General features: G+C 37.5%; 1 protein-coding gene and 1 pseudogene across 1 annotated transcript in view; both read right to left on the bottom strand.

Moving 5' to 3' along the window:
- Window positions 1–18,342: 18,342 nt before the first annotated feature.
- On the bottom strand, window positions 18,343–45,471 carry LOC133073858 (arylacetamide deacetylase-like 2; annotated as a pseudogene).
- Window positions 45,472–66,113: 20,642 nt separating this feature from the next.
- Window positions 66,114–72,089, bottom strand: part of LOC133073857 (arylacetamide deacetylase-like 2) — a 13,026-nt gene continuing 7,050 nt past the window's right edge. The window contains exons 4-5 of the mRNA XM_061167849.1: window positions 70,148–70,319; window positions 66,114–66,716 (exon numbers count right to left, since the gene is read on the bottom strand). Of these exons, the coding sequence (XP_061023832.1) occupies window positions 66,114–66,716; window positions 70,148–70,319 (775 nt within the window). The remainder of the gene's footprint in view (window positions 66,717–70,147; window positions 70,320–72,089) is intronic.

Below are 72,089 nucleotides of genomic sequence, written 5' to 3'. Positions count from 1 at the left end.
TTAGTTCTAGAAGGTATTGTAGCCTTCAAAGTACTGTTCAATCTCAGCTTCTTCAGCATTAATGATTGGCACATCACCCTGGATTACTGTGATATTGAATGGATTGCCTTGGAAACGAACGACCATTCTGTCATTTTTAAGATTGCACCCAAGTACTGTATTTCAGACTCTTTTGTTGACTATGATGACTACTCCATTTCTTCTAAGGGATTCTTACCCACAGTAGTAGATATAATGGTCATCTGTGTTAAATTCACCCATTCTGGTCCATTTTAGTTCACTGATTCCTAAATTGTCAATGTTCACTCTTGCCATCTCCTATTTGACCACTTCTAATTTGCCTTGAATCATGGACCTAACATTCCAGGTTCCTGTGCAATATTGTTCTTTCCAGCATCGTACTTTACTTCCCTTTGCTTCCCATTACTTCCACAACTGGCTGTTGTTTTCACTTCAGCACCATCTCTTCATTCTTTCTGGTGTTATTTCTCCACTTTTCTCCAGTAGTGTATTGGGCACCTACCCACCTGGGGAGTTCATCTTTCAGTGTCATATCTTTTTACCTTTTCATACTGTTCATTGGGTTCTCAAGGCAAGAATACTGAAGTCATTTGCCAGTGCCTTCTCCAGTGGACCACGTTTTGTCAGAACTCTTCACCATGACCCATCCATCTTGGGTGGCCCTACATGACAACTTCAACATTAAAAGAATGATTAATTACAATAACCAAAGCAAACTTGATAATGAAGAAACAGGCTAGAAGACTCATAAATTTTTCTTCCAAGAGTACTGAGAAACTATTAATAGAGTCATCAATGAAGTGAAGTTGCTCAGTCATGTCTGACTCTTTCCGACCCTTTGGACAGTAGACTGCCTGGCTCCTTTGTCCATGGAATTTTCCAGGCCAGGACACTGGAGTGGGTTGCCATTTCCTTCTCCAGGGGATCTTCCTGACCCTGGGTCTCCTGCACTGCAGGCAGACTCTTTACCATATGAGCCAGAGAGGGAAGCCCAAGAGTAATCAGTACAATGTACTAATAGTACTAGTGAAAAACTGGACTCACAGATCAAGAAAAGAGAACAGTCAGTTTGGAAATAAACCAATACAAATGTGACCAGTTTATTTTTGACACAGATACAAGGCAATTCAATGAAGAAAGATAAGTGTTTCAACAAATGGTGCTACAACTACTGGACATCCATATGCAAAAAGAATGTACCTTGACCAAATCATCACACCTTACATTAACTCATATCCAATACTTAAATGTGAAATGAAAAATGACAAGCCTCTTAGAAAACATCATAGGAGAAAATCTTTGTCATCTTAGGTTAGGTGGGAAAAGTTCTTAGAGTATCAGACTAGAAAAGGAAGATAAAAATGTTTCAACAAAATGTAAAATATTTTTCTGTGTAATGTAAGACAACAAAAGAGAAGCCCCAGAGTGGGAGAAATATTTTCAAAATTAAGTTTCTGCTAGATGACTTATATCTCAATTAGGAAGAACTCTCAATAGTCAACAATAGCAAAACAAAAAAACAACTTTTTCAAATGGAGAAAAGATTAAACATATTTGTTACCACCACCAAAAAAAAATGGTATTGTAAATAAATATTTGAAAAGATACACAATACCTTTAATCATTAAGGAAATGCAAATGTACACTACAATCAGATATTTGACACACTTATTAGAATGGTTTTTAAAGAAAAACTGAAAATACCAAGTGCTAGTAAGAACACGGAACAACTAAAACTTCCATTTGTTGCTGATCTAAATACAAAATGGTGCAGGTTCTTTGGGAAGTATTTTGGTAGTTTCCTATAAAGATAAGTATATGTTTATATCATGAACTAGAAATCTAGTTCTAGGTATTTACCCAACAGAAACTAAATTTTTTTTTTTCATACAAAAGCCTGTATATGAGTGCTTTAGCAACTTTATTCATATCCACTCCAAAGTTGGACAACCCAAATATCCTTCAACTGTTTATTGAGGACAGACTATGATATGTCTGTATAATGGAACACTACACAGCTTCAGAAAGAATTTAATTTATTATACTCTCACAGCACAGATTACTCTCTAATGCATCATGCATAGTGAAATACATCAAGCTGGACTCAAAATCCAAATGCATATGAACCCATTTCTATGAAATTATAGAAAAGGAAATGTATACAGATATACAGTGATCGGTGCTTACCAGGGGATTAGGATGGGGAAGTCTTTACTAAAAAGAACAGCACAAAGGTGATTTTGAGGGGTTATGTTTTCATGTTCTGATTATAGCTGGTGGTTACATGAATCTCTACCTATATTAAATTACATGCTGCTGCTGCTAAGTCACTTCAGTCATATCTGACTCTGTGCAACCTCATGGATGGCAGCCCACCAGGCTCCTCTGTCCACGGGATTCTCTAGGCAAGAATACTGGAGTGGGTTACCATTTTTTTCTCCTATTAAACTACATAGGACTATATAATTGAAAGACTGAATTTAATTATATGCAAAGTTAAATCGGGATAGGGAATACGTGTAAATCCATGGCTGATTCATGTCAATTCATGTCAACCACTACAATATTATAAAGTAATTAGCCTCCAACTAATAAAAATAAATGAAAAAAATAAATAAATAAATAAAATTTGGCACAATGATAAAAATAGGTAGAGTCTAAATATAGACTGTCTGGGTTTGATTTCCAATTCTATGGATTATTGACTATATGTCTTTGGTTTATTTATTCCCTATGCCTCATTTTCCTCATCTATAAAATTAGAGTAACAAGAATGATTGGTTCAAAGGGCATTTGGGTTAAATCATTGTTTTAAGGACATTAAAGTAGGATAGTGCACATGATAAGTGTTCAATAAATTTTAGCTGTTTTTATTATCAATATATATTGAAAATATTCTTAATAGTTTCATATCTGGTTGAATATAATCATAGAAAATATAATTTCAATTTAACAGATATATTACTTTAAAAGTAATCCTTTTAGGCTTTTTTGGCCTATCATCTCTCACAGATCCTATCATGGAGTAAATGCTGACTGTATCTCTCTACTGAAAAAAAAACCAGCTACTATTCTAGACATTACTACCTGCTATTTTGTAATACATCCCTTCTATTCACATAAAAATGCTGCGATGTGTTTATAGACTTCTCAATCTACAGTTGAAAAACCTGAGCCACAAAAGGATTAAGTAGACCCTTTTAGGACCTGTATGCAGTCGTGTCCAACTGGGACCTGCCAGTCCCCTCTGTCCATGGAATTTCCAGGCAAGAATACCAGAGCAGGTTGCTGTTTCCTTCTCCAGGGGATCTTCCCCACCCAGAGATCAAACCCATGTCTCTTGCACCTCTTGCATCGGCAGGTGGATTCTTTACCACTAGCTTCACATGTTTTCAGAATGTACTAAAATTGATGAGGCAGAATTAAAACGCAGGAGGAGAAGGGAACGACAGAGGATGAGATGGTTGGATGACATCACGAACTCCGATGGACTTGAGTTTGAGCAAGCTCCTGGAGTTGGTGATATACAAGGAAGCTTTGGTGTGCTGCAGTCCATGGAGTTGCGAAGAGTCGGACATGACTGAACAACTGAACTCACTGATTGACTCTCAAGTTCAAGGATACATGAGCTATTTAGAAGATAACATAGCAGTTTCTCTGTAGGGCTGGCATTTGTTTTTGTCTAAAGACCATTGAATGAAAAGATGTAGCATTTGCAATAAAAGGAAACATTGAGGGAACAGTTGATTAGGCATATTTTGGACTTTGGGCAGGAAACACCTTGGTATCTAGTTTGACAGATTTCTGCTTCCCAGATACCATGCACTGCTCTCTCTTCTCTGACAATTCTTGTCTGCTGCTGTGTTGCCCTTCAAACTTCCTATTCTCCATGTCATCCCTAAAGCCTCCAGATAGCAGCATGTTTTGACAGGAGAGCATGATATTTTCATTGATGGAGATCTTAGTTTCTACTCTGACATTGTCACCAAAAAAATAAATAAATAAAATAAAATCCAGTAATTTAGGACTAGAGAGAGAGAAACAAAAGCAGTAATTGTCAAAGTATGGTCTTGGAATTCTTGTGGGTCTCTGAGACATATTCAGGGAATGTGCATAATACTATGACACTTCCTGTATTTTTTAAAAGCCTAATTCCCTCATAAGTATGCAGTGGCATTTTCCAGAAGCTATAATACCTGTGATACTACAACAGATTAAATGCAGAAGCAGATAGAGAATCCAGCTCTCTTCCACAAAGTGGGTCATTAATGAAATTTGCAAAAACAGTGTCTCTATCTGATTAATTATAACTTCTAATAGGTAATCCTCATCACCATTATGAACTACATCGATTTCTAAGGAGGTCAGTTTCTAATGCTGTAAATATTAACTAATATAACCCACATAAAAAAGATCTCTGTGCCTCAATAACTTAGAGTATAAAGAGTTCCAGAGACCAAAATCTTTGAAAATCACTGAGAAAGAGAAAGACACTAAAACAGTACAGATACTAAACATATATCAAAATATAGAACAAAATCAACATACACATGCAAATTTTAGCAGAATGTATGAGACTATGTTTTCTCAGAAGTTTAAATACAAGTTGTTTTAAAATCCCCCCAATTTTCCACTTAAATAATAACTTTTCTTTTATTCGTGTCCCAATATATTTCATATTTATTTTATCAGCAGGCTTCCCTGGTAGCTCAGCTGGTAATTAATTGCCTGCAATGCCAGAGACCTGGGTTTGATCCCTGGGTTGGGAAGATCCCCTGGAGGAGAGCATGACAACCCACTCTAGTATTCTTGCCTGGAGAATCCCCATGGACAGAGGATCCTGGCAGGCTGCAGTCCATGAGGTATCAAAGAATCAGAAATGACTGAATGACTCAGCACATTTTATCAACAAGAATTTGATCTCCCTGTGTTATGTACAGATTTAATTAGATTAGATAATGATTTATTAAATTAAGGAAATCAATAATATTTAGCTGATTTGTCCTAAAAGAAAACCAAAGTCTCTTTCAAAACATTAATTAAAAGGAAGTTTACACGTGCTTTTAACAAGGAATCCCAATTCCCTGGGGAAAAAACTTACTATAAGTGAAGTCATTTTCATAGCACCATCCAAAATCCCTACTTTCCAGGGTTCTTCAATGTTTTCTGGCATTAGTGTATAAATATAATAAGCAAAGATAATACAAGTCAGTCCAAAGCACAGAGCTTTTTACCCCATGATTCTTTTTCACAACCTCAGTGTAGTGATGATATAATGTGACCCTTTATATACTAAAATGCTAAGTAATAGGACAAAGGTAGATGAAACACTCTTTCAAGTAATATGATCATTTTTATTAATATTGACATAATATTCAGTTCCAAGATTAACTGACTGGTTCAACAGTTACATACTCTACCTGAAACACAATTCACAATTCAGTTCAGTTCAGTCCAGTCATGTCTGACTCTTTGCAACCCCGTGGACTGCAGCACGCCAGGCTTCCCTGTCCATCACCCACTCCCAGAGCTTGCTCAAACTCATGTCCATCGAGTCGGTGATGCCATGAAATCATGTGACAGTTCACAATATGTCACATCAAATATGCACACAGTAGCAAAGAATTTAAAATGTAGGCAGAAGCTCTTTCATCCTATAACACCATCATTGCTTTGACACAATAAATTTTATTATGAGTCTAGCCAGAGCACAAGATTAAACATAAAGTCTGTTTCTCCTATCAGTATATTGGAAAGATTACTGTGAAGAACTTAATTTAAAAAACCTATCAGGTAATATTTAGTCATGCTCATGGCTAATGCCTTTGTCACAGATCATTATAAAATTAAAATCCACTTTGGTCAATTAGGCCTTAGAAAAGAAGATAGGAACCTGGTATTTTTGAGCAAGTTTCAAAATTAATTAATCCAGTCCAGAAACACTTATAAAGTGTTTGTTGTTGTTGTTTATTTATATTAATGGTGCAAATTTTCAATTTTTGTAATTGAGTGATCATGCAAAAAGTATGTATTCATTAAGGAAATATTTCCTGTCTTATATATGTTAATTCAATATTAGGAAAAATGGTAAGAAAATTGAGTAAAGCCTGACATTTGTCCATTCTTTTGTGGAACTTTTTTGAAGTATCATTCTGGTTTCCATTTTCCTTAAGAATATTTTTGGTAATTTTGTCATAGAATAATTTATTTGAGGTCTCTGCTATTTCTCCTTTCACTTTGCAACAGAAGTTATTACTCTAATTGTAATTGCTGTGTTATTCCCATGCCATAATTTCTTACTACAAGCCTGCTTTATTATCTATTTAAGCATAAGACTGAAAGGAGTAAAGATCATTATTCTAAAATAGTTGAGGATTAGAACCAAATGGGTGGAAGAGGATAAGATCGCTGCAAATAAGCTAAACATGAACAATCCAACATGTGGATAGGCATAATGGAAAACAACATTTTGAAATATCAGTCTAATTTTGCATACTCATCCTTCTCCATCTTCTCTGGAACTTCACTGGCCCTGCCTTTCTTCCCATGGCTAGCTCTTTTTCTCTTAATTTCTAAATAATGGAATATGCAGTCAGAAAATAGAAAAAATTACAAATTATTCCTACCTTCTGTATTATGAAATCTAAGATCTTATGTTTAAAAAAGATTCTTGATAAAAAAATTAATTTATATGCTCAATTGAGATATGGTAGAGCTTCAAATGCAGAAATAGTTTTCTTTGGTTGATGCTTTTTTACCCTCAGAGGTGTGGTGATGAGGGAGGCTTGTAAGCAGGTTGAAAGCAAAGAAATATTTCCCAATCCTTCTAGTGGTTATATGCCACAAATTTCTGCTAGAAGGAGATGTCTGCTGAGCACATGGGACAGAGTTTAGACTCAAAACTGTAGAAATCAGATGTGAATCAAAACTAATTAATGATGCTACATAACCACAATTCAAATTAATTCCTATTTGATTTGAGCTAATCAGTCCTCACACTTGTTGCAAAATATAGGTAAGGATGTGCCCTTTGTAAAAAATAAAAAAACTACTTCATTTAAAGATTGTTTTAAACACAATTGTAGTACACACACACACACAATGCAGTAAAGCAGACCCACATACAACTCTGGTGTTGGAATTAATAACGAGAGCAAAAAGATGTTAAAATAAATATTGTAAATATATTCAAGAAATAAGATAAAATGGAGAAATGTATAAAAGTGTTGAACTCATCATATGTAAATCCAAAGATTATAAAGTTATTCCAGAATTTAGAAATACACTGTCTGCAATAAAGGATTAGATGAGTGAATTAATAAAATACAAACTTGAAGATATGCCAACATAAACTAGTCATGTGTACAACATCAAATGGTCTAATATACATTTGATAAGATTTCCAAGAGGACAGGAAATGAAAATAGGGAAGAAGCGCACTGGAATAGTTGTTGGATGAAAATTTTCTAAAATTCATAAAAGACATGATCTCACAAAATAAATAGCTCAGTGAATTGATGACAGTATAAATACAAACTAAATCACATATAGGCACATCATAATTGTAACTGCTGAAAATCAAAGATGAAGACAAAGTTCTTATAATTAGAATCCTAAGATGGCTACACAAGGTTTTTGGTTACTTGTAGACAAACACCTTATCCTAATTACTCAATTCAACACCAATGTAAGAATTGCTATGAAGGAATTTTGCAGATGTAATTAAAGCTCCAAATCAGTTGACCACAAAATTTCAATTACTGACAGGAATATGTAGGGGTCCAAATGTCAAGAAACTGGATAGACTCTAAAGGTTGAGTGGCTCCCAGTCAACACCCTGCCGGAAAATGGGCATCTAAGTTCCACAATCATAAACATCTAAACTCTGACAACATCCTAAAAGAGCTTGGAAGAAGACTCCAAGCTCAGAAAAGTTTATAGCTCTCACCAAGTCCTTGATTTAAGCAATAAAAACCCTAAGGGCTGAACCATCCATACCATTCAAGACACAAAATTTTGAAATGTTTTCATGTCGTAACCCATTAAGTTAAAGTTGTGCTAACTTATTACACAGCAATAGAAATTAACACTAAAGTTAAAGGAGACCAATGGGGGAGGGGGGACAACAGGAACACTCCAAACAACAGACACTAGAAAACCCTAAAACAATACCTGAAAAGTATTGAAGATTAAAGAAAAATGGAGCTGTCAACAAAACATGATACACCCGAAAAAATATATTCCCTTCAAGGGAGTAAAATAAAGACAAAACTAACACTCTGTCACCAATAGATTCACAAGAAATATTAAGAAAACTTATTCAGAAAAACCAGAAGAATCTCAGAGAAAAGTGCCAGCAGGCAAGGAAAAACCAGAAAGGATTTGAAACAAGGATATCCATTCCCACCTTTTTTTTTTTTAAAACTGAAGGCCATATCCAGTAAAATAACTCAAGAAAAAGTAATAGGAGCTATGACACATGGACTGTAGCCTGCCAGGCTCCTCTGTCCATAGGATTTCCCAGGCAAGAATACTGGAGTGGGTTGCCATTTCCTTTTCCAAGGGATCTTCCTGATCCAGGGATCAAACTCAGGTCTCCTGTATGGCATGCAGATTCTTTACCAACTGAGTTACAAGGGAATCCCACAAGACTGGACAAGAAATAATTAAACAAAATCTTCTGTGTGCCAATCCAGCCTCCCCCTTCCCACCCTCATGTGCAATGTGTGTCTGCTTTACACATTAACCTGAATTCCTCAAAGATGGGAGTATCTGCTGACCACAAAGATCATTTCCTTTTCCTTTCTGCAGACACTAGCAATGTAACTTCTTGTAACCACCATTCTTTCCCAACTCTGTGGTCAGTCATGGTGACTTGCTACTCACTTTGTACCTGCTAACCTTCACTATGCATCCTCGGTGAACTTTATGTAATATCAGCGTGTCATGTTGATGCACAATCCTTTGTCTCAAAAATGTATGTAACTGAGCCTTTGTTTTCTAACAGCAGAACAGTGTTCAGAGGTTCCTGAAAATCTGTCTCCTGGGTGATAATCCTCAGTTTGCCTCAAATAAAATTTCCTTTCTACTGCTTAACTTGAGTGTTCATTGACCTTTTTTTTTTTTTAGCTTTTCACAGCTGTTATTTCTGACCTAGAATACAGAGTGTAAAAGAAGCTATATAAGAGTTGGATGAAAGAATGAATCATTAAGTAAGAAGAACAGTTGAAACTTAGACCATTTTGCCTCAATGTATTGTGCTTCAACTCTTCTTTGCCTCCACTAAAATCCACTAAACAGAAAAAAACAACTTATCAAATGCAGAATCTAGCTTATCTATAAAAATAGAACACAAAAAGACACAGTGTGCTTTTACAATGATTAAATGAAACCATTGAGTGATAAAATAATCTTTCATTGAACTTGCTGACAAGCATCAAGTTTGAAAACAAGAAAGAAAGCTTTTTTTTTTCCTGGTGATGCATTAATACTCACATAAAATCCAGAAGAATATATCTTTGGGAATGCAAATTTGTAAGATTGCTGAATAAAATATAAATATTATATTTTCACAAAAAATTGGAATATATATTTTAAAAATATTTAAATTCTACTTGGTTTTTGGCCAAAATAGATTAGTAGGACACATCTACTCTCTCATAACTCACATCCCCACCCAATTTGAAAATATATGAAACAACAGTTTGCAAGACATTGAGCATCAAGAAAATAAGAGTAATTTTAAAAGATGAGAAATATGATTTCCCTAGCTTACTGCATTAAGAGTTGTCTGTGGACCTTTTCTGGCTCTAACAAATCTTAAAAGCAAGATATGAATTAATCAGATTATTTAAAACAAAAATATTCAGCACACAGAAAGGTAAGATTTACAATTTCTGACAACAAATAAAAATAGCCCATCATGTAAATATGCAGAAAGAAACTCTATAACGAATAAATGAGTCAATGAATCAAAACTGAACAGCCTAGCACAAATATCAGAATTAGTAGAAAAAGACACTAAAGCATACCGAAATATTCTATAGGTTATGTAAACACATGGAAGATACAGTGGTTCAGTTCAGTTCCATTCAGTCGCTCAGGCGTGTCTGACTCTTTGCAGCCTCATGGACTGTAGACACCAGGTTTCCATGTCCATCACCAACTCCCAGAGCCTGCTTCAGTGGTTCCCATCATCAGAGTTTTTTCCAATGAGTCAGTTGTTCACATCAGGAGGCCAAAGTATTGGAGCTTCAGCTTCAGCATCAGTTCTTCCAATGAATATTCAGGACTGATTTCCTTTAGGAAATCACTTTCTTTTGGTAAGGAATATTTTTATAACTCAGAATAATCTTCAAAAATTCATTTTACAAATTTATGGGAAATTGGGGTTCTCAGTCTTGATTCCAGGTTGTGCTTCATCCAGCCTGGCATTTCACATGATATACTCTGCATAGAAGTTAAATAAGCAGGGTGACAATATGCAGCCTTGACATACACCTTTCCCAATTTGGAACCAGTCCATTGTTCCACATACGGTTCTAACTGTTGCTTCTTGACCTACATACAGATTTCTCAGGAGGCAGGTCAGGTGGTCTGGTATTCCCATCTCTTTCAGAATTTGCTATAGTTTGTGTTGATCCACACATTCAAAGGCTTTAGCATAGTCAATGAAGTAGAAGTAGATGCTTTTCTGGAATTCTCTTGCTTTTTCTATGATCCAATGGATGTTGGCAATTTGATCTCTGGTTCCTCTGCCTTTTCTATACCCAGCTTGAACATCTGGATGTTTTTGGCTCAAATACTATTGAAGCCTAACTTGGAGAATTTTGAACATTACTTTGCTAGCATGTGAAATGAGTGCAATTGTGCAGTGAACATTCCTCAGCACTGACTTTCTTCGGGATTGGAATGAACCTGACCTTTTCCAGTCCTATGGCCACTGCTGAGTTTTCCAAATATGCGGATGTATTGAGTGCAACACTTTAATAGCATCACCTTTTAGGATTTGAAATACCTCAGCTGGAATTCTATCACCTCCACTAGCTTTCTTCACAGTGATGCTTCCTAAGGCCCACTTGACTTCACATTCTGGGATGTCTGGCTCTAGGTGAGTGATGACAGCATCGTGGTTATCTGGGTCATTACGATTGGCTTCAGGCTCCCAGGCTCTGCTCTGGGAGGGACATGGATTTCTCATGTATGAAGTGGATTCTTTATCTAGGTCCATTTAAGTCCTAGTGCCAAGAGTCACCAGTTCACCACTTAAGCAGGAACTCACTCAGTCATGGCCCAACTTTGCCCAAGTTCCAGTGCAAGTAGTGATCAAGAACCACATCTTCAAAAGCTTCCACAGTAACTTGGAAGATACACTCAGAAACTTTACCAATTTACCAAGATGGAATCTTAACAAAAATATTTTAGTGTAAGCTTCAACATGCAAAGAACTTGGAAGTCATCACACTGTCTTCATAAAAAGATAAATTCCAAATAATTATAAAATTAATAGCTTTCTTCTTTGTTTCATCAGCAAATTGAGGTCACAGGGCAAAGAAACTCCCCATATCTAGAAATATAGGCATATACAAAGAATCACAGCCAAGGTAAGATTACCTGAAGTATAAGATACCAAAACAAGGAAGTGACAGAAAGGCTTCAAAGATAATTTTTGCAAGTAGCTGGATGCCCAGTGTGGATAAAGTGTTAGTGGCTCAGTCGTGTCCCTTTGCAACCCCATGGACTGTAGCCTGCCAGGCTTCATCTGTCCATGCGATTCTTCAGGCAAGAATACTGGACTGGGTTGCCATTTCCTTTTCCAGGGGATCTTCCCAACCCAGAGATTGAACCCAGGTCTCCTGCACTGCAGGCAGCTTCTTTACCATCTAAGCCACCACAGTGTGAATAAGTTTGAGGGTTAAAATCCCCATGGGGACCCAGAGATAAGAGATTCCCAACACTTTCTTGGGTGCTACATCCAGGAACTCCACTAGGGAGGTATCATAGTGAACAGTGGAAAAAAAAAAAAAAAAATTCCTTCATATCTTGAATGAGGAGAGAAAAAAAGAAAACATTTTAAATGTTCCCAGATGACTCTTCAAAAAAAAGGCTTTGGTTTTCAGTGAAAAAGCCTTATCGCACCTGAAGAAAGAGCAATTAGATTTGCCAACCCCGCCTCTTTCTGATTATCCTATCTCACTTGAAGTGCAAAGAGAAAAAGAAGGAAAAACTAAGAAATTTCTCTAAAAGTTGCACTCAGAGACTCAGATACACACACACACACACACACACACACAAAAAAAAAAAAAAAAAAAACTACATTATAAAGAGATAAAACAAGCACCAGAACCTGACTCAGATATGATACTGATTTTAGAAATATCAATTAGGGAATTTGAAACAACTATGAGCAGTCTATCAGCCTTTGATGGAAGAGTAGGCAACATGTAAGAGCAGATGGGTGTGATATAAACAGAGAAATAGAAACACCAAGAGAGAATACAAAGGAAATTCAAGAAATCAACAACAATGTAAGAGAAACAAAGACTGCTTTGATGGGCTTGAAAGGGACAAAGAAACAAAGTAAGTGATTAAGTAGTTAATCCCACTAGGGGATTGTACATAGAAAAAATATGGGAGATGCCTATAAGTTAATGGCTACTCAAGAAAGCAGGTTTGCTTAACCATAAAAACAAGCAGGCTTGCTTAGCAACAAAACCATGCAAGAGAAGCACAAAACATGCCCCCAAACAATAAAACAATGGTGACATGAGACCCACATCCTGCCAGTGATCTCAGTAAGTTAATGATCCCTAGGACATAATCTTTGCACACATAAAAAGGTAATAATAATTTGTGGACCTAACTTGACCACACAAGAACGAGAAAACTCCCCTGCTCAACATGGAGGAGGAGCTGATGATGCAAACATGAGGTCTACTCAAGAATGACAAAGAAGGTCTTTTCCCTCTGGCCACTTTTCCTTTGATTATAAAACTGTAGCTCAGCAAGTTCTCAAGGTGCAGCATCCTCTCACCCACCTGCTTTTTAGCCTCACAAAAGCCCAATTCTCATAAATCACTTCTTATCTATCATGGCTGAGACACAAAGCACTGAGGTACTGGGAGCTCTTTGGAGCCCCACAAAAGGACACCAGATGGTTTCAGGTGCATTAGCAGAGTGAACATAACCAAAATAAGAATCAATAAGTTCAAAAATACTGTAAAATTAAAAGTTCCCAAAATAAAATTCAAAGAAAAAAAAATTTTTTTAATGAGATAGAATGTCTAGCACATGTGGAATAATTCCAAAAGTTAGAACACATGTCTAACGGGAATACAAAGAGGAAAAAAAAAAAAAAAAGGCAAAAGAAATATTTGAATGGCCGGGAATTTTCCAAAATGAACAGACACAAAAACATACATCCAGGAACCTCAGTGAACACCAAGCAGGAAATATACCAAGAAATCTATTTAAAAAATAAATACTGAAAGAAGCCAAAGGGTAACACATCTTCCAAAGGGGAAGAAGGATTAGAATTATATCAGACTTTTCTTCAGAAGTGAACTGAAGAGATGAATAGTTATTCCACGTTATATGTATGCAGAGAGGTAAAAGGTAGCACATTCTTGGCAGAAAAACCAAAAGGTATGTGAAAAATTGGATTTGGTTGCCTAATGCTTGAGAGCAGAAAAGAACACTAGAAGATAAGCCTGGAGACAAAGACAGGCTCCAGAAACCTCATTTAGGAATACAGGCTTTACTCTGAGGGATGTGGGGACATGATACACGCTACATAGGGTGACCATACGTTCCTCTTGCCTGAGGCAGTCACAGATTATTCCCCTCTTTATTTAAAATGATCTTGGTTTGTACAGTAAATTATTAGATCATCCACCTATGAAAGTTTTTCGAGGTAACCACGTCTGCCCTCTAGTCATTAATCTGACAGGGAAGAGGTATTGGAAAGACACCCAAACACTCAGAAGATCTGATGATCCTGAGTGGTGTGTAAGGGGAACTCTGGCAGAGGATGCAATATGAGGCGGCTTCCTTTTCCTTCATACACTTAAAACCAGAAGGTAGAGATTCACAAACTAAGCTCCCTGATCCATTCACCTTGACCTTTAACTTGAACTGTAGACTCACACTCTAATATTTCAGCAAGAAGGAAAAACAATAAAAATTGAAGCCCAACACAAAGCAAAGTGGCCAATAGCACTTACCCTGAGGAAAAAATCTATTTGGTCTACTACTGAGTCTGGAAAGAGGAGGGGTCAGCTCCGTCTTTCTCTAAAATTAGCATAGGCTGCCTAAGGGACCAGGATAGCACCTGGGGCCTAGTCAGGGAGACCTAAAAGTGGTTCAGATTCTTCAGGTGCCCTCCATCCCGTTTTCTGCACCTCCTCTTTCACTCACCTTCAAAGGTCTGGATTCCCGCAGGGACCACCCCTTTCAGAGCTTCCCTTTCTCGCAGTGTTGCCTAAATCACCTCTCTTAGTCAAAACCTCCTTTCTTTCAGAATAGTTGATTTGATCTCTTATGACATTAATAACAGTAACTAAAAGTTAAAATTGACTGAACACACACATGTGTCAGGAAAGTTGTTATACTCTTATTAAATAATCATAATCATCATTTAACACATCTCATATCCTTTGCAGATGATTAAGCCTCAAATGAGATCTCCCTTGGTGGCTAGGTGGTAAAGAATCTGCCTGCCAATGCAGGGTACGCAGGTTCAATCACTGGATTGGAAATATCCCCTGGAGAATAAAGTGGCAAACCCTTCCAGTATTCTTGCTGGGATATCCCACATACAGAAGAACCTGGTGGGCTATAGTCCATGGGGTCTTAAAGAGTTAGACACAACTTGGCCACTAAACAACAACAAAGCTCAAAACTCTGATATCTTATTTTTAATGCAGTTCCGCCTCTAACTGCTAATTTTTACTATTGTTGCTTTAACCATATCCTCTAAGCTCTTTAACTGGCTCATCCATCCCTATGTACCTACAGCCATAATTCACCTGGCGAATTGTTCTTGTAGTTTGAAGACGAGAAAATTTTATTTTCACTTTTTCCTTCTTTCTGCTACAGAAAAAAATGTACTTTAATTAAAAAACAGTAAGTTGCTTAGGAGATCTTTCTAAATAATCTGTATATCTCTCAAGTTTATTTGGGTCTAGGCTTTTATGGTCTTTGAAATGTTTTTCAACTGCACATTGCCTGCATTAACTGTTCATCATCTTGAGTGCTTATTTTTGTAACTTTTTTAAAAACTGCAGTATAATTGCTTCACAATGCTATGTTAATTTCTGCTATACAATGAAGTGAATCAACTATATGTCTATGTCTATCTCACCCATCTTGAGTCTCCCTCCTAACACCCCATCCCACCCCTCTATATCATCACAGAGCACCAAGCTGATCTCCCACCGCTATAGAGCAGTTGCCCACTAGCTGTCTATTTTACACATGGCCCTGGATATTTTTTCATTATATTGATCTTTTGGATTCTCTCTGTGTTTTTTTTGTTTTGTTTTGTTTTGTTTGCTTAAGGAATCTATTTTAAAAATAGATTTAAAATCTATTAATAGATTAAATCTATTTAAAATATATATATATTCATTTTATTTAAAGGAATGTTTACTTAAACTAACTTTTAAATTAATTTTTATTGGAGTATAGTTGATTTACAGTGTTGCATTTGTGCTGAGCAGCAAACTGATTCAGTTATATGTATATGTACATCCTCTCTTTTTTAGATTCTTTTCCCGTATAGGTCATTACAGACTATTTAGTACCATTCCCTGTACTTTACAGTACATTCTTATCCGTTCACTATTCTATATGTAATAGTGTGTATAAGTCAAGCCCAATCTCCCGATTTATCCCTCTCCCCTTTTTCTCTCTCAGCGACCTTAAGTTTGTCTGTAACATCTGTGAGCCTACTTCTATTTTGTAAATCAGTTCATTGTACTATTTTTTTAGGTTCTAATATAAGAGATATCACATAATATTTGCCTTTCTCTACTTTACTTCATTCACTCAGTATGACAATACCTAGGTCCACCCTGTCACTCCAAAATGACATTATTTTGTTTTTTTTCAATGGCTGAGTAGTATTCCACTATATAGAGGCAGCATATCATCTTTATCATTTCTCTCCCCATGAATATTTAGGTTGCTTCCATGGCCTGGCTATTTAAATAGTGCCTCAATGAATATCGGGGTGCATGCATTCTTTCAAAATGCAGCTTTCTTCAGAAATATGCCTAGGAGTAAGATTACTGGTAGCCCTATTTTTAGGTCTTCAAGGAACCTCCATAATGTTCTCCATCATGACTGCACCAATTTACAGTCCCACCAACAGAGCTTTAAGACTGTCCTCTTTTCTCCACACTGTCTCCAGCATTTATTGTTTGAAGAAATTTAATGATGATTAAATCCTGAAAGATGATGCTGTGAAAGTGCTGCACTCAATATGCCAGCAAATTTGGAAAACTCAGCAGTGGCCACAGGACTGGAAAAGGTCAGTTTTCATTCCAATCCCAAAGAAAGGCAATGCCAAAAAATGCTCAAACTACTGCACAATTGCACTCATCTCACACGCTAGTAAAGTAATGCTCAAAATTCTCCAAGAGAGGTTTCAGCAATACATGAACCAAGAACTTCCAGATGTTCAAGCTGGTTTTAGCAAAGGCAGAGGAACCAGAGATCAAATTGCCAACAACCTCTGGATCATCGAAAAAGCAAGAGAGTTCCAGAAAAACACCTATTTCTGCTTTATTGACTATGCCAAAGCCTTTGACTGTGTGGACCACAACAAACTGTGGAAAATTCTGAAAGAGATGGTAATACCAGACCACCTGACCTGCCTCTTGAGAAACCTATATGCAGGTCAGGAAGCAACAGTTAGGATTGGACATGGAACAACAGACTGGTTCTAAATAGGAAAAGGAGTATGTCAAGGCTGTATATTGTCACCCTGCTTATTTAACTTCTATGCAGAGTGCATCATGAGAAACGCTAGGCTGGAAGATGCACAAACTAGAATCAAGATTGCCGGAAGAAATATCAATAACCTCAGATATGCAGATGACACCACTCTTATGGCAGAAAGTGAAGAGGAACTAAAAAGCCTTTGACTGTGTGGACCACAACAAACTGTGGAAAATTCTGAAAGAGATGGTAATACCAGACCACCTGACCTGCCTCTTGAGAAACCTATATGCAGGTCAGGAAGCAACAGTTAGGATTGGACATGGAACAACAGACTGGTTCTAAATAGGAAAAGGAGTATGTCAAGGCTGTATATTGTCACCCTGCTTATTTAACTTATATGCAGAAAACAGCATGAGAAATGCTGGGCTGGAAGAAGCACAAGCTGGAATCAAGATTGCTGGGAGAAATATCAATAACCTCAGATATGCAGTTGACACCGCACTTATGGCAGAAAGTGAAGAAGAACTAAAAAGCTTCTTGATGAAAGTGAAAGAGGAGAGTGAAAAAGTTGACTTAAAGCTCAACATTCAGAAAATTAAGATCATGGCATCTGGTCCCATCACCTCATGGGAAATAGATGGGGAAACAGTGGAAACAGTGTCAGACTTTATTTTAGGGGGCTCCAAAAAATCACTGCAGATGGTGATTGCAGCTATGAAATTAAAAGATGCTTATTCCTTGGAAGGAAAGTTATGACCAACCTAGATAGCATATTAAAAAGCAGAGACATTACTTTGCCAACAAATGTCCGTCTAGTCAAGGCTATGGTTTTTCCAGTGGTCATGTATGGATGTGAAAGTTGGACTGTGAAGAAAGCTGAGCACCGAAAAATTGATGCTTTTGAACTGTGGTGTTGGAGAAGACTCTTGAGAGTCCCTTGGACTGCAAGGATATCCAACCAGTCCATCATAAAGGAAATCAGTCCTGAATATTCATTGGAAGGACTGATGCTAAAGCTGAAACTCCAATACTTTGACCAACTGATTGGAAGAGTTGACTCATTGGTAAAGACCCTGATGCTGGGAACGACTGGGGGCAGGATGAGAAGGGGACGACAGAGGATGACATGGCTGGATGATGGACAGGGAGGCCTGGCATGATGCAATTCATGGGGTCGCAAAGAGTCGGACACGACTGAGCGACTGAACTGAACTGAACTGAAGATTAGGGAAATTACTTTTTTCTAAGATGCACAGTAATTTTGCTTTGATTTAAACCTTGGTTGATCAAAGCTAAAATCATATTGTCACTTAAATTCACATATCTCAAAATATAGCCCTTTGACTATAATGATGATTAGCTAGTTACATGTACTATTTATAGATTTTCCTCTAGCCAATTAATATACTTATCTTTTATTCTAATGCCTAACTGTAAGTAAATTGGTGAAGCCATGAATGATAAAGTTCCACGGATTCCATCCTCCATATGATCATGAGAAACTTTACCTTCAACATTTTGAAGTTGTGAGACATATATAAATCCATCATCTCTTAGAACATCATGTTGACAGTTGAGGAAGTAGTTAAGGGCAAATTTTGCAGCTGGGAATCATTGACTGCCAACGGTGATAACCTACTATCCAAAAGTGTTGAATATGGAGAATTATGTCTTCCAAGACGTGATTCAGTATATACATAGTTCTTCTTGTATTCCTCAGGAAGGAAGGTGCTCCAGTTAACCAGCTTGAACAGATGCCTTGACCCATGAGGCATGTGTTGATTTTTTATTATTGCCTGGGGGAGTGCTTTATCCTGGGTCAAATATAGGCATGCAAGTTTGATTACCAGTTTCTTTGACAGAAATAGACCATGTTCACTTCCTTAGTAAGATGGCATAGAGGTATCAATAACCTGTAAGCTAGGGTAAATTACAGCTTGTGTTTTCAGTTTATTTTTGAATTCTGGATCATTCTGTATCTGAAAAAAACATATAATAAAATGTGAATCTGTTAAAGGCTTCAAAACTATAGGAGTGGCAGCTTTTATTCCAATCAAATCAGCTGTTATGATGTAAATAATTATGAAAATGGTATAATTTCTAATAATTATTTTCATTATATTTGAATTTTAAGGGCATCAAAATGGTCATCCCAGTTTCATCAGTAATGATTCACACATACATACATACATTTATTCACATATAACCACCAAATTAAAAAAATTACATGATTCCTAGAAAAGATGAAATACTATCCTCATTGAAAAATCATTTTTGACCTACCATGACCTAAGTGAGAAGAAAGAATGAATAGAGTAATAGGATGTCAATCTCCAAACTCACATATTATCTAAATTGAAAAGGAATTTGACCAAATTAAAGGAAATATTTCTAATGTACATCTCGTTTTCATGGAGCACGTATTTAGAGCTTCCCTTTCTTATAGAGATAAGCGGTGTCCTAAGATCTCAGCTGTGGCGTGAGAAGGGCCAGAGTACATTTCCCTTTCCCTTTGTTTTACTCGTACACTCTACAGGAGAAAACCTACAACTAACCTCCGAGGAACAATTACCTAGCCACAGACTGACGTCCTCAACAATGACAGCTGTAGAAATGAATATACCAGCTGCCACTGCACATGAAAATCTCAGTCCCTAAAGGATATTTCTTAACGTTAACCCCTCAGTGAAGTAGCTGACAGGCTAAGAGAAGTTGAAAGTGTTAGTCAGCCAGTCGTGTCTGACTCTTTGAGACCCCATGGACGGTAGCCCTCCAGGCTCCTCTATCCATGGAATCCTAAAGAGAGAATTAACTGAAGCCCCAGTGGAACCTCACAAGAGACACGTTAGCCAACCAACTGCAAACTGCACAATCAATGTGTAGTGGGTGCCTCAATTCCACAAAGAATATGAGGAAAGACAGATTTCTCTAATATAATCTCTCTAATGCCCATGATCCCACCAAGTGCCTTCAGACAGGTACTTATAAACCAGTGGATCATCTCAAAAAGAGTGTAAGAAACAACACCACACACATAAATAAAAGTGAGACAGAGACTCAGCTAATACCTTCTCAGGCTAGTAGCAAAAGCGGTCCTACAAAAGGAGTTAGCAAATCCTGCTGGCTTTAAATTCCTCTGCTTATTGTTTTGTTCCCAAAAAAGTTGGTTTTGGGGGTAAGAATTATGTATTGTACTAAATTTGTTTTTCAAGTTTATTAGTTATTGTGGACAGCTATTATTAAGGGCACACAGCTAGTGTTTTAACAATGGCCATTGTCCTTTTTTTTTTTAAACAGCAACAATTCTTCCATGCAAGCATGCTATATGGCTCAAATGTTATCTGCTAACATTCCATTGAAATACATGAACTACAGTAATCCCAAGTGCTTGGTAGACCTTACAATTTACCTAATGAGAACACTAAATCTCTTGTCATATTAAATAGTGGTTCCTAGACATTGTTCTATTTCCCTCAAAATGGGTGACTAATCAAGAGCCTTCTTTACAATTATATTTCAATTCTCTCAATGCTCTAAAGCCACCTTGTCTTAAGGAAAAATTATGTAAAAGGACAGTAAGGTTTTTTGTTTTTTTTTTTTTTCCATTTAACAGCTTAAATATAAGACCAATAAAAATATCCTAACAAAGAAAATGATACTTTTGTGTTAGAGTTACAGTATGTGTGCATGTGTTATAAATATGTATACTATACAACACATAAAACATACCATTTGAGTCATTCTTGCTGCAATTAAACCCCCAGAACCATCACCTGAAATACAGACTCTAGTGGGATCAAATCCATATTTTGCAAGAATTTAATCTTGTAGAAAGAATTTGACCACATAAATGACATCTTCATGGGCAACAGGAAATGGATATTGAGGAGCTAATCTATAGCTTCAGACAGAAAAAAAAAGAGAGAGAGAGAGAGAAAGAAACAAAAGCATATATGATTAAACTTCAATTGTATATATCCAGGTATCTCTCAATTTAACCAGGAGGTCCAAAGAACAAAATAAGTCATACTTTGAATCTTTAGTTTCACCAATCATACTTTCACTTACTACTAACATTTTTTTTTTTAGTAGATTCTGGTATAACATTTTTAAAATGTTGGGTCCCGTGAGATGAGAGAGTTAAAGTTTATATGTTTATGCTCATAAAATTGTGTGTAAACTTTTTGGCAAAAGTGCGATCAAGGGGAGATGCTCTACAGCATTTATCAGATTCTCTATGGAGTTGGTGACACATATTTTCACAATCATTGTTAGGAGTGCACACTAGATTTTAAAAGCAGCAAATCTGAGACCAATTGATTTGTAGGTGTCTTATATTAGAAATTTATGTAGGTAAAAATTCTACAAAATAGACTTAATTGATAGAAAATATAAGGGAAAAATTCATTGGAAAAGACATACAGAGAAGCTTTGAGTAGAACATAAAGTACTGGATATTTCCAAGTCTTTTCAGTATATCATTGGGAATTTGGGCAAAAGTCATTAGTGCTTCAGTTCTCTTATGTTGAGAATGACTTAAAATTCTCAGATGGTCACAACATTTGCAACTGATATTCCAACAATTAAGAATATCTATATAGTCGATATCTTCTAATAACCTATAATGGAAAATAAACTGAAAATATATGTACATATACATGTACATGTGTAACTGAGTCACTCTGCTCGAAAATAACACAACTAAACTATACTTGAAACTAACACAATACTGTAAATCAATAGTTCAATTTAAAGAAAGAATATCTATAAAATTGATCTTTTATCACCAGTTCAAGCAAATACAGCATCCCAATTGTATAATGCATAATTAAGGTCCTACATGTACATTAAGGTACATTTCTAGAAGTACCACAGCCAATGTTGTCAGAGATGTTCAGCCTGTGTTGTCTCTCAAAGATCTCTCCAATGACAGAGGTTAAAGAGAAACTAGGCCTCTTTGAGGAAGAGTGGATAACGTAATGATAATGAAATAACATAAATCAAAACTTCCTAGGATCTCGGTCCTTTTGAAGTCATAGATGTCTTCTTTGGAAATCAAAATTGTTTATCACAAGGGCAAGAATCAATATTTTTAAAAAAACTCCACAAATATAATGCTCTTACTCCACTCCCACAACCACAGCAACAAGTTTGTGTGCCATCCATCCATTCAGAAGATCCACCGATGTATACTCTGTATACACAAAAAAATTTATGTGGAAGTCTATTCTGTAAAGAGGAGCAGTGGAAGACTACCTACATGGGTGAAATGTGATAGAAATATGATTAATTGGTGAATCCCTACATTCTCACTTTTCCTGTTTCCATATGGAGTGATTCAAAGACTTCAGGTTTGACAGCTGCCAATAAATGGGGAAGGTCATCGCAGCAAAAAAAATATATGTTAAGAAAAAAGAGCCATGACAATACATAAAAGGCTCAGGGAATTAACTGTTAAGCACAACTGAAAAAAAAGTGTTGAAAGAGAAGTAGGGGTATAAAGTGAAACCACGCAGGAAAAGAGGGATACAGGTGTCAGTACTTGGATCCTACACTAAAGATTTCTTTGTCCGTAGGCGGTAGATATCACCAAGGAATTTAGTTATAAATCATATGACCAGAAAAAGGTATTTAGGAAGAAAGGCGGACAGAATTGGTTATTAAATGTAGATGCTAAGAAACAATAAGTAATTGGCTGTAATTTGCCCCTTATTAATAGAATGCAGCTGAGAGCATGTCTATGTTCTCTCCTTGCTGAAGTTGAAGTTTTCTCTCAACTTATTGAAGTTAATGTCACTGTCTCTGAACTTGTTGAAGTTGCTGTTTACTTGGGTTTCTTTCTTTCTGAGAATATTGGGAGATACACAGGATATGTTCTATTTGGTAATCTTCAGTTTGGATTACTGTGATTCTTCCAGATATACTGGCAAGCTCTGCAGTTGTATATATTGATCTTTAGGACTATGGTTATAGCTCGAAATAGAGTTTTGGAAATCAGCAGCGTGGGTGTGGGAGATAGAGCTGAAAGTGTAAAGAATGTGAAGAGTCCAAAACTAAACAAAGGAATACTGAGGAACACAAACACTTATCAAACATAAAGAGAGGCCTATATTTGTTTATATTTGTTTTATTTTAAAGAAGGAGAAGCACCTGAAGATTAAACCGGAGAGGCAAAAGGAAGTTAAAAGAAACATGTGTCATAGAAATCAAGGGAACAGTAGTTTCCGTGAAGGGGGAGTGGTCACTGTCAGTTTACACAGCTTAGATTATTCTTCAAAGGGGGAAAATGGATTCCACAGTGTATAAAAATGAGCCTGAGAAGAGTGACAGGTGACTACCTAGACAGAGATATTCAGAAACAAGGAAGATCAAGATAGAAGAGGCTGTAACATTTAGGAGTCAATAAAATGGACCCATTTATACACAGAAGAGGAATACTAATTAAAATCCAAATAATATGAGGGAATACGACCCCAGGCAAAGAAGAGATTATACTTTGCCAAAAGATAAAAAAGCACACTTCTAGGATATAAGTTGAAAGAAATAAAATTAATATAGTGCTAATAATTTTTAAAGACATATGACATACTCAAGGGGTGGGGGTGCTGAATTTGCACAGACATCCCTGATAGATGACGGAGGATGAACTGAGAGACTTGAAAGAGCACTGAGGGTTTGGAAGTGACGTTGACAAGAAGGATAGGAATTAAATACACACAAGAGACATCTTTGAGACAACCTTGAGGGTTGGTAGGATGAGGCTGCTCCCTAGTGGTGAGAGGCTTAAGCCTGTGAATCCTAATGTGAGGCCTAGATTTGGCTACTGGTTCCACCACTTGCTAATAGTAGGGGAGCCGTTCTGTAGCTATTATCTGTAAATTTTGACAGAGATACCCATCCTAAGATGTGATTGCCAATCAATTAAAAATGGACCATGCACCCAACTAATGTAGCATTTGTGGTTGTTTTGAAATGTTCAGTTCAGTTCAGTCACTCAGTTGTGTTCGATCTTTATGACCCCAGAGACTGCAGCACGCCAGGCCTCTCTGTTTATCACCAACTCCCAGAGTATACTCAAACTCATGTCCATTGAGACAGTGATGCCATCCAACCATCTCAGCCCCTGTCATCCCCTTCTCCGACTTTCAATCTTTCCCAACATCAGGGTCTTCTCAAATGAGTCACTTCTTCTAATGAGGTAGACAAAGTATTGGAGTTTCAGCTTTAGCATCAGTCCTTCCAATGAATATTCAGGACTGATTTCCTTTATGATGGACTGGTTGGATATCCTTGCAGTCCAAGGGACTCTCAAGAGTCTTCTCCAACACCACAGTTGAAAAGCATCAATTCTTCTGAGCTTAGCTTTCTTTATAGTCCAACTCTCATATCCATACAAGACCACTGGAAAAAATATAGCTTTGACTAGAAGGACATTTGTTGGCAAAGCAATGTCTCTGCTTTTCAGTATGCTGTCTAGGTTGGTCATCACTTTTCTTCCAAGGAGCAGGCATATTTTAATTTGATGGCTGCAGTCAATATCTGCAGTGATTTTGGACCCCCCCCCCCCCCCCCGCCGCCGCCCCCCAAATAAAATCTGTCACTGTTTCCACTGTTTCCCCATCTATTTGCCATGAAGTGATGGGACCGGATGCCATGATCTTAGTTTTCTGAATGTTGAGCTTTAACCAACTGTTTCACTTTCCTCTTTCACTTTCATCAAGAGGCTCTTTAGGTCTTCACTTTCTGCCATAAGTGTGGTGTCACCTGCATATCAGAGGTCATTGATATTTCTCCCAGCAATCTTGATTCCAGCTTGTGCTTCATCTAGCCCAGAATTTCTCATGATGTACTCTGCATAGAAGTTAAATAACCAGGGTGACAATATACAGCCTTGACGTACTCCTTTCCCTATTTGGAACCAGTCTGTTTTCCATGTCCAGTTCTAACTGTTGCTTCTTGGCCTGCATACAGATTTCATAAGAGGCAGGGCAGGTGGTCTGGTATTCCCATCTCTTAGAATTTTTCAGTTTGTTGTGATCCACACAGTCAAAGGCTTTGGCATAGTCAATAAAGCAGAAATAGATGTTTTTCTGGAACTATCTTGGTTTTCCAATTATCCAATGGATGTTGGCAGTTTGATCTCTGTTTCCTCTGCCTTTTCTAAAACCAGCTTGGACATCTGGAAGTTCACAGTCCACGTATCGTTGAAGCCTGGCTTGGAGAATTTTGAGCATTACTTTGCTAGTGTGTGAGTGCAATTGTGTGAAAGTTTGAGCGTTTTTTGGCATTTCCTTTCTTAGGGATTGGAATGAAAACTAACCTTTTCTTGTGGCCACTGCGGAGTTTGCCAAATTTGCTGGCATATTGGATGCAACACTTTCATAGCATTATCTTTTAAGATTTGAAATAGCGCAACTGGAATGCCATCACCTCCACTAGCTTTGTTTGTAGTGAGGCCTACTGAGGCCCACTTGACTTCCATTCCAGGTTGTCTGGCTCTAGGTGAGTGATCATACCATTGTGGTTATCTGGGTCATGAAGATCTTTTTTGTACAGTTCTGTCTATTCTTGTCACCTCTTCCTAATATCTTCTGCTTCTGTTAGGTCCCTACCATTTCTGTCCTTTATTGAGCCCATCTTTGCATGAAATATTCTATTGGTATCTCTAATTTTCTTGAAGAGATCTCTAGTCTTTCCATTCTATTGTTTTCCTCTATTTCTTTGCACTGATCACTGAGGAAGGCTTTCTTATCTTTCCTTGCTATTCATTGGAACTCTGCATTCAAATGGGTATGTCTTTCCTTTTCTCCTTTCCCTTTCACTTTTCTTTTGATAGCTGTTTGTAAGGCATTCTTAGACAACCATTTTGCCTTTTTGCATTTCTTTTTCTTGGGGATGGTCTTGATCCCTGCCTTCTGTACAATGTCATGAACCTTCATCCATAGATCTTGAGGCACTCTTATCAGATCTAATCCCTTGAATCTGTTTGTCACTTCTACTGTATAGTTGTAAGGAATTTACAACTATGATTTAGGTCATACCTGAATGGTCTAGTGGTTTTCCCTACTTTCTTCAATTTAAGTCTGAATTTGGCAATAAGGAATTCGTGGTCTGAGCCACAGTCTGCTCCTGGTCTTCTTTTTGCTGACTGTATAGAGCTTCTCCATCTTTGGCTGCAAAGAATATAATCAATCTGATTTAGGTATTGACCGTCTGGTGATGCCCATGTGTAGAGTCTTCTCTTGTGTTATTGAAAGAGGGTGTTTGCTGTGACCAGTGTGTTCTCTTGGCAAAACTCTATTAGCCTTTGCCCTGCTTCATTCTGTACTCCAAGACCAAATTTTCCTGTTACTCCAGGTGTTTCTTAACCTCCTACTTTTGCATTCCAGTCACCAATAATGAAAGGACATCTTTTTGGGGGGTGTTAGTTCTAGAAGGCCTTGTAGAACTTCATAGAACCCCTTCGACTTCAGCTTCTTCAGCATTACTGGTCAGGGCATCACCTTGGATTACAGTGGTGTTGAATGGTTTGCCTTGGAAAGAACAGAGATCACTCTGTCGTTTTTGAGATTGCATCCAAGTACTGCATTTCAGACTCTTTTGTTGACTATGATGGCTACTCCATATCTTCTAAGGGATTCTGGCACACAGTATTAGATATAATGGTCATCTGAGTTAAATTCACCCATTCTGGTCCATTTTAGTTCACTGATTACTAAAATGTCGATGTTCAGTCTTGCTATCTCTGTTTGACCACTTCCAATTTGCCATGATTCATGCACATAACATTCCAGGTTCCTATGCAATATTGCTCTTTACAGCATCGGACTTTACTTCCATCACCAGTCACATCCACAACTGGGTGTTGTTTTTGCTTTGGCTCCGTCTCTTCACTCTTTCTGTAGTTATTTCTCCACTGATCTCCAGTAGCATATTGGGTACCTAGTAACCTGGGAAGTTCATCCTTCAATGTCCTATCTTTTTGCCTTTTCATATTGTTCATGGGGCTCTCAAAGCAAGAATACTGAAATAGTTTGCCATTCCTTCCTCCAGTGGACCATATTTTGTGAGTACTCTCCATCATGACCGGTCCATCTTGGGTGGCCCTACACAGCATGGCTCATAGTTTCATTGAGTTAGACAAGGCTGTAGTCAATGTAATCAGATTGGTTAGTTTTCTGTGATTGTGGTTTTCAGTCTGTCTGCCCTCTGATGGAGAAAGATAAGAGGCTTATGGAAGCTTCCTGATGGGAGAGACTGACTAAGGGGAAAACTGGGTCTTGTCCTGATGGGTAGGGCCATTCTCTGTAAATCTTTAATCCAATTTTATGTTGATGAATGGGGCTGTGTTCACTCGCTGTTATTTACCTGGGGCCAAACAATGGTGGAGGTGATGAAGATAATGGTGATGTGCTTCAGAAGGTCCCATGCATGCACTGCTGCACTCAGAGTCCCCAACCCTGCAGCAGACCACCACCGACCCACGCCTCCCATGGAGACTCCCGGACACGCACAGGCAAGTCTGGGTCATCTCTTGTGGGCTCACTGCCCCTTTCTCCTGGGTCCTGGTGCACAGGGTTCTGTTTGTGCCGCCAAGAGTGTTTCCCAGTCCTGTGTAAGTTCTGGCAGCTCTATGGTGGGTTAATGGTGACCTTCTCCAAGAGGGCTTATGCCAAACCCAAGTCTGCATCCAGAGCCCCTGCCCCTGCGGCAGTCCACTGCTGAACTGGGCCTCCACAGGAGACGCTCAAACACAGTTCTGTCTCAGTCTCTGTGGGGTTTCTGGGTCCTGGTACACACAAGTTTTGTTTGAGCCCTCTGAGCATTTCTAAACACAGCTTTCACTTTCAATTTTTGGGGCTTCCTTTGTGGCTCAGCTGGTAAAGAATCTGCCTGCAATATGGGAGATCTGGGTTCAATCGCTGGGTTGGGAAGATCCCCTGGAGAAGGGAAACGCTACCCACTCCAGTATTTTGACCTGGAGAATTCCATGGGCTGTATAGTCCATGGGGTTGCAAAGACTCAGAAAGGACTGAGTGACTTTCACTTTGAAACATTAACAGATCACAGAGTCAAAATTCTGGATATAATGACTCAGGCTGTAGGCTCTTTGAGAAAAAGAGTCTTCTCATTTGCTTTTTACATTTTGGAGTGCCTTTAAAACAATATCCTTTGTGTTCTGTGCTGTATGGTAAGTCAATAATATCAACAGTCTAAAAGCAACTGTGTGTGTATCTCTGTGTGTGAGTTTGAACATATTTAAGCATGTTTGAGTTTGTATCTATGGGAATGTGTTCGAGTGTGTGTCTTAGCTATTCCATTTCACCTCTTGGAATCATCTCCAAACAAATGGAATAGACTTTAAGGAGAAGCTGATTACTCAGTTCTATTTTATTTTTTCTATTGAAGTTCAAAATTATGCCTTAGATGCCTAACCTCAACATGAAAAGTATTGATGCATCACTGCCTATGATAAGAACATGTATCTGCTACCTGGAAGCTGCAAATAATATCAATTGTGATCCAACATTTAAAACATCTTATTCACTTCTATTTTTCTGAATCTAACATCAGGTCCCATGGTAATTTCAAACTTAAGTTTAAATACTTGAATTATCAATTTTTCATTCTCAGTGTAACTTCATTTGCTAGTAACTTTTTTGAAAGCCAACATCTCACTTGATAATTTTATGATTTATTTGCCAAGAAGTATATGAAGACATATATATGAATGAGAGTCTATCTCTCTGCCAAGATATATATACATGTTTATAAACATAAACATTATACCAACAAAAGTTCTTCCAATTATGTATATACAGCACTGTATTTTAATATAAATACATATAATGTGTAACACACATACTTATACATATTTACTTATATAAAAAGCAGTTACAGTAACTTCCCAAAAGAAAGGCACCACCAGGAAAAAAAATTACAGTTGGTCTCTGGCTTTCTGACTTCCTCTTTGGCAAGTACAAACAGACTGGAATATCACTAAAGGTTGTATCCATCACCACAACATTTTCATCTGAAATTGGTTGCATGTAGTCCAATTTCAGTATTATGGGAAACAACTCATCAAATCTTTTAAGACCTAATTTTTCCAATAAAGTAGCCTGTCAAAACAAAACAAATACATTAAAACATGAAACATTTTGATTTTTAATATCATCAAGTGCTTATAAGTATGCAATCAAAGATGAAGAATTAAAATGTAATAATATTTTAGAGGTTTTATTGTACATACTAACACATATAAGATAGTGCTTCTAAATAAATATCAAATATGCAGTGTTTTTACTATAAGAGTATTTTCACTTAACTGTCACCAGTTTACTTGCAGCTTATTTTATATTGGTCTAGTTATTTATCAAATGTAAGTTATAAACTTTTATTTGAGAAAGAAGATTTTATAGTTTCTTGTATGCATATTTTAAATATTTTTATTTTATTTCTTTGGTCATTCAGTTTGTTTAAAATTTCAGAAAGTATGTAATTGTAAGTTTACTTATAAAACTATTCCCATTTTTTTAACTACAACTACATTCCTTCTTTAAGAGAAGACTTGGAGGAAAATAAGCTCTACTTTTAAATTGTGTGCCATTGGAGTAATGCTCTCTTTACCATTTTTGGTAAGATTTATAATACTTTTGTAATATCTTCCAATGAATAGTTCACAAAAAAAGGAATTCTGAAATACTGTCGGGGAACAGAACATTGATGGTGTTTTCTGTCTGTCGCTAAGTCATGTCTGACTATGCAGCCCTATGGATTGCAGCACACAAAACTCCACTGTCTCCGGAGTTTGCTCAGGTTCATATTTATTAATGGATTTGGTGATGCTACTTAATCATCTCATCCTGTGCAAACAATACATTTTACCCTCTCCTTTTGCCTTCAATCTTTCCCAATATCAGGATCTTTTCCAATGATGTGACTCTTCCACAACAGGTGGCCAAAGTATTGGCCCTTCAGCATCAGTCCTTCTAATAAATATTCAGGGTTGATTTCCTTTAGGGTTGACTGGTTTGATCTCCTTGCAGTCCAAAGGACTCTTAAGTCTTCTGCAGCACCACAATTCGAAAGCATCAATTCTTCAATGCTCAGCTTTCTTTATGGTCAAACTCTCACATCCATACATGACTACTAGAGAAACCATAGCTTTGACTACATGAACCATTGTCCTCAAAGTAATGTCTCTGCTTTTTAATACACTGTCTAGGTTTGCCATAGCTTTCCTTCCAAGGAGCAAGTGTCTTTTAATTTTATGGCTGCAGTCATCATTCACAGTGATTTTGGAGTCTAAGAAAAGAAAATCTGTCAGTCCTTCTACTTTTTCCCCTTCAATTTGCCACGAAGTGATGGGACCGGACGCTGTGATCTTAGTTTTTTGAATGTTGAGTTTCAAGCCAACTTTTTCACTCTCCTTTTTTCACCCTCATCAAGAGTCTCTTAGCTCCTCTTCACTTTCTGCCATTAGAATGGTATTATCTGCATATCTGAGGTTTTGATATTTCTCTTGGCAATCTTGATTACAGTTTGCAATTCATCCAGCCCTGCATCTCACATGATGTACTCTGCATAGAAGTTAGATAAGCAGGGCGATAACATACTGCCTTGTCACACTCCTTTCCCAATTTTGACTCAGTCCATTGTTCCTTGTCTGGTTCTAACTGTTGCTTCTTGACCCACATACAGGTTTCTCAGGAGATAGGTAAGGAGGTCTGATATTCCCATCTCTTTAAGAATTTTCCACAGTTTGTTGTGGTGAACATAGCCAAAGGCTTTCGTGTAATCAATGAAGTAGAAATAGATGTTTTCCTGGAATTCCTGCCTTCTCCATGACCCAACAAATGTTGGCAATTTGATCTCTGGTTCCTCTGCCTCTTTAAAACCCATCTTGCACACCTGGAAGTTCCTTATTCATATACTGTGAGGCCTATATAGAAGGATTTTGAGCATAACCTTGCTAGCATGTGAAATGAGCACAGTTGTATGGTAACTTGAACGTTATAAATAGAGCATTACATAGCATTTATTATTATAGCTATATGAGGTGACTAAAATTTTACAAGGACTTTAAAAATCATATAACCCATCTGCTTTAACAATGAGAATACTGAGAACAAGAAAGTTCCTGTTTTTGACACAAGTTAATTGGCTAGTAATTGACAAGATGTAAACCCAGTTTTCTAAGCCAGTATTTACAGAAACTATTTGTACTCCTGTACATATTACTAATTGCTAAGTTATGTTTTTTAAAAGAGCCTATAAAAATGGAAGCAAAGTAAGTGTATTAAATGCTAGGACAATTAAAAATGATGCTGTGATAGAAATAATGTAAATTTGAACTTAAAAAAGATCATTACATAAGGAATAATGAATGAGAAGTGGCATGCTGGTCAACAGGGTACAGTCTTGAAGCAGTCGTTTTGACCATTAACACTTTTAAGTAACTCTAAAGTATGATTAAGATTTCAACTAAAAACACATGTACACACATATATTGGAATGATATAGAAATATAAACTTAAAACACATACACCCATATATACATTGCATTTGTACACAGCATTTGTAAAACAACCACACCCAGTCTGTAAAATATACTTACCTTTTGGCCTTAGAAAGAAGCTAGATCAGAGAAAGGATATAATTTTTTTGTTGTGGATAGCTCCTGCATTTAAAAGCTAAGCAGACCTAAATATTCCTTCTTTTGGTAACAATGTCCTGGTTCACTTTAGGGAACTACCATATCCTGTTAGCTGAAATCTTTGATGAGGAAGTTGATCAAGGGAACAATCACTCACCAGTTAAGAGGTAAGAAAATAAATTTAAGGTAGATTTAGTGCACTATCCTTGGATATTGATACTTAAACAGAGACCCTAAGAATGAGAACACTCAGTGATAACTTATCACCACAATGGAATCCTGAAGAGGTTTGTTCCTGGATACTGACATCTCTGGTGCTGCCAACTTTTCTGAAGACTAGAATTTCAACTTCAAATTCTGTGAGCTTCCAAAATCTTATAAAACTTTCTCACTTGGTTATTGGTTGTTTTTATTATTACTATAGTCATTGTTAGTATTTTCTAGAATTAGCCATGGACACATCACTTTCTTTTGCTCACTTACTAGCAAAACAAAACACATGAAGAAACAAATGAAAAAACAACTCCATGTTTCTCGCTCAGGTCTGGGGGAAGGCTGAGACTCAGAGAAGGGCTCAGTGGTAAACAGAGGTCCTCTGTTCGTGTTACTGAGTAATGAAAGATTCTCATTTCAACACAAAAGTGATGCTGTGTTTTATCTGGGATATTAGTGTCAAAAGGGAGAAGCAAGTGGCAAACCACTCCAGTACTCTTGCCTGGACAATCCCATGGACAGATGAGCCTGGTAGGCTACAGTCCACGGGGTCGCGCAGAGTCGGACACGACTGATCGACTTAGCAGCAGCGGCAGCAATGCCAAAAGAGGTTAAGTATTATCAAAGTGAACTGTCATTCAAAATGCCTTACTTTATAAATAACGTAGCACCTCTTCATATTCTTGTTAACCCTATATAGATCTTTGGAGAGACATCTGTTTAGGTACCTTGCACATTAAAAAAAAAAACAAACAAAAAAAACCTGTTTGTTTTTTTTTTAACTATAGGCTTGTATGAGTTTCTTATGTTTATTGGATATTAACCCCTTATCAAACAGATAGTTTGCAAATATTGTTTTCTGTACTGTAGGTTGCCTTTTCATTTTCATTTTGGTGATGATTTGATTTGTTGTGCAGAAGTTTGTTTTTTTTTTTTCATTAGATATAGCCTCATTCCTCTCTTTTTACTTTTGTTACTTGTGCTATTGGTGTCATAGCCACAAAAAAAAAAAAAAAAAAAAAAATCATTGCCAAGGGCAACGCAAAGGAACGCTTCCATCATGCTTTTTAATAGGAGTTTTTAGGGTTTCAGGGCCTACCTTAAAACCTTTAATCTACCCTGAGTTGACTTTTGCGTATGGTGCAAGATAGGGGTATAATTTATTTCATTTGTATATGCATTTCCAGGTTCTCCAATACCATTTATTGAAAACCATCCTTTTCCCATTGTGTATTTTTGATACCTTGTAAAATTAGTATACTGTATATACTTGAGATTATTTTGGGGCTCTCTAATCTGTTCCATTTCCATATACGTCTGTTTTTATGCCAATACTGCACTGCTTTGCTTATTATAACTAAAAAATATTCACCAAATATAAACCTAAAAAATATTCACAACCTAGTAGAGAGTTATGTCTTATTCAGTGGAAATTTTTAGGACTTTAGCCCAGGAGGCAGCATCTCAAATAACCTAAAAGAACCACTCTGAAGAGGTGGGGGAGGAGTCAGGTTATATAGAAATTTTGCAACAAAGGACAGGTAGTCTGAACACCAAATGATTTTTGTTAATTCAAGAAAACCAGATATAACAGTCAGAGAATTTAGTGCTTTTCTTTGTATGGAAAGATGCATGAGTCTGGACTCATTGAAATCATTCCTTTCATATGCATCTCATCTATCTGGGGCCAGTATTCTCTTTTCATGGAGACAGGGAGCAAGACCATTCCCAAAAAAAGAAATGCAAAAAAGCAAAATGGCTGTCTGAGGAGTTCTTACAAATAGCTGTGAAAAGAAGGGAAGTGAAAAGCAAAGGAGAAAAGGAAAGATATACCCACTTAAATGCAGAGTTCCAAAGAATAGCAAGGAGAGATAAGAAAGCCTTCCTCAGTGACCAGTACAAAGACATAGAGGAAAACAACAGAATGGGAAAGACTACAGATCTTTTCAAGAAAATTAGAGATACCAATGGAATATTTCATGCAAAGACAGGCTCTATAAAGGACCGAAATGGTATGGACCTAACAGAAGCAGAAGATATTAAGAAGAGGTGGCAGGAAAACACAGAAGAATTGTACAAAAAATATCTTCACGAGCCAGATGATCACAATGGTGTGATCACTCACCTAGAGCCAGACATCCTGGAATGTGAAGTCAAGTGGGCCTTAGGAAGCATCACTACAAAGCTAGTGAAGGTGACAGAATTCCAGTTGAGCTATTTCAAATCCTAAAAGATGATGCTGTGATAGTGTTGTACTCAATAAGCCAGCAAATTTGGAAAACTCAGCAGTGGCCACAGGACTGGAAAAGGTCAGTTTTCATTCCAATCCCTAAGAAAGGCGATCCCAAAGAATACTCAAACTACCATACAATTGTACTCATCTCACACACTAACAAAGTAATGCTCAAAATTCTCCAAGACAGGCTTCAACGATACATGAACTGTGAACTTCCAGATGTTCAAGCTGGTTTTAGAAAAGGCAGAGAAACCAGAGACCAAATTGCTAACATCCACTGGATAATTGAAAAAGCAATAACATTCAATAAAATCATCTATTTCTGCTTTATTTACTATGCCAAAACCTTTGACTGTGTGGATCACAATAAACTGTGGAAAATTCTGAAAGAGATGGGAATACCAGATCACCTGACCTGCCTCTTGAGAAATCTGTATGCAGGCCAGGAAGCAACAGTTAGAACTGGACAGGTAACAACAGACTGGTTCCAAACAGAAAAAGGAGTACGTCAAGGCTGTATATTGCCACCCTGCTTATTTAACTTACATGCAGAGTACATCAAGCAGAATGCTGGGCTGGATGAAGCACAAACTGGAATCAAGATTGCTGGGAGAAATATCAATAACCTCAGATATGCAGATGACACCACACTTATGGCAGAAAGCGAAGAAGACCTAAAGAGTCTCTTGATGAAAGTGAAAGAGGAGAGTGAAAAAGTTGGCTTAAAGCTCAACATTAAGAAAGCAAAGATCATGGCATCCAGTCCCATCACTTCATGGCAGATAGATGGGGAGACAGTTGAAACAGTGACTGACTTTATTTTGGGGAGCTCCAAAATCACTGTAGATGGTGACTGCAGCCATGAAATTAAAAGACACTTACTCCTTGGAAGGAAAGTTATGACCAACCTAGACAGCATATTATAAAGCAGACACATTACCAACAAAGGTCTGTCTAGTCAAGGCTATGATTTTTCCAGTGGTCAAGTATGGATGTGAGAGTTGGACTATAAAAAAACTCAGCGCAGAAGAATTGATGCTTTTGAACTGTGGTGTTGGAGAAGACTCTTGAGAGTCCCTTGGACTGCAAGGAGATCCAACCAGTCCATCCTGAAGGAGATCAGTCCTGGGTGTTCATTGGAAGGACTGATGCTGAAGCTGAAACCCCAATACTTTGGCCACCTGATGCAAAGAGCTGACTCATTTGAAAAGACCCTGATGCTGGGAAAGATTGAGGGCAGGAGGAGAAGGGAAGGACAGAGGATGAGATGGTTGGATGGCGTTACTGACCCAATGGACATGAGTTTGGGTAAACCTCGGGAGTTGGTGGTGGGCAGGGAGGCCTGGCGTGCCCCAGTCCATGGGGTTGCAAAGAGCCGGACACGACTGAGCGACTGAACTGAACTGAACTGACCCGTTTTCATGCCCTGAGCTTCCTTTTCCCGGAGCTCACTGCAGGAAGTGAGTGCAGTCTGATGGCTGGTAGATGGTAGATATTCTTCTCGTGCTCCCTTAGGGCTCAGCAACTGATGTTGGAGGGCTGCAATCACTCATAATCTGTGACATCTTTGTTTACTGATATGGCAGGAAATATTCCATTTCTCATAACTTTTAAGATAATTTCAAATCAGGACGTGTAATTTCTTCAGGTTTGGTTTTCTTTTTCAAGATTGCCTTGGCTATCTAGGATCTATTGTTTCCTTTGAATTTCAGAATTATTTGTTCTCTTTCTGAGAAAAATTTCATTGGAATTTTGATAGGGACTGCCTTGAATCTGTATATTGCTTTGTGTAGTTTGGACTTTTTCACATTATTGATTTTTCCAATCCATAACACAGGATATCTTTCCATTTATTGTGCTCCATTTCTTTCATAAGTATTTTATGAATTTCAGTATAAATATTGCTAGCTTATGTGTCACAGGGATTCCCTGATAGCTCAATTGGTAAAGAATCCACCTGCAATGCAGGAGACCCCAGTTTGATCCCTGCGTTGGGAAGATCCACTGGAGAAGGGAAAGGCTACCCACTCCAGTATTCTGGCCTGGAGAATTCCATGGACTGTATAGTCCATGGGGTCACAAAGAGTCAGACACAACTGAGTGACTTTCACTTTATGTGTCACAGACAAGTCCTCTGGGGAAATTAGAGTATGAAAATACAAACACAAATATCCAAATTTGTGGTATGTAGCTAAAGAGCTGTTACAGGTAAATTTATAAAATTAAATTATCATATTAGAAATTAAGAAAGGTCTCAAAATGATATTCAAAGCTTTCATATTAAAAAACTAGAAAGAAGAGCAAAGAAAATTCAAAGAATGCAAAGCAGTAGAAATAATAAAGATAGGATCATAATTCAATAAAATTGAAAGAAAACAAAAATAAAGAAAAATGACACAAAATCAGTTCTTTTCAAATAATAAAACTGACAAATCTGTACAAAGAGTAACCAAGAAGAAGACCAAAAATACCAATACAAAGGATGAAAGAAAGGATATCAGTACTGATTTCATAAAGATTAAGATAACAAAAAAGGAATACAAAAAAAAGTCTATAATCTGCAATTTAGTTTAAATATACAAAGTAAATTAAATCACAATTTACTTAAAAAGAAATAGATAATATGAATTGTCTATATATCCTTTACAGATTGAATCTGCAATTTGAAAACTTCAGAAAACTTGATGCTCTGTTTGTTTTACTAGCAAATTCTTCTAAACATCAAGGAAAAAACTATGATAATTTTACAAAAGTGAAAACAAAGCACAAGAGAATACTTCTTGATTCACTTTGCAAGGCTGGCATTATCCTGTTAGGAAAATGAAAAAGACATTAGAAGGAAAGAAAATCATAAGTCAATATTGAAGCAAAAACCCTTCATGAAGTATTAAATCACATTCACTGATATTTAAAAAATGATAATTCATTCTCATCAATTGATTTTTATCCCAGAAATGTAAGATCAATACTGTCGACTTAAAAAAAGAACAGAACATGAGAGCTTGAGTTAAGTTTTATTTGGGGCAAATATGAAGACTGCAGCCAGAGAGACAGCATCTCACATAGCTCTGAGAGGCTGCTCCGAAGAGGAAGAAGGGAAAGGAGAGTATATATGTGATTATATTTATAAAGGGGAGTTCATGCAAGTAAGCACGTATTTTTTTGTAGAAAGATTCAGCTGGTTTCCTGAAGCTTCTGCTGGTCACAAGAAACAATTGTCACCATGAAAGATTTTAGTGCTTCTCTAGATGTGAGGAGACATAAGATGTGGGCTCATACAATCAGCTGCTGTATATATCTATCTAAAGACCTGTCCTGCCAGTTTCCTGGAGCACAGAGTGCCTTGTTTCTGCTTCCCATCATGAACTCCTCCATGGGGTGTTGGAAGTCAGCAGCTGCACATGATTTAATCCTTGTAGGGGTAGATGGCAAGAACCCACAGCAAGTGCCAGTTTGTGGCTGACACTACACTATTTGAATATCAGTATAATTCAGGATACTAACAGAGATGGGAAATTATATGTTCATCCTAACAGATGCAGAAAAACAGTTAGACTTAACTCATCACCTTTTCATGATAAAAATTCTCCACAAACTTAGGATAGAAACTTCCTTAATCTGATAAAGGGCATGTACCAAAAAAAAAAAAAAAATCATTCAATGGTGAAAGACTGAATGCTTTCTCCTAAGAGCAAGAAATGGCAAGAATGTCTGCCCTCTATTCAACATAATTCTGGAAGTCCCAGTCAGGGCATTCAGGCATGGGAAGAAAAAGCAACACAGACTGAAAAGAAAGGAGTACCAGTCTATTTCTCTGTTTCTAGCCACAATGTCATCTAAGAAGCAAATATTATGAGATCTAAAAAAATTTCCATAAAACGAATAAGCATATTTGGTCAGATCAAAGTATACAAAGTCAATTATTTAAAAAAAAAATTATTTCAAAAAAAATTATTTCAAATTTAGCCATGAATAAATGGAAATCAAAATTTTAAGAGTATCAATTACAACACACCAAAATTGAAGTTCTTAGTCATAAATATAAGAAAATATATTCAGTATTCATCTGCTGAATACTATAAAACATTGAAGGAAGAATTCAAAGACCTAATTAAACTGAGAAATATATATAAACAGGTGAGAAGACAATATTGTTAAAATGTCAGTTCTTTCTAAATTGGTTCACAGAATTAACCTAATCTCAGGCAAAATCTCATTAGAATATTTAGTCATCCATAAGCTAAACTTAAACTTGTACATGGAAAAAATGATTAATTATAATAGTCAAAGCAAACCTGATAAAGAAGAACAAGGTTGATAGATTCATAAAACCTTGTTCCAAGACTACTGAGAAGCTAGAGTAATAAATAGAGGGTAGTATTGGTGAAAGGCTGGACTCACAGATCAAGGGAAGAGAAAGGAGTCAGTTCAGAAATAAACCAATACAAATATGTCCAATTTACTTTTGACACAGATACAAGGCAATGCAATGGAGAAAGGTAAGTGTTTCAACAATAGTGTTGAAGCAATTGGACATGAAAATGCAAAAAACATGTCCCTGGACTCATTCCTCACAACTTTTATAAAAATTGGGCTTCCCTGGTTCAGTGCAGTTCAGTCGCTCAGTCGTGTCCAACTCTTTGCGACCCTATGAATCGCAGCACGCCAGGCCTCCCTGTCCATCACCAACTCCCAGAGTTTACACAAACCCATGTCCATTGAGTCGGTGATGCCATCCAGCCATCTCATCCTCTGTCTGCCCTTCTTCTCCTGCCCCCAATCCCTCCCAGCATCAGGGTCTTTTCCAATGAGTCAACTCTTCGCATCAGGTGGCCAAAGTATTGGAGTTTCAGCTTCAGCATCAGTCCTTCCAATGAACACCCAGGACTGATCTCCTTCAGGATGGACTGGTTGGATCTCCTTGCAGTCCAAGGGACTCTCAAGAGTCTTCTCCAACACCACAGTTCAGAAGCATCATTTCTTCGGCACTCAGCTTTCTTCACAGTCCAACTCTCACATCCATACATGACCACTGGAAAAACCATAGCCTTGACCAGACAGACCTTTGTTGGTAATGTGTCTGCTTTATAATATGCTGTCTAGGTTGCTCATAACTTTCCTTCCAAGGAGTAAGCATCTTTTAATTTCATGGCTGCAGTCACCATCAGCAGTGATTTTGGAGCCCCCCAAAATAAAATCTGACACTGTTTCCACTGTCTCCCCATCTATTTCCCATGAAGTGATGGGACCAGATGCCATGATCTTAGTTTTCTGAATGTTAAGCTTTAAGCCTAGCTCAGCTGGTAAAGAATATGCCTGCAATGCAGGACACCTCAGTTTAGTTCCAGGGTTGGGAAGATCCCCTGGAGAAGAGATAGGCTACCCATTCCCATAGGCTTCCCTGGTGACTCAGCTGGTAAAGAATCCACCTGCAATATGGGAAACCTAGGTTCAATCCCTGGGTTGGGAAGATTCCCTGGAGAAGGGTACAGCTACCTACTCCAGTACTCTGGCATGGAGAATTCTATGGACTGTATAGTCAATGGGTTTGCAAGGAGTCAGACACCTTATATAGAAATTAACTCAATAATGGATCCAATACCTAAATGGAAAATGTAAAACTACAAACCCCTTAGATTAGAAGACATCATAGGAAAAAATCTTGTGTTAGATTAAAAGTTCCTAGATATTATATCAAAAAAGAAAAACTTTTATTTTTTAAAAGATAAACTGGACTTCAACAAAATATAAATGTTTTTGCTCTGTAACTTAAGACAACAAAAAGAGAAGCCCAGACTGGGAGAAAATATTTTCAAATTAAGTATCTGCTAAATGATTGGCATCTCAGGTAGGAAGAACTTAGAATAATCAACAAGCAAAACAAACAAACAAACAAAAATAATATTTTCAAGTTGTTGCAGTGAAAAGGAAAAAAAGAAAAAGAAATGAGTTTTTCTTTGTTTTTCAGAGAACAAAGAAGATGGAAAGAACAGTGAGCAGAACTGATCACTCCTGGTTTTTACTTTAACTGTTCCTAATCTGCAGTCTGTGACTAAGTTTGCTTTTCTGCCCCCAACTCTGCATGCTTTTTCAGGGGTTAACAGACTGGTTCCAAATCGCAAAAGGAGTATGTCATGGCTGTATATTATCACCCTGCTTATTTAACTTATATGCAGAGTACATCATGAGAAATGCCAGGCTGGATGAAGAATAAGCTGGAATCAAGATTGCTGGGAGAAATATCAAAAACCTCAGATATGAAGATGACACCACACTTATGGCAGAAAGTGAAGAGCTAAAGAGCCTCTTGATGAAAGTGAAAGAGGAGAGTGAAAAAGTTGGTTTAAAACTCAACATTCAGAAAACTAAGATTATGGCATCCGGCCCCATCACTTCATGCAAATAGATGGGGAAACAGTGGAAACAGTGACAGACTTTACTGTTTTGGGCTCCAAAATCACTGCAGATGGTGACTTCAGCCATAAAATTTAAAGATGCTTGCTGAGTTTATCAGTAGAAAACCTGAAAGAATTTGACCATTTCTTTTTCAAACTGAAAAGAAAGACTCAACATTCAAAAAATGAAGATCATGGCATCTGGTCCCATCAGTCCAGTTCAGGTCAGTCGCTCAGTCATGCCTGACTCTTTGTGACCCATCACTTCATGGCAAGGTGGGGGGGGGGGGGGGGGAGTAGAAGCAGTGACAGATTTTTTTTTTTCCTTTGGCTCTTAAATCACTGTGGATGGTGACTGCAGCTTTGCCAACAAAGGTTTGTACAGTCAAAACTATGGTTTTTCCAGTAGCCCTGTGTGGATGTGAGAGTTAGACCATAAAAAAGTCTGAGCACCGAAGAACTGATGCTTTCAAATTGTGGTGCTGGAGAAGACTCTTGAGCCTCCCTTGGACAGCAAGGAGATCACACTTATCTATCCTAAAGGAACTCAACCTTGAATGTTCACTGGGAGGACTGATGCTGAAGCTGAAACTCCAATACTTTGCGGCCACCTGATGCAAAGAGCTGATTCATTGGTAAAGACCTTCATGCTGGGAAAGATTGAGGGCAGGAGGAAAAGGGGACAACAGAGGATGAGATGGTTGGATGGTATCACTGACTCAATGGGACATGAGTTTGAGCAAGCTCCAGGAGATAGTGAAAGACAGGGAAGCCTGGCGTGCTGCAATCCATGGGGTCACAAAGAGTTGGACATGGCCTAGTGACTGAAGGACAGCAACAGGGGTACAGGACTGCTAGACCCAATTACCTGACTACCTGACATCAGCCTATGACTGTTTTTGAAAGGATGCAAGAGGAAGAATATAAGATTCTTATAACCTTTGTTCCTCGTCGCCTACCCCAGACTGTAAGCCTTCATCTTATATAGGCCCCTAGGACTTCCCTGGTAGCTGAGCTAGTAAAGAATTTGCCTGCAAAGCAAGAGACCCTGGTTCGATTCCTGAGTTGAGACGATCCCCTGGAAAGGGGATAGACTACCCACTCCAGTATTCATGGGCTTCCCTGGTGGCTCAGATGGTAAAGAATCTGGCTGCAATGGAGGAGACCTGTGTTCGATTCCTAGGTTGTGAAGATCCCCAGGAGAAGGGCATGGCCACCCACTACAGTCTTCTTGCCTGGAGAATCCCGTGGACAGAGGAGCCAGGCGGGCTACCGTCCATGGGCTCGCAAGAGTTGGACATGACTGAGCGACTAAGCGCAGCACAGCACAGACTTTTTATTCACGGAAGAGGGGGCACAGTTCTTGAGGCATGGGCCTACAGTGCTCTCCCCTCATCCCGTTGAAGATTCAAGCCAACTTTCAATTTCCTCCAAACTCTGTCTCCGTACTCTTCATTCAGCTTCAGTGAGCAGAGACGGACAAGATTTTGGCTGCAACAAAATAGAGAAAAGATTAAACATACCTTTCACCTCACCTCACACACACAAAAACATGTAATAGCAAATAAATACATGCAAAGATAACACAATACCCGTAATCATTAAGGAAATTCAAGTGAATACCTCAATCAGATGTTTCTACAAATTTATTAGAATGTTTTTAAAGAAAAACTGAAAATATTAAATGTTAGTAAGGGCACAGTACAGTTAAAACTTTCCTGTACTTCTGGACTGAATGCAAAATGGTACAGCCTATTTGGAAAACAATTTGACAGTTTCCTATACATTTAAAGTATATAAAGTATACATTTATAATAACCCCGTGTATCTAGTTTTATGTACTCAACAGAAATTAAAATTTTGTCTATAAAAAAGCCTCTATATGAGTGCTTTAGCAGCTTTATCCATATTCACGCTAAAGTGGGAAGAATCCAAATATTTTTCAACTGTTTATTGTGGGCAAACTGTAACACATACATGTAACTGAATACTACACAGCTTTGGAAGGGATTTAACTTGAGATTCAGCATGGTTTATTCTCAAATGCTTAGTGAAATGCATTAAGCTGGACTCAAAATCCAAATGCAGTATGAACCATTCATACGATATTATGAAAAGGGAAAACTATGCAGACATTACAGTGATCCGTTATTACCAGGAATTTAGGGTGGGGAAGTGTTTACCATAACAAACAGGGCAGCAAAAGTGAGTTTGAGGGGTAATATTTTCAGATCTTGATTATGGTGGTAGTTTCATGAACCTCTACCCATATTAAACTACATAGGACTATATAACCAAAAGAATGAATTTTAACTGTATGCAAAGTTAAATATAAAATTTGGCAAAATGATAAAAAAAAAATTAAAGTCTGAACATAGGCTGGGTTTGACTCCCATTTCTAAAATTTATTAACTGTCTGCCTTTGGTTAGCTTATCCCTTGTGCCTTATTTTCCTCATGTATAAAATAAGGGTAACAAAAGTGACTTTTTCAAAGCACAGTTGTTAAGTATTAAGTGATACATTTAAGGAAATTAAAGTAGGGAGAGCACATCATAAGAACTCAATAAATTTTAGCTTTTCTCATCAAAAATATATACAGAAAATATTCTTAAATATTTTCTTAGCTGAGTGAAAAAAAATCATATTGTAAGTAATTTCAATTCAGCAGCTATATCACTTTAAAAATCAATGTTTTTTAGACTTTTGGCCATGCATCTCTCATAACTTCTATCATGGAGTGGACACTGATTAGTGATCTAATCACTATTAGATTAGATCACTATTGAACAAACACCAGCTACCATTCCAGACATCACGACATCCTTTCTACTATCCTCAGAGTAATGCTGAGATGTGCTTTAGACTTCTCATTTTGCAGTTTAAGAAACTGAGCCAGAAAAGGATGAAGTAGACTCCTTTAAGATCTAATTGGACTTTAAGTTCATGCTCTTTCTTCAACCTTATGCTGCCAATAATTTGAATGTGTAACTCTATAGTCTTAAATTTTTCCACATGATTTCATGAAAACCTGTGATGTTTGCTTTCTTGGCATATGTTTTAAAATTCACTGATAACAGTAACAAAATGATGTGCACAATTATGTCTGACTCTTTGCAACCCCATGGACTGTAGCCCACCAGGCTCCCCTGTCCATGGACTTTTCCAGGTGAGAATACTGGAGCAGGTTGCCATTTCCTACTCCAGGGAATTTTCCCAACCCAGGGATTGAACCCATGTTTCTTGAGTCTCCTGCATTGGTAGGGAGATGCTCTACCAGTGTGCCACCTGGGAAGCCCATAATAAAGTGATTTTCACCCAAATAAGCAGAAACTGATCAATTACTAGTGCAATTCACACACAAATATACAATGCATATATAAGCAAATGTGTAAAGTCAGTTTTATTTTACATGTGCAAAACCTTAATTACGTTTTGCATTTGACAAACTAAAAGTTGAATTCTACAGTTGCATGTTTTAAGAATGTGTTAATTTTGATGAGGCACATTAGTAAATATGCATAAGTGAGAGGATATATGAGCTGTTGATAAGATAACATGGCAGTTTCTCTGTAGGGCTTGCACTTGCTCATTTTTCTCTAAAATCCACTGAATGAAAAGAAGAAGAATTCACCATAAAAGGGGACACTGAGGGCAACAGGTGATTCAGCCTACTTTGGACTTTGGGAAGGGGGTATTATATACCTTAGGTATATAGATATATTAGATACCTTGGGTATCTAGTTTGACAGAGTTGTCATGTCTTCTGTCATCTCAACTGTCTAGCATACTAGACAGCTGCTTCCCAGATACTGTGCACTGCTCTCTGTTCTTTGATCACTTATTGTCCGTTGATGCATTCTCCCTCAAACTTTCTATGACCTATGTCATCCAGAAGGCCTCCAGGTAGCAGCATGTTTTGACAGGAGAGCATGATATTTTCAGTGAGGTAGATCTTTGTGCAAATTCTGGCATTGTCACAAAAAATCTAAAATCCAATAATTTAGGATTGAAGGTAGACAAAAGCAGTGGTTTTCAAAGTACAGTCCTGGAATTCTTGTGGGTCTCAGAGGTATTCAGGGAATGTGCATAATACTGTGACAATTCCTATGTTTTTTTAAAGTTGAATTTCCTTGTGAGTATTCAGTGGAGTTTTCTAGAAGCTACGTGACACCTGATATTGCAATAGATTAAATGCAAAAGCAGATAAAGAATCAGTATCTTCCATAGTCTAAGACATTAACAAGATTTACAAAAATAGAAAATAAATCACTTATTTATTTTAATTTCTAATAGATTTATTATTATCATCATCAATATCAAGTACATTGGTTTCTAATGAAGTCAGTTCTTAATGCAGAAAATATTAATAAACATAACCCTTATGGAAAAACTCTTTGAGTCTCAATAACTTAAGTTCAAAAACAATAACTTATAGAGTTCCTAAGACCAAAAACTTTGAAAACCACTAAGAAAGAGACAGACAGTAAAACAGCACAAGTACTAAATATACATCAAAATATAAAAACATAATCAATGTACATGTGTAAGTTTTAAGAAATTGTGTAAGACTAGGTTTTCAGAGATTCATATATAAGTAGCTTTAAAATCCCCCCAATTTCCACTTAAACAATAACATTTCTTTTTGTCCCCATATATTTGGTATCTATCTTATCAACAGAATTTTATGTCCCCATGTTTTATACAGATTCAAATAGGTTTGATACTGATTTATTAAAGTAAACAGATTAATGATATTTGGCTGATTTATCCTAAAAGAAAACTGAAGTCTATTTCTAAATGCTAACTGAAAGAAAGTTTACATGTTCTTGTAACAGGCATTCCAATTTCCTGGAAAAAGACTTACCATTAGTGAAGTCATTTTTATAGCAGTATCCACTGTCCTTACCTTCCATGGTTCTTCAATGTTTTCCTGTATTAGTGTATAAATATAATAAATAAAGAGGATACAAGTCAGTCCAAAGCACAGAGTTTTGTAACCCATGATATTCTTTTCACAACCTCTGTGTAGTGATGATATAATGTCACCCTACATATACTAAAATCCTCAGAAGTGGGACAAAGGTAGATAACAGAATCCTTCAAGTATTATGACCATGTTAGCATTATTGATCTAATATTCAGTTTTAAAATTAATAGTTCCTGTTGTAACTCATTCAAGAGTTAAACATTCTATTTGAAAGACATATCACAATATCTCATCAAATATGCAGACAGAATAGAAAATAATTTTAAATGGTGACAAAAACTCTTTTACCTAGTGACACCATCACCGACTCAGCACAGATGTGATTATGCGTCTAAGCAGAGCACAAGATAAATCATGACGTCTGTTTCTCCTACCAATATTTTGCAAAGAGTACTGTAAAGAGCTGTTACAAAAGCCTGTCAAGTATTATTAAGTCACCCTCAAGGCTAAGGGTGAATCTTTTATCAGAGGCTTTCATCATAGGCTGAATGCTTTCACCATAGGCTATTACAAAATTAAAACCCACCTTGGTCAACTCTCCTTTAAACCAGAAGATTAAAACCTGGTATTTCTAAACAAGTTCCAGAATTTATTCATTCAGTCCAGAAATATTTCTGAAGTATTCATTTACATTAATAGTACAGATTTTTAATCTATATAGTTGGATGGTCATGCAAAAAGTAAGTATTCATTAACAAATGTTTATCCTGTGTCTTATATGTGATAAACTCAATATTGGGTGAAATGGTAAGAAATTTGAGAAAAACCTAGAACTTTCATTCCTTTGTGGAGCTCTTACAAATTATCTTTCTGATTTCCATTTTTCTTAAGACTGTTTTTTAGGGAGTTTTTTCATGGGATAATTTATTTGGTGTCTCTCCTGTTTCTCCATTTATTTTGCAACAGAAGTTATTACTCTTACTGTAATTGCTATACTAACTCCATACCATAATTTCTTACCAGAAGCCTGCTTTATTTTCTATCTAAGCACCAGACTGAAAGGAATTGAGATCATTATTTTAAAACAACTGAGGAATAAGAACCACACAGATGGAAGAGGCTAAGAAGGCTGTAAATAAGTTAAATATGAACAATCCAACATGTGGAAAAGCATAATGAAAAAGTCAACATTTTGAAATATCAGTCTAATTTTGTACACTCTTTCTTCCCCATCTTCTTTACTTTACATGGAACCTTATTGGCCTTGCCTGTCTCCCCATGGCTAGCTCTTTTTCTATTAATGTCTAAATGTTGTAATATGCTATCAGGAAATTGAAAAAAAAATTAATTTCTTACTACTGTCTGTATTTCAAAACCTAAGCTCTTTTGCTAATAAAAGAGACTCGATAAAGATATGAATTTATACACTTGTCTGAGATATGAAAGAGCTTCAGTGCAAAAAGCTTACCTTGGTTGATGAGTTTTCTCTTATGGGTGTCATGGTAAGGGAGACTAGTAAGCAGGTTAAAAACAGAAATATTTCCCAATGTTTCTGGTAGTTATATGGCACATTTCTGTTGGGAAGAAGGTGTCCTCCAAGGACATGGGACAAAGCTTAATCTCAAAATTGTGAAAATCAGATGTTAATTGAAACTAATTAATGATGCTACATTCTCAACTCAGATCAATTCTTGATTGGTTTGAAGTAATTAGTCCTCATACTTGCTACAAAGTATAGGTAAGGGTATGACTTTTCTTAGTAAGAAATAAAAATTATTTTATTTTCCAAGATTCCTTTGTCTAGTACAGAATGTCTAGTACACACACATGCACACCCACACCCACAAAATGCAATAAAGCAAACCCACACACAACTCTGAGCTTGAAATTAACAACAGCAGCAAAAAGATGCTAAAATAACTATTTAAAATATGTTAAAGAATTAGATAAAGAATTAGATAAAATAGAGAAATGTGTAAAACATTGACTATTCAAGCTAAATGCAAATAATATAAACAATCATTCTAGTATTACTAGATAAAATGTCTGAAATTAAGGATTAATTGAAAGGACTAAGAAAAACAGATAAACTTGAAGATATGCTAGAATAAATTAGGCATGTGTACAACTTCAAATTGTCTAATATATGTTTGATAATATTCCCAAGTGAATGGGGGATCAAAATAGGGAAGAAGCATGCTGGAGGAGTTATTAGAGTGTTAGAGGAGAAATTTCTAAAATTCATAAAACACACGAGTTCACAATTCAAACAGCTCAGTGAGTTGAAAATAGTATAAATACAAAGAAAATCAGATATAGTACATCATAGTTATAACTCCTGCAAATCAAAGATGAAGACAAAAATTTTGTAATTCGAATTCTAATTACAACCCAAAGTTTTTGGTTACTAGTGGACGAACACCTTATCCTAGTTATTCAAACACCAATTCAAATATTACTTTATTACTTGGAAGGAATTATACAGATGTAATAAGGCTCCAAATCATTCAACATCAAGCTTTCAATTGCTGACATGAATATGCAGAAGTCTAAATGTCAAGGATTGTGGTCAGACTCAAGTTGAGTGGTTCCCTGTCTATAAGAAACTGGGCACCTAAGCCCTACACACAAAATGAACTAAATTCTGGCAACAATCTAAGAGGCTGGAGTAAGACTTCAAGCTCAGAAAAGCTTATAGTTCTTACCAAGGCCTTGATTTAAACACTAAAAATCCTGAGGGCTTAACCATCCATACACTACAAGACTCACAAAATTCTGAAATATTTGCATTGTCTTAACCCGTTAAATTGTGGTAACTTGGGCTCCCCTGGTGGCTCAGACAGTTAAGAATCTACCTGCGCTGCAGGAGACCCAGGTTCAATCCCTGGGTCAGAAAAATTCCCCTGGAGAAGGGAATGGCCACCCACTCAAGTATTCTGGCCTGGAGGATTCCATGAACAGTGGAGCCTGGTGGGCTATAGTCCATGGGGTCTCAAAGAGTTGGACCTGACTGAGCGACTAACATGTTTACACAGCAGTAGAAACTAACACAAATATTAAAGAAAATCAATTGGGGTTGGGGGGCGGGGAACACGTCATATCACTGAAGGAAAGAACAGAAGTATGGGTGATATAAATACCAAGCAACCAACACCAGAAGACAATAAAACAAAATCTTAAAAGTACAGAAGATAAAAAAGGAGCTGCCAATATAAAATTCTACACACACACACACACACACACACACAAACTTATCCTTAAAGGGGATAAAATAAAGACAGAGCTAAGGCACTAAGACACTTTATCACCAATGAGAAAACAGAAAGAGAAATTAAGGAAACAATTCCATTCACCATTGCAATGAAAAGAATAAGATACGTAGGAATAAATCTACTGAAAGAAACAAAAGACCTATATATAGAAAACTATAAAACACTGATGAAAGACATCAAAGATCATACAAAGAGATGGAGAAATATACCATACTCATAGATTGGAAGAATCAATATAGCGAAAATGAGTATACTACCCAAAGCAATTTATAGATTCAATGCACTCCCTATCAAGCTACCAATGGTATTTTACACAGAACTAGAATAAGTAATTTCACAATGTGTATGGAAATACAAAAAACCTCAAATAGCCAAAGCAATCTTGAGAAAGAAGAAAGGAACTGGAGGAATCAACCTGCCTGACTTCAGACTATACTACAGAGCTACAGACATCAAGACAGTATGGTACTGGCACAAAGACAGAAATATAGATTAATGGAACAAAACAGAAAACTCAGAGATAAACCCACGCACCTATGGACACCTTATCTTTGACAAAGGAGGCAAGAATATACAATGGAGAAAAGACAATCCCTTTAACAAGTGGTGCAGGGAAAATTGGTCAACCACTTGTAAAAGAATGAAAATAGAACACTTTTTAAGACCATACACAAAAATAAATTCAAAATGAATTAAAGATCTAAATGTAAGACCAGAAACTATAAAAATCCTAGAGGAAAACATAGTCAAAACACTCTCTGACATAAATCACAGCAGGGTCCTCTAGGACCCACCTCCCAGAGTAATGGAAATAAAAGCAAAAATAAACAAATGGGACCTAATTAAACTTAAAAGCTTTTGCATAACAAAAGAAGCTATAAGCAAAGTGAAAAGACAGCCTTTGTAGTGGGAAAAAATAATAGCAAATGAAGCAACTGACAAAGAATCTCAAAAATATACAAGCAGCTCATACAGCTCAATACCAGAAAAATTAACAACCCAATCAAAACATGGGCCAAAGAACTAAACAGACATTTCTCCAAAGAAGACATACAGATGGCTGACAAACACATGAAAAGATGCTCAACATCACTCATTATCAGAGAAATGCAAATCAAAACCACAGTGAGGTATCATCTCATACCAGTCAGAAAGGCTGCTATCCAAAAGTCTACAAACAATAAGTGCTGGAGAGGGTGTGGAGAAAAGAGAACTCTCTTACACTGTTGGTGGGAATGCAAACTAGTACAGCCACTATGGAGAACAGTGTAGAGATTCCTTAAAAAACTAGAAATAGAACTGCCATATGACCCAGCAACCCCACTGCTAGGCATACACACTGAGGAAACCAGAATTGAAAGAGACACGTGTACCCCAATGTTCATCACAGCACTGTTTATAATAGCCAGGACATGGAAGCAACCTAGATGCCCATCAGCAGACGAATGGATAAGAAAGCTGTAGTACATATACACAATCTAATACTACTCAGCCATTTAAAAAGAATACATTTGAATCAGTTCTAGTGAGGTGAATGAAACTGGAGCCTATTATACAGAGTGAAGTAAGTCAGAAAGTAAAACACCTATACAGTACACTAATGCATTATATATGGAATTTAGAAAGATGGCAATGATGACCCTGTATGCAAGACAGAAAAAGAGACTCGGATGTATAGAACAGTCTTTTGGACTCTGTGGGAGAAGGCGAGGGTGGGATGATTTGAGAGAATAGCATTGAAACATGTATATTATCATATGTAAAACAAATCGCCAGTCCAGGTTTGATGCATGAGACAGGGTGCTCAGGGCTGGTGCACTGGGATGACCCTGAGGGATGGGATGGGGAGGGAGGTGGGAGGGGGGTTCAGGATGGGGAACACATGTAAATCCATGGCTGATTCATGTCAATGTATGGCAAAAGCCACTACAATATTGTAATTAGCCTCCAATTAAAATAAATTAATTTTTAAAAAAAGAAATACTAATAAAACTTCTTCAGAGAAAAAGCAAAACAAAACAAAGTAATCCCAGAGAGAAAAGTCAGCAGACAAGAAGAAACCAGAAAGGATTTGAAACAAGATTTGTATTGGCCAAAAACTTCATTCCAGTTTTTCGGTATTCATTCCCACCACTTCTTTTACTAAAGAACTTAGCAAGTGTAAAAGTCAAGAATATGCAGCATGATTAAATAAAGTTTGTATTTTAAGGCAAAACAAAAAATTAAACAAAATACTCTCTGGGTGTCCATCTGGGCCTCTTCCTTTCCACGTTTGTGTGCAGCGCAGTGTGCAAACATTAACCAACCCTCCTCAAAGACGGGAGTACCTGCTGACCATAAAGATCAGGAGTTGTTTTGTTTTGTTTTGCTTTCTTTTATTTTCCTTTCTTTCTTTTGACACTAGCAATGTAATTTCTTAAAAGAATAACTTTCTTTCCCAACTCTCAGAGGGGGTCATAGGGACTTGCTGCTCCCTTTGTACCTGCTTACCAGCACTATGTATCCTCAATGAACTTTATGTTAAATACCAGTATGTCATTTGATGCATGATGCTTTTTTTCAAAAATGTGTATGACAGTGCCTTCGACTTCTAACAGACAGAACAGTTCTTGGAGGTTTCTGAGAGTCTGTCTCTTAGCATATAATCCCGAGCTTGGCCTGAATAAAATTTTCTCTTTTCTTCTTTGACTGTTCACAGAACTTCTGTTGACAGGCACAAAGATGGAAACAAGGAAGAATATCTGTGTGTTTTGTTTGTTTGTTTGTTTTTCAGGAGATGCATTAGTACCCATAGAAAATTTAGAATAGTATTCTGGAAATAACTCCTCTCACACACTAGCAAAGTAATCCTCAAAATTCTCCAAGCCAGGCTTCAATAGTACGTGAATCATGAGCTTCCAGATGTTCAAGCTGGATTTAGAAAAGGCAGAGGAACCAGAGATCAATTTGTCAACATCCGTTGGATCATAGAAAAAGCAAGAGTTCCAGAAAAACATCTACTTCTGCTTTATAGACTAGACTATGCCAAAGCCTTTGACTGTGTGGATCACAACAAACTGTGGAAAATTCTTCTACAGATGGGAATACCAGACCACCTAACCTGCCTCTTGAGAAATCTGCATACAGGCCAAGAAGCAACAGTTAGAACTGGACATGTAACAATGGACTAGTTCCAAATAGGGAAGGGAGTACGTCAAGGCTGTATATTGTCACCCTGCTTATTTAACTTATATGCAGAGTACATCATGAGAAATGCTGGGCTGGATGAAGCACAAGCTGGAATCAAGATTGCCAGGAGAAATATCAATAACTTCAGATACCCAGATGACACCACACTTATGGCAGAAAGTGAAGAAGAACTAAAGAGTCTCTTGATGAAAGTGAAAGAGGAGAGTGGAAAAGTTGGCTTAAAACTCAACATTAAGAAAACTAAGATTATGGTATCCGGTCCCATCACTTCAATGCAAATAGATGGGGAAACAATGGAAACAGTGACAGACTTTATTTTGGGGGACTTCAAAATCACTGCAGATGGTGATTGCAGCTATGAAATTAAAAGGCGCTTACTCCTTGGAAGAGAAGTTATGACCAACCTAGACAGCATATTAAAAAGTAGACACATTACTTTGCCAACAAATGTCCATCTAGTCAAAGCTACGGTTTTTCCAGTAGTCATGTATGGATGTGAGAGATGGACTACAAAGAAAGCTGAGTGCCAAAGAATTGATGCTTTTAAACTGTGGTGTTGGAGAAGACTCTTGAGTGTCCCTTGGACTGCAGGGAGATCAAACCAGTCCATCCTAAAGGAAATCAGTCTGAATATTCATTGGAAGGACTGATGCTGAAGCTGAAACTCCAATATTTTGGCTACCTGATGCAAAGAAGTGACTCATTTGAAAAGCCCCTGATGCTGGGAAAGATTGAAAGCGGGTGGAGGAAGGGATGACAGGGGATGAGATGGTTGGATGGCATTACCAACTCAATGGACTTGAGTTTGGGTAAGCTGCAGGAGTTGGTGATGGACAGGGAAGCCTTGCCTGCCACAGTCCATGGGGTTGCAAAGAGTTGGACACAACTGAGAGACTGAACTGAACTGAATTCATTTTGGAAATGCAAATTTACCAAGATTGTTGAATAAAATATATATACTATGTGTATTACAAATCAAATACATGTTCCTAAAAAATTACAATATAAATTTTTAAAACATTTAAAATTCTATTGTTTTCTGAGCAAAACAGATTAGTAGGACAGATCTACTATCCCCCCAACCCACCATCTCCAGATTTGAAAATACATGAAACAATAGTTTACAAGGCACTGAAAATCAGGAAAAGGAAACTAATTCCTAAATGATGAGAAATATGATTGCCTCCGCTTTGGGAGGTTTTTCTGTAGCATGGAGAAGGGAAACCAGCAGAAGCCTGGTGATTTCCTAAGATGACACAGAGGGAGGGGCCCTTAAACACCAAGATGCCTTGAGTTCACAGGAGGAAAAAACCATAGCTGAGAGCACTGCACAGTAAAAGAACCTCAGACATCTGCAGTAGGGCTTGCTTGAATACTAGCTGGCATTAGCACATGGAGATCATACTTAGGGCACAGGGAAAAGCCATCAGAAACAATTAGAGTCATGAGTGACCAGTGCTCACAGAAGGTCAAGGATCACAATCTGTTCTAAAAGCCATACTGAAAAATTTCAAGATTCACGGGGCATTAGGTAAGAGGATTGGGGAATAATTAGTCCTAGACTAAACACTTCTCTGGTTCTGTCTAACAAATCTTAAAAACAAAATCTGAAAGAATCAGACTGTTTAAAACAAAAATATTCAGAATACAGAAAGGTAAGATTTACAATTTTTTGCCATCAAATAAAATATAACCCAGCACGGGCTTCCTAGGTGGCTCAGTGGTAAACAACCTGCTTGCCAATACAGGAGATGCAGAAGAGGGGTTCAACCCATGGGGCTGGGAAGATCTCCTGGAGGAAGAAATGGCAACCCACTCCAATATTGTGCCCAAAAAATCACATGGACAGAGGAGCCTGGTGGCTACAGTTCATGGGGTGGCAGAGAGTTGGACACAGCCGAGCAAGCATGATGTAAATATGTAGGAAGGAAACTCCACCATGAATGAATAAATCAATCACAACGGAAAAGCCTAGCACAAATATGCAAATTAGCAGAAAAAGACATCAAAAGATACCAAAATGTTCTATAGGTTATATAGAAACATAAAGATATAAACTTAAGTCACAGTACTGTGGTCATTTTTTTTTTTTTTTGGTAAGAAATATTTTTATGACTGAGCAAATCTCTAAAAATTCACTTTTACAAACAGGGGAAACTGAGGTTCCTGGGATGGGGGCTTCAGGCTCCCAGGCTGCGCTCTGGAAGAGACATAGGTCTCTCATGTATAAAATCAGTCCTCCATCTAGGTCCTATGGCTGAGAGGCACCACTCACCCCCAAAGAGGAAATTCATTCAATCATGACCCATCTTTTCTTGGTTCCAAGGCAAGAGCTAATCGAGAACCACATCTTCATAGACTTTCACAGCAACCTGGAAGATACACTCAAAAACTTTATCAATTTATCAAGATGGAATGTTAACAAAAATCTTTTAAAGCAAGCTCCAACATGCAAATAGCTGGTAAAATTCGAAACAATTACAAAGACAATAAGTTTTTTTCTTTACTCCATCAAACAGCTGAGGTCACAAGGCAAAGAAATTCCCCATAACTGGAGAGACAGGCAAATATGAAGAAGCACAGCCAAGAACAGATTACCTGAAGCAGAAGTTACTGAAACTAGGAACTGATAGAAAGATTTCAATGATAATTTCAGGAAATGGCTGGATGCCCAGTTTTGATAAGCTTGAGTGTTACATTCTCCTGGGGACCCAGAGATAAAAGTTTCCCAACATTTCTTTTATATCCAGGAATTCTACCAGGAGGTGTCATAAGAACAGTGGAGAAAATTTCTTCCTGTCTTGAGAAGCGAGAGAAAAAATGAAAACATTTTTAAATGTTCCCAAATGATTCTTCATAACATCAGCTTCCTTTTCATTGAAAAAACCTTCTCTCACCTGGGGAAAGAGCAATTAAACAACTCTAGTCCACTTTGATCTTCCTGTCTCATGTGAAGTGCAAAGGGAAAAAGAAGAAAGGCTAAGGATTGTCTTAAAATAAATGGTCACAGCCCAGAGAGTCAAAGTCACTATAAGGAAAACCGCAGTCTGAAGAGACCAAACAAGCATTATAATCTGATTGAGATATGATACCAATTTTGGAAATATCAGTTAGAGAATTTGAAACAACTATGAGCAACATATTAGCCTTTAACGGAAGAGCAGACAATCTGCAAGTAAGGTGGGTGATATAAGCAGAGAAATGGAAACACCAAGAGAGAATCCAAAAGAAATTCAAGAAATCAACAACACCATAAAAGAAATAAAGATGGCATTGATTGGCACATTAGCAGAGTGAGCATGGCCAAGGAAAGAATCAGTGAGTTCAAAAATACTGTGACAGTTTTCAAACAAAAATTAAAGACAAAAAAAAAATTTTTTTTTAAGAAATAGAATAAGACTTGTTGAAATACTCCAGAAGTCAGAACATACGCCTAATGAAAAAACAAAGAGAAGAAAAGAGAAAAAAGCAAAAGAAATATTTGAATGCCTTAGAATTTTCCAAAATTAACAGTGCACACAAAACACACATCAAGAAAGCTCAGTGAACATCAAACAGGAAAAAAAGAAATGTATTTAATAAATATTGAAAGACCTAGAGGGGGGAAAGCACCTTGCTAAGGGGAACAAGGATTAAAATTACATTCAATTTCTGTTAAGAAGTGAATTGAGAGCTGAATAGCCCAACTATGTGTTGTTTGTGTGGACAGAGGTAAGAGGTAGCACAGTCTTGGTAGAAAGGCTGAGAGGTATGTGAAATTTTGGGTTTGGTTGCCTAATGATAGAAAACATCCAAAAACACAGAGAGATAAGCCTGGAGACAAACACAGGCCCTATAAGCCACACGTAGAAATCTGGGCTTTACCCTGGGGGATGTGGGGATATGCTGCATGCTACCCATGGTGACCATATGTTCCTCTTGCCTGAGGCAGTCACAGGTTATTCCTTCTTATTCACAATGATCTTGGCTTGTACAGTACATTATTTGGTAATCCATCTATAAATGTTTTTCAGGGTAACCATGTCTGAACTCTAGTGCTTAGGTTAGCAAGGAAAATGCTTTTGGAAAGACACCCAAACGCCCACCAAAGAGCTTGTGACCCTGAGTTGTGTGTGAGGGAAACACTGGCCAAGAATGCAATATGAAGTGCCTTCCTGATGCTTCATCAATGTAAAACCAGAAGGTAGAAATTCACAAACAAAGCTCTCTTTAACCTTCAACTTTTACTTGAACTGTAGACTCACGTCCTAATATTTCAGCAAGAAAGAGAAACAATAAAAGCTGAAGTCCAGCACAAAGCAAAGTGGCCAAGAGCCTTTGCTCTTAAGAAAAATGCTCACATCTACTGAGTCTGGAAGGAGGAGGGCTCAGCTCTGTATTTCTCTAAAATTAGCATAGCCTGCATAAGGGACCAGGATATCACATAAGGCTTAGTCAGGGAGAGCTAAAAATGGGTCAGATTCTTCAGGTGCAATCCCATTTTCTGCATCTTCTCTTTCACTCACCCTCAAAGCTCTGAATTTCCCCAGGGACCGCCCCTTTCAGATCTTCCCTTTCGCACAGTGCCCTTACCTAAATCACCTCTATTAATCAAAATCTCCTTTCTTTTAGTTGGTTTGATAATATTAATAATAACAGTAACTAAAAAAAAATTACCTGAACACATATGTGTGTCATGTAAATTTGTATGTTCTGGTTAAAATAATCATAATCAGCACTTCACACATCTCATATCATTTAAAATAACAGATGATTAAGCTTCAAAATCCTGATATCTTATTTTTAATGTACTCATTTCTGATTATAATTCTTGTTATTGTTGCTTTAACCATATCTTCTAATGTTCTTTAATTGGCGCATCCATCCATCTCTATATTCCTACAGATATGTCACCCAGCAAATTGTTCTTGTGATTAGAAGAGTAGACAAGTTTATCTTCACCTTGTCTTTCCTGTCACTATAGAAAAAAAAAAAGTGTAATTTTAAAACATGTATGCTGCCTAGAAGATCTCTCTAGGTCATCTGTGTAATTCTCTAGGTTACTTGTATCTAGACTTTAATGGTCTTTAAAATGTTTCACAACTATGATTGCCTACATTAAGCACACCCCTTACTGTTCATTGTCTTTGAGCTCTTATTATTATATTGGTCCTTTGGGCTTCCTCTCTTTCTCATTTTTTCCCTTAAGCCATCCATTCACTTATATATTTATTCACATTTGTTTCAAGAAATGTTTACTTATAACTAATTTTTAATTAATTTTTATTGTAGTATAGTTGATTTACAGTGTTGTGTTTTAGGTGTACAGCAAAGTGAATCAATTATATATATAATATAAGCACTTTTTTTTCAAATTCCTATCCAATATATGTCACTTAAGAGCTCCCTGTGCTACACAGAAAGTTCCTATTAGTTAAATGTTTTTTATATATAGTATATATATGTCAAGCCCAATCTTCCAATTTATCCTTCTCCCTTCTTTCCCCTTTGGTAACCATAAATTTTTTTCCTACTTGTATGGCTCTATTACCCTTTTGTAAATGTAGGTTCATTTGTAATATTTTTTAGATTCCACATATAAGCTATATCATATGATATTTGGTTTTCAATTTCTGACTTACTTCACTCAGTATGACAATCTCTAGATCCACCTGTGTCACTGCAAATGACTTTGTTTCGTTCCTTTTTATGGCTGAGCAGTATTTCATTGTTTATATATATATACCACATCAGCTTTATGAATTCCTCTGCTGATGGACATTTGGTTACTTCCACATCCTGACTGTGGTAAATACTGCTGCTGTGAACATTGGAGTGCATATATTTTTTAAAATTATTGTTTTATTTGGATATATGCCCAGGAGTAAAATTGCTAGATCATACAGTAACTCCATTTTTAGTTTTTAAAAGAATCTCCATACAGTTCTCCATCATGGTTGCACCAAGTTACATTTCTACCAACAGTGTAGGAAGGTCCCCATTTCTCCACATCCTGCTCAGCATTTATTGCTAGTAGATTTTTTTTTTTTTTAATTATGGCTATTTTGACTGCTCTGAAGTGATATCTCATTATAGTTTTGACTTGCATTTCTCTAATAATTAATGGTGTTGAACATCTTTTCGTGTGTTTTTTGGCCATCTGTATCTCTTCTTTGGAGAAGTTTCTATTTAGGTCTCATGCCTATTTTTTGATTGGGCTTTGTGTTTTTTTGATATTGAGTTGCATGAGCTATTGTATATTATGGAGATTAATCCCTTGTCAGCTGCTTCATTTGCAAATATATTCTCCCATTCTAAGGGTTGTCTTTTTGTGTGTTTATGGTTTCCTTGGAGAAGGAAATAGCAACCCCCTCCAGTATTCTTGCCTGGCAAATCCCATGGACAGAGGAGTCTGGTGGACTACAGTCCACGGGGTTGCAAAGAGTCAGACACAACTGAGTGACTTCACTTCACTCACACTTTGTGGTGTAAAAGCTTTGAAGTTTAATTAGATCTCCTTTATTTATTTTCATTTTATTTTTTTTTTTCCCCAATTATTTTTATTAGTTGGAGGCTAATTACTTTATAATATTGTAGTGGGTTTTGCCATACATTGACATGAATCAGCCATGGATTTACATGTATTCCCCATCCCGATGCCCCCTCCCACCTCCCTCCCCATCCCATCCCTCTGGGTCATTCCAGTGCACCAGTCCTGAGCACCTGTCTCATGCATCCAACCTGGACTGGCGATCTGTTTCACACTTGATAATATACATGTTTCAATGCTATTCTCTCAGATCATCCCATCCTTGCCTTCTCCCTTAGAGTCCAAAAGTCTATTCCATACATCTGTGTCTCTTTTTCTGTCTTGCATACAAGGTTATCATTACCATCTTTCTAAATTCCATATATATGTGTTAGTATACTGTATTGGTGTTCTTCTTTCTGGCTTACTTCACTCTGTATAATGGGCTCCAGTTTCATCCACCTCATTAGAATTGATTCAAATGAGTTCTTTTTAATGGCTGAGTAATATTCCATGGTGTATATGTATCATAGCTTTCTTATCCATTCGTCTGCTGATGGGCATCTAGGTTGCTTCCATGTCCTGGCTATTATAAACAGTGCTGTGATGAACATTGGGGTGCACGTGTCTCTCTCAGATCTGGTTTCCTCGGTGTGTATGCCCAGGAGTGGGATTGCTGGGTCATATGGCAACTCTACTTCCAGTTTTATTTTTGTTTTTTATTTTCATCATTCTAGGAGGTGGATCAAAAAAAAATCTTGCTGAGAAACTATTGTATAGCGTATGGAACTCTGTTCATTGTTATGCGGCAGCCGGGATGGCAGGAGAGCTTGTGGGACAATGGATACATGTGTACGTATGGCTGAGTTCCTTTGCCGTTCACCTGAAACTATCACAACATGGTTATCGGCTATACCCCAGTACAAAATAAAAAGTTAAAAAAAATACAACATAAAAGAAATCTTGCCACAATGTATGCCAGAGAGTGTTATGCCCATATTTTCCCCTAAGACTTCTATAGCATCTGGCCTTGAATTTAGGTCTTTAATCCATTGTGAGTTTATCTTTATGTGTGGTGTGAGGCAGTGTTCTAATTTTATACTTGGACTTGAAGCTGTCTAGTTTTCCCAGCACCATTTATTGAAGAGGAAATCTTTACTTCACTGTATATTCTTGCCTCTTTTTTCATATCTGGGGTAACCATATGTGCATAGGTTTATCTCTGGACTTTCAATCCAGTTCCATTGATCTACTTTCTATTTTTGTTCGAGTACCATACTGTTTGGATGACTGCAGCTTTGTAGCATTGTCTGAAATCAGGGAGCCTGATTTCTCCAGCTTCATTTTTCTTTCTCAAGGTTGATTTCACTATTCAGAGTCTTTTGTGTTCCCATAACAATTGTAAAATATTTTGTTCTAATACTATGAAAAATGCCATTGCTAATTTGATAGGGATTGCATTGACTCTGTAGATTACTTTGCATATAGCACAGTCATTTTGACAATATTAATTCTTCCTATCCAAGAACATGATCTATCTCTCAATCTGTTTGTGTCACTTCAGGTTCTATTTTGAAGAAGTTTTAACAGCAACCTGTTTTTCTCACTGAATGAATTAAAATATAGTGTTTAACATATATTCATTTTTATACCTGCTTGTGAGTCATAATTTTTTGATAGCCTGATAAGTATCCTCAATAGCACACACCTTTCCTCAATAATCACTTTCCAATTACTATAGCATTAATTTTTACACATCAACTTGTTATTTTGTAATATTAATAGCTATAGTGCTTTATATTAAGTTTTGTAATTAATAAAATTAATGATTACAAAACAAGCACAAACTGCCTACTCACATGATTCTAATGATTATTGATTGATTCAGGCAAACAAATTTTTGTCAAGTCTGGTTTATGATGATACTTTTGAACAATGTCTCTCTCTTTTTATAAAAGACACAAACACGATTATTGAATAGGATGTTATCTCAAACATACAAGACAAGTAATACCAAAGAAAACATATTAATTATCACTTTGGGAACCTGATGTAATAATTCAATGTTTGGATTTCAGAGAAGATCCTAATTTGGTGGGTTGTGCTGAAAGATGAGAAAACAGATTATGTGTTGAGATGACCAAAAGGCAAACAGTAAAGCTGTAGACTCCAGCAATGTGTTTAGGGATTAGATTATCAATCAAATGAATGAAACACAATTACACTTACCCAGCACCAAATTTACTCAGTTTCCAAAACTGACACAGAACAGAGAAAACAACATGCAAAGAACAGCATCACAAGGATCTCAGAATATTACACACTACTTAAGATGTCCCCCCCCCCCCGTTTTTTGTTTTTTTTTTTTTTTGCATGAAATGTTCCCTTGGTATCTCTAATTTTCTTGAAGTAATCTCTAGTCTTTCCCATTCTGTTGTTTTCCTCTATTTCTTTGCATTGATCGCTGAGGAAGGCTTTCTTATCTCTCCTGGCTATTCTTTGAAACTCTGCATTCAAATGGGAATATCTTTCCTTTTCTCCTTTGCTTTTTGTTTCTCTTCTTTTCACAGCTATTTGTAAGGCCTCCTCAGACAACCATTTTGCCTTTTTGCATTTCTTTTCCATGGGGATGGTCTTGATCCCTGTCTCCTGTACAATGTCACGAACCTCCGTCCATAGTTCATCAGGCTCTCTGTCTATCAGATCTAGCCTCTTAAATTTACTTCTCACTTCCACTGTATATTCATAAGGGATTTGATTTAGGCATTTCATGCAAAAATGGGCTCAATAAAGGACAGAAATGGTATGGACCTAACAGAAGCAGAAGATATTAAGAAGAGGCAGCAAGGATGCACAGAAGAACTGTACAAAAAAAGATCTTCATGACCCAGACAATCATAATGGTGTGATCACTCACCTAGAGCCAGACATCCTGGAATGTGAAGTCAAGTGAGCCTTAGAAAGCATCACTATGAACAAAGCTAGTGGAGGTGATGGAATTCCAGTTGAGATATTTCAAATCCTGAAAGATGATGCTGTCAAAGTGCTGCACTCAATATGTCAGCAAATTTGGAAAACTCAGCAGTGACCACAGGACTGGAAAAGGTCAGTTTTCATTCCAATCTCTAAGAAAGGCAATCCCAAAGAATGCTCAAACTACCACACAATTTCACTCATCTCACATGCTAGTAAAGTAATGCTCAAAATTCTCCAAGACAGGCTTCAGCAATACATGAACCGAGAACTTCCAGATGTTCAAGCTGGTTTTAGAAAAGGCAGAGGAACCAGAGATCAAATTGCCAATATCTGCTGGATCATCGAAAAAGCAAGAGAGTTCCAGAAAAACACCTATTTCTGCTTTATTGACTATGCCAAAGCCTTCAGCTATGTGGATCACAATAAACTGTGGAAAATTCTGAAAGAGATGGGAATACCAGACCACCTGACCTGCCTCTTGAGAAACCTGTATGCAGATCAAGGAGCAACAGTTAGAACTGAACATGGAACAACAGACTGGTTCCAAATAGGAAAAGGAGTATGTCAAGGCTGTATATTGTCACCCTGCTTATTTAACTTATATGCAGAGTACATCATGAGAAACGCTGGACTGGAAGAAGCACAAGATGGAATCAAGATTGCCGGGAGAAATATCAATAACCTCAGATATGCAGATGACACCACCCTTATGGCAGAAAGCGAAGAAGAACTAAGGAGCCTCTTGATGACAGTGAAAGAGGAGAGTGAAAAAGTTGGCTAAAAGCTTAACACTCAGAAAACTAAGATCATGGCATCCGGTCCCATCACTTCATGGGAAATAGATGGGGGAACAGTGGAAACAGTGCCAGACTTTATTTTTGGGGGCTCCAAAATCACTGCAGATGGTGATTGCAGCCATGAAATTAAAAGACGCTTACTCCTTGGAAGGAAAGTTATGACCAACCTAGACAGCATATTAAAAAGCAGAGACATTACTTTGCCAACAAAGGTCTGTCTAGTCAAGGCTGTGGTTTTTTCAGTGGTCGTGTATGGATTTGAGAGTTGGACTGTGAAGAAAGCTGAGTGCCGAAGAATTGATGCTTTTGAACCATGGTGTTGGAGAACTCTTGAGAATCCTTGGACTGCAAGGAGATACAACCAGTCCATCCTAAGGGAGATCAGTCCTGGGTGTTCATTGGAAGGACTGATGCTGAAGCTGAAACTCCCATACTTTGGCCACCTCATGCGAAGAGTAGACTAATTGGAAAAACCCTGATGCTGGGAGGGATTGGGGGCAGGAGGAGAAGGGCCAACAGAGGATGAGATGGCTGGATGGCATCACTGACTCAGTGGACATGAGTTTGAGTAAACTCCAGGAGGTGGTGATGGACAGGGAGACCTGACGTGCTGTGATTCATGGAGTTGCAAGGAGTCGGACACGACTGAGCGACTGAACTGAACTGACTGAAATAAGAATTAAATATTTAACTTTAGATGCAGATGTTGGCCTTTTATATAGCAATATGCCTGAAAGCCCCTTTCTTGGATCACAGCCTTGTCATGGCAAAGGGTCTTGCATAACTCACTGACACTATGAGCCATGCCATGCAGGACCATCCAAAACAGATGAGTCATAAAGAAGAGTTCTGACAAAATGTGGTCCACTGGAGGAGGGAATGGCAAGCAACTCCTGTATTCTTGCTCTGAGAACCCCATGAACAGCATAAAAAGATGAAAAGGTATGACACCAGAATTTGACCCACCCCACCCCACCAAGGTCAGAGGGTATCCAGTGTGCCACTGGGGAAGAGTGGAGGGCAATTACTAATAGCTACTGAAAGGAAGAAGCAGTTGGGCAAAAGCAGAAATGACAGGCAGTTGTGGACGTGTCTCATAATAAAAGTGAAACCCAATGCTGTAAGAAACAATATCACATAGGAACTTGGATTGTCAGGCCCACGAATCATGGTAAGTTGAACATGGTCAAGCAGGAGATGGCAAGAATGAACATCAACATCTTAGGAATCAGTGAACTAAAATGGACAGGTATGGGAAATTTTAATTCAGAATATCATTATATCTACTTTTGTGTGCAAGAATCCCATAGAAGAAATGGAGTAGCCTTCATAGTCAACAAGAGCCCAAAATGCAGTACTTGGGTGCAGTCTCTAAAATGACAGAATGATCTGTTAGTTTCCAAGACAAACCATTCAGCATCACAGTAATCCAAGTCTATACCTAGTCACTGATGCCAAAGAAGATGAAGTTGAATGGCTCTATGAAGACCTAAAAGACCTTCTAGAACTAATACCAAAAAAAAAAGATGTCCTTTTCTTCATGGGGATTTGGGATGTAAAAGTAGGAAGTCAAGAGATACCTGGAGTAACAGGCAAGTTTGGCCTTGGAGTACAAAATGAAGCAGGACAAAGGCTAACAGAGTTTTCTCAAGAGAAAACACTAGTCATAGCAAACACCCTTTTCCAGTAACAAAAGATAACTCTACACATAGACATCCCACATAGTCAATACTGAAGTCAGATTGATCATAATTTTTATAGCAGAAAATGGACAAGCTCTTTACAGTCAGTAAAAACAAGCCCTAGAGCTGATTGTGGCTCAGATCATCAGTTCCTTATTGCAAAATTCAGGCTTAAATTGAAGAAAGTAGGGATCATATGAAAAGCAAGGGAATTTCAGAAAAACATCTACTTCTATTTCATTGACTATGCCAAAGCCTTTGACTGTGTGGCTCACGAAAAAACTGGAAAATTCTTGAAGAGATGGGAATATCAGACCTCTTTACCTGTCTCCTAAGAAAATCCGTATGCAGGTCAAGAAGCAAGAATTAGAACGTTACATGGAACAACTAGCTGATTCAAATTGGGAAAGGAGTATGACAAGGCTGTATATTGTCACTGTGCTTATCAAACTTATATGCAGTGCACATTATTCAAAATGTCAAGCTGGGTGAATCAGAAGCTGAAATCAAGATTGCTGGGAGGAATATCAACAACTTTGGATATATAGATGATACCACTCGAATGGCAGAAAGTGAAAAGGAAATAAAGAGCTTCTTGATGAAGATGAAAGAGGAGAGTTTAAAATGCAACATTCAAAAAACTAAAATCAAGGCACCTGTGCGGGGAGCCGGCCTGACTGCTCAGGCCCCTTCTCGGCCCTGAGAGAGATCAAAAGGTCCCTCTCTGTCCCGCCACCCCTGATTTGTTAAAGTGCAAATTGGCCTTTCTCACCTCCCTCAAGGAAATCGCTGCAGCCACCATTTGCCCATTTTCCTGACTCTGATAAGATTATCGGGCTCCTGTGAATGGCTTATGTCTAGGTAGTCTTTACCTGATTGTAAGGCGCTGGTGCCATGCTCTGCTGGAGTTAAGATAAAACTCCTGAGCTAAAACTAGTGTCTGCAGTCCTGCACGTATGCAAGTCTTTGATCTAAAATTTGGTGAATCCTGTTAGTATATATATGTATGTTACCCCTCAATAAAGTCGTCGGAATCAGTCACAAGCTGACTCCGTCCCTCTCAACCCCATCTTTCTTAGTCTTTTATTTCTCAGGTGCTATGGTGATTGCGTCCTCGACCTGTTCATCTAGCCGGCAGGCCCGGCACACCTGGTCCCATTACTTCATGGCAAATAAAAGGGGGTGAAAGTAGAGGCAGTGACAGATTTTTTTTCTTGGGCTCCAAAATCACTGCAGATGGTAACTGCAGCCATGAAATTAGAAGATTCTTGCTCCTCAGGAGAAAAGTTATGACCAACCTAGACAGTGTATTAAAAAGATATCCTTTGCCAACAAAGGTTCATATAACCAAAGCTATGGCTTTTCCAGTAGTGATGTACAAATGTGAGAGTTGGACCACAAAGAAGGCTGAGTGCTGAAGAGTTATGCTTTCAAACTGTGATGCTGGAGAAGACTCTTGGGAGTCCCTTGGACTGCAAGGAGGTCAAACCAGACAAAACTAAAGGAAATCCATCCTGAATGTTCATTGAAAGGACTGATTCACTGAAGCTGAAACTCCAATACTTTGGCCACCTGATGTGATGAGCTGACTTATAGGAAATGTCCCAGATGCTGGAAAAGATTGAAGGCAAAAAGAGAAGGCGGGAGAGGATAAGTAGGTTAGATAACATCACCAACTCAATGGACATAAACTGTGGGCGGTTGTGAAGGACAGGGAAACCTGGCTTTCCGCAGTACATGGGATGGCAAAAAGTCGGACATGAGTTAGCACCTGAACAACAATAACATGCCTGAAAGCAGACTTGTATATTAAATGAATGAAAGAAAACTAACAGTTTACAGAGTGCATAAAATTAATGTATGAATGATTAATTGACAAAATGACTTGAAGATAGCAACCCTATCTAAAGAAAACTACCTAAAGAAAACTGCAAGTTTTTGTTTTTCTTAAAACTTATCCTCACTTACCACTATCATTCCTGTCACTGTCTTGAAACTATTGTGTATATTTTGCCTATAATCATACTTTGTTTTTATACTTTACTATGATTGGTGAATATTTGCCATGTGTCAGGGAGAATAAATGATATATATTAGGATAAATATAGTAGAAGTCTTCACTGTAGCAGGATTTAAGATTAGGTAAACTAATTTTTTCCAAGATACATAGTTATTTTGCTTTGATTTAAACCTAAATTTATCCAAAGCTAAAATCATGATATTGTCCCTTAAACTCACAAATCTCAAAATATATCCTTTATACTATAACTGATTAGCGAGCTATATGTATTATTTATAGATTTTCTTCTAGCCAATTAATATACTTATCTTTTATTCTAATGCCTAGCTGTAAATTAATTGGTGAAGCCATGAATGATAAAGCTCCATGGATTCCATCCTCCATATGGTCATGAGAAACTTTAACTCCAACATTTTGAAGTCGTGAGACATACATAAGTCCATCATCTCTTATAAGATCATATTGACAGGTGAGGATGTAAGTTAAGGGCAAATTTTGCAACTGGGAATCATTGACTGCCAAGGGTGATAACCTACTATCCAAAAGTGCTGAATGCAAAGGATTAAGTCTTCCAAGAATTGGTTCTGTATATACATGGTTCTTCTTATACTTCTCAGGAAGGAAGATACTCCAGTTAACCAGCTTGAACAGATGCCTTGAACCATGAGGCATGTGTTGATTTTTCATCATTGCCTGGGGGAGTGCTTTATCCTGAGTCAAATACAGGCATGCAAGTTCTATTTCCAGTTTCTTTGACAGAATTAGACCATGTTCATTTTCTTTTTGAGAAGGAATGGTGATATCAATGACCTGTAAGCTGGGGTAAATTAAAGCTTGTGCTTTCAGCTTATTTTTGAATTCTGGATCATTCTGTATCTGAAAAATATATATAATAAAATGTGAATGAATCAAAGGCTTCAAAACTACAGGAGTAGAAGCTTTCATTCCAATCATATCAGCTGTGATGATGTAAATAATTATAAAAATGATATAGTTCCTAGTAATTATTTTCATCATATTTATACTTTACAGGGCATTAAAATGTGTCATCCCACTTTCATCACTAAAGTAATGATTCACACATATACACACATGTATTTATTCATATATGTAAGGTAAAGTTAGTCACTCAGTCATGTCTGACTCTTTGTGACCCCAAGGACTGTAGCCCATCAGGCTCTTCTGTCCATGGAATTCTCCAGGCAAGAATGCTGGAGTGGGTTGTCATTTCCTTCTCCAGGAGACATTCCCAACCCAGGGATTGAACTGAGGTGTCCCAATTGCAGGCAGACTCTTTACCAACTGAGTCACCAGGGAACCACCAAACAAAAAATTAATTATGTGATTCCTAGGAAAGAGGAAAAGCTATCTATATTGAAAACCATTTTTGACCTAAAGTGACCTAAGCGAGAAGAAAAAATGAATACAGCAACAGGATATCAATATCCAAATTCACATTATCTAAATTCAAAAGGAATTCTATCAAGTTAAAGGAAATATTCCTAATATACAACTCGCCTTCATGCAGCATGTATTTGGAGATTCTCTTTCTTACAGAGATAAGAGAGCCTGAGATTTCAGCTATGGGGTGAGAAGAGCTATCATAAATTTCTCTTACCCTTTCTTTTACTCCTATGCTCTCTAGAAGAAAACCTACAATTAACCTCTGAGGAGCAACTACCTAGACACAGATCAACCTTCTTAACAATGATATCAATAGAAGTAAATACACCAGCTGCCACTCCACATGAAAATTTCAATATCTGGAGGGTCTTTCTTAAAGTTAGCCCCTCACCAAAGTCGCTGACATACCAAATGAGAGAATTAATTGAAAATAATCCCAGTGGAACCTCACAAGGGGACATGTTAGCCAACCAACTGAAACTGCACACCCAAGGCATAGTGGGTGCCACAATTCCAAAGCAGAAAATGAGGAAAGACAAATTTCTCTAACATAATCTCTCGTATGCTCTTGATCACACCCCTTTGCCCTCAGATGGATTATTTCCTAAACCAGCTGGCTCATCTCATAAGCAGAATAGAAGAACAACTGCACACACATAAACAAAAATGAGACGGAGAGACCAATACCTTCCCAGGCTAGTAGCAAAAGTGATCCTACAAGAGGAGTTAGAAGATCCTGCTGGTTTTAGAGATAGGTATCCCTCTTACTGGAGAGGGCAATGGCAACCCACTCCAGTACTCTTGCCTGGAAAATCCCATGGGCAGAGGAGCCTGGTGGGCTGCAGTCCATGGGGTCGTGAAGAGTCGGACACGACTGAACGACTTCACTTTCACTTTTCACTTTCATGCATTGGAGAAGGAAATGGCAACCCACTCCAGTGTTCTTGCCTGGAGAATCCCAGGGACGGGGGAGCCTGGTGGGCTGCCATCTATGCGGTCACAAAGAGTCGGACACGACTGAAATGACTTAGCAGCAGCATCCCTCTTATTATGTCAGTTTTGTTCCAAAAAATTGGCTTTGGAAGTAATAAGTATATATTCTACTGAATTCCTTTTTCAAATGTATTAGTTATTGTGGACTGCTATTATTTAATTGCACATAGCAAGGATTTTTTCATAAAGAAGGCAAAGCACCAAATCATTGATGTTTTCCAACTGTGGTGCTGGAGAAGCCTCTTGAGAGTCCCTTGGACAGCAAGAAGATCAAATCAGTCAATCCCAAAGGAAATCAACCCTAAATACTGAAGCTTCAATACTTTGGCCACATGATATAAACAGCCAACACATTGGCAAAAAACCTGATGCTGGCAAAGACTGAAGGCAGAAGAAGAGGGTGACAGAGGATGAGATGGTTGGATGGCATCACTGATGCAATGGACATGAATTTGGGCAAACTCTGGTACATAGTGAGGGACAAGAAGGCTTGGTGTACTGCAGGCCATGGGGTCAAGAAGGGTCAGAGATGATTTGGTAACTGAACAACGAACTGCAGCAAGGGTTTGAACGTTGTAAAAATGGCCATTTTTCTTTTTTATTACTATAGTGATTCTTCCATGCAAGCATGACATGTGGCCCAAATGTTACCTGCTCACATTCCACTGAAATACATGAACTACAGTAATCCCAAGTGCTTGGTAGACTTTACAGTTTACTTGAAGAGAACAATGGGCTTCCCTGGTAGCTCAGTGATAAAGAATTTGCTTGCAATGCAGGAGACCGGAGTTCAACCCCTGGGTCTGGAAGATCCCCTGGAGGAGGGTATAGCAACCCATTCAAGCACTTTTGCCTAGAGAATCCCACAGACAGAGGAGCCTGGAGGGTGATGGTCCACAGGGTCGCCAAGAGTCGAACACAACTGAAGCGACAAACAGCAAGGAGAACTGTCAGGAAGCATTTAACAAAAGGCTTCCTGTGTGCTGTTTTTGGATCTGTCAGGAACCCTCTGGCCCTTACTGATTCCTGAATATTCAGGAATTAAGAGGAGAGGCACGCCTTTCCCAGGGCTGAGGAATCCAGGCATTTCTCATTACAGTGATAAGTACCCTCTTCCTTCTTATGAAAAGGTGATTGTTTGCAACTCTGTCTTTGATAGGGATCTTCTTATGTTTTGTAAGCCTGGAATTTTAATCTTTATCTTTGCTGAGAATAACTACCTTGTAAGACAGTGTATATATCCACGCCATGTTGATTAAAACACCTTTGCTCCATCAGAGCTTGGGTCCCCATGTCTTTCTATTCTTTCTGTCTTTCTCTCTCTCTCTCTCTCTCTCTCTCTATTTCTGTCTAATTCCTTGGAGCGCGGAGGCCCGCTGAGCTCACTTGCTTGCCCGGGCTTCTAACACCCTCTCCAGAAGGCGCACTGTGCCTTCACCCACTCGAGAGGGCGCCTGGTGCCTACGTGCAGCAGCGCGAACCCTAAGAATACGACTCTATTGACTTTCAGTGTAAACCAGGGGATATCAGCCTCTTTCTCTCCGTTACTTTCTTATTATCGACTCCGGACCACCAGGTTCCGGTCCATTAAAGGACCAACAGAGAACAAATCTGTTTATCACGTTAGAAATGGTTCCTAGACATTGTTTTATTTCCCTCAAAATTGGTGATTAAATTAGGAGGCTTATTTATAAGGATTTTTTTTTTCCTTCAATGCTTTTAGAGCCACATTGTCTAAAGGTAAAGTCCTGTAAAAGGACAGGTTTCTTTGTTGTTGGTTTTTCCATTTAGCAGTTTAAAATATAAGTCCGTTAAAAGCATTCCAACAAAAAGAAAACGATACTTTGTGATGGAGTTGTAGCACGTGTATGCATCATAAATAAGTATAACACATAAGACATAAGACGTACCAGCTGAGCCACTGTCGCTGCGATTAAACCCCCAGCACTATCACCTGAAATACAGACTCGAGTGGGGTCCACTCCATATTTTGCAAGAATCTTATCTTGTAGAAAGAATTTGACCACAGAAACGACATCTTCATGGGCAACAGGAAATTGATACTGATGACCTAATCTGTAACTTCAGACAAAGGAAAAAAAAAAAAGAAAGAAAGAAAAGCAGACATGATTAAACTTCAGTTGCATATATTGAGGTATCTCTCAATACAATCAATAGGTCCAGAGAAGAAAATTGACCCTGTTTTGAATCTTTCATTTCCTTTACTTTCAGCAATCATATCTAGATTTACTACTAACTTGTTTTTCAAATAAAATGTAGATTTTTGGATGAAGTTTTTTTCAAATGTCCTATTCTATGGGGACTTGAGAGAGATAAAGATTATGTCTTCATCGTCAGAACACTGTATATAGATTTTTCAGCAAATGTGCAATCAATAGGGGAGATGATCTCTCTGTAGCATTTATTAGATTCTCAAATGCAGTTGGTAGCAAATATTTTCACAACCATGTTAAGAGTGCACACTAGATTTTCAAAGCAGCAAATCTGAGAATGAATGATTTGTAGAGGTCTTATGTTCAAAATTTATTTAGGTAAAAATTCTATAAAATATCATGTTCTGTTATCAAAACTTATGTCATAAGGTGAATACATGAGTATGAGCTTACATATGACCTGCAAACATAATTCAAAAGAAAAGTTTTGAAATTTGATATTGAAGTACAGTAAGTGATCTTGTGTAACAACTGTCAAAATCATTTTAAGGCAAATTATTAGAGCATCTGTTAATGTGAACAACTATATGTATATCTCTCTATAGTTTATTCATCTAATATTGGGGCAAATTCTATTGGGTTGTCTTACTTTTTTTTATTTCTACTTACACTGGTAATCATACTATAAATTTGAATTGGTAAGTTAATAATATCAACATTAACCATTACATTCTGGACAGATAACCCTTGCAATTTTGCCCGACTGTAATCTATCTTACCAGAAGTTGGTAAAGGACAAGAAGGCCTGGAATGCTGCAGTCCATGGGGTCGCAACTGGGTCAGATGCGACTGGAAGACTGAACAACAACAATCTACATCTAAAATATCTGAAATATATTTTAAATATAGTATAAACTAAAGAACATATCAAAATACACTGCTACTTTAAAAGCTCTTCAGGATTAAAAAAATAAATATCAGAAATAACTGATGGAATTCTTAAGATAGGTACAATACATATCACCATTTAAAAGTACCTAAGATAATAAAGAGTTGACTCATTGGGAAAGACCCTGATGCTGGGAGGGATTAGGGGCAGGAGGAGAAGGGGATGACAGAGGATGAGATGGCTGGATGGCATCACCAACTCGACGGACATGAGTTTGAGTAAACTCCAGGAGTTGGTGATGGACAGGGAGGCCTGGCATGCTGCAATTCATGGGGTTACAAAGAGTCGGACATGACTGAGCGACTGAACTGAACTGAAGATAATAAAATGGTACATTAGGTTAAAATCATTGAGTGAAAGGGAGAATATTCTAATTATTATAGAAGTGTCTCTGAAAACATCTAGGTTTCCTGTTGCTCTAAGGTAGCAATGATGAGCAGGACAGCACTGGTTTCACTTGTATGTTATATTCAATCTACTTAAGTTCTTACATACCAAGAAATTCCACCATATTCTCTATTCACTATTGGGCTAGAAGTCTCTAAGAAAATTTCTGTACTACTTAATTGATGGGGAAAATGGGGGGAAAATTCATCCTGAAGATGGAGTACAGAGAATGTCTAAATAGGCCATAAAGGATGGGACATTTCCTAGTCTTTGCTGCATATTGTTGGAAATTTGGGCAAAAATCATGAGCACTTATGTTCTCTCATTTTGAGCATGACTATA

This window comes from Dama dama, chromosome 19, assembly GCF_033118175.1.
Source record: "Dama dama isolate Ldn47 chromosome 19, ASM3311817v1, whole genome shotgun sequence".
NCBI lineage: Eukaryota > Metazoa > Chordata > Mammalia > Artiodactyla > Cervidae > Dama > Dama dama.
This window is presented reverse-complemented; position numbering and strand designations above follow the sequence as displayed.